The 72089-nt window shown below is 37.9% G+C and overlaps 1 protein-coding gene across 3 annotated transcripts; it reads right to left on the bottom strand.

Annotated features, from left to right (window-relative positions):
• Positions 1-33792: 33792 nt before the first annotated feature.
• COPS2 (COP9 signalosome subunit 2) lies at positions 33793-68627 on the bottom strand. Of its 3 annotated transcripts, none has more exons than XM_006831673.1 (13): positions 68496-68627; positions 50295-50408; positions 50020-50097; positions 44412-44537; positions 41239-41328; positions 41032-41109; positions 40584-40758; positions 39804-39982; positions 39601-39653; positions 37368-37465; positions 35739-35821; positions 35140-35198; positions 33793-34542 (listed from the first exon to the last, which is right to left on the bottom strand). In XM_006831673.1, exons 1-13 carry the CDS (start codon positions 68547-68549, stop codon positions 34398-34400), a joined length of 1332 nt encoding a protein of 443 aa, XP_006831736.1. In that variant the 5' UTR covers positions 68550-68627; the 3' UTR covers positions 33793-34397. The 3 variants fall into 3 exon arrangements, with proteins under 3 accessions (XP_006831736.1, XP_006831735.1, XP_006831737.1); XM_006831672.1 differs by having other exon boundaries at positions 33794-34542; positions 41239-41349; XM_006831674.1 differs by lacking the exons at positions 50020-50097; positions 50295-50408 and having other exon boundaries at positions 33978-34542; positions 68496-68576.
• Positions 68628-72089: the final 3462 nt, after the last annotated feature.

Raw genomic sequence — 72089 nt, 5'->3', positions numbered from 1 at the left:
CAGACCTCAGCTAATCAAAAAAAATTGAAGGCTCCATTAAAGTTCCACAGCAGTTGGTAAAAGCCAATATGTAATTCAGTCTAAACGCAAATACACCAGCTCTCATTATCCAGGGTGTCCATCAAGAAGAGGGTGGGAGCTGAGAGGTATATATTTTCTACTAAACCATCATCCTGTGTATTTAATTTGAAAGCTACTGATCAATTTAATTAAGAATATGCTAAGGATTATTGTGGATTCCTGGTGTGGCACTGTAGGTCAGCAGTGGACTGACTGTGAATCCACAAGGTTGGCAGTTCAGACCCATCAACTGCTCCTCAGAAATCTTATATAGGGTGCTCCTCAGAAATCTTTTATAGGGTCTCTATGAGGGTCGGAATTGACTCGATGGCACATAACAACAACAACAATGAGTTGGAAATGACTCAGTGACATTTAACAACAACAACAAGAATTGTTGTAGAGCATAAAATTTGAAGACTTTTTATCTGTGAACGACTCTAGTTAGAGTTGAATTCCATCTTGTGTCTAGGTTTAAGTGTTCAGATAGTCAATTTTTCTTGAGTAACTTTTACAGCTCTGATAGTCAAACTTCCAGAGTTAGAAGCAGAGGAAATTTAAAAGTGGATTTGGGGCTACTTAGCCCAGTTGGCCCTCATAGGACCTTTCCCTTAATGGTCTCCTGGTTGTGAAGTCATACCCTGAGACCTTCAGAGACTAAATTTTACTATCTGCAATAGTCCTCTCCCTGCACCTGTTAACCCAGCATACATATGTGACCCATTGCTGCCATCTATCTTGGTTGTGGGAGGAGATTGCTTTATTCTCCGTACCCTATAAAAAAGGTCACTATGTAGAGGTAAAACTTTGGGAACTCATCATGGCCTCTGTTGATGATCTCCCTCAACCCAGTCTTTGGCTTGTTTTAATTTCTCTCTAAGGATAGTACACTGGGCTGCAAGGTCAGTGGTTCAAACTCAGCAACTGCTTCTCGGACACCCTAGACAGGGTTGCTGTGGGTCAGAACCAACCTGACTGCACTTAACAACAACAATAACTTAGACTTAATGAAGAGTGTCTAGTGGATTGTGCATTGGGCTTCAAATCACAAGGTCAGCAGTTAGAAGCCACCAGCTGCCATTTGAGAGAAAGATGAGTCTTTCTGCTTCTGTAAAGTTGTGCAGCCTTGGAAACCCTGTACAGGGTCGCTATGAGTCAGAACCTCAATGGCACACAGCAGCAGCATGACATTGATATATTTGAAGATGGGGTCTCTTTTCTCTTGCAAAACATGATATATTTTTGTACATAGAAATATGTTATTATTATAAATTACATTATAGGTTATTGTGTGCCATCGAGTCAGTTCTGATTCATAGTGACCCTATATAGGGTTTCATAGAGCAGCTGGTGGGTTTGAACTGCTGATCTTGTGGTTAGCATTCCAGTGCTTTTCCTACAGTACCACACCAGGGTTCTATTATAATATATACTATACATATATATTCGTACAGTGTTATAAGGTAGGCTTATGCGTAACAAAAAACTATAGTTTTATACAATCTTAATAATACTATTTTGTTGACCTTCTATTACAAGAATTTGTCTTCAATGATAATTATGGTAGCCAATTATCTTACAAAAGAGTTCCTTTCTATAATAAAGATGACTGATTTTGTTTTCATTATTCTTTTTTTCCTACCTCCATGCAGCAATGACTCATTTTTCTTTCTCCTTTTCCCCACCAAACATCTCAGTCGCCTTCTAAACAAAAACACATCTAAACTCTTAATCCACCAAAACAAAATAATACTCCAAAAGACCTAAGCATTAAAGGTAAAAGTGATTTGAGTTTAAAGCCCTGTTTTCCTTTGTACATTTAAGATAATACAATATTTTAATTGTATTTAATAGATAACCTGTTAATTATGTTTAGCCTCTAGTTCCTATCAACTTGAGTGAGAATTCTAGGAATCCTCCTAAATGGTGCTGTAGGATAAAGCACTGGACCTAAAGATCAGTTGGAACTACAAGGTCAGCAGTTCAAACCCATCAGTTGCTCCTCAGAAACCCTACTCAGGGTCTCTATGAATCAGAAATAATTCATGTACTTAACAACAACAATATGCAGAAAAAAAACAAAAAAAAAACCCCAGGGAAATGAATGGTCAGTCATTCAAGATCAAAAGGGCAGCATTTACCTAAGGACAAAATTCAGAAGGGTTGAGCAAGAAGGTGGAATGGAAACAAGAATCACAGGGAGGAAGTGGGATAAATGATGTTACATTGAGGAGACTGCAATCATTGCTATGAAACAAAATGTATGAGTTGTTGAATGTCAAACTGATGATCTGCTCTGTAGACCTTCATTCTATTCACAAACAAACAAACAAAAATAGGGAGATGGGGGGAAGGATAATTGATGGTGAACTTTTAAATATTGTTAACTCTCAGAAAAAAAGTCTACATTTTAAGTAGATGTCCACAAATAAGAATTGTTCTTCAAGATGAGAACAATAATTCAGAACTTTCTACTCAGTATGGAATGATAGATTAATATAAAAATCATTTAGTGATGTATACCTTCAAAGAGAACTTTCGGCAGCTTGTAAAAACACATAAAATACCCAAGATTGAGTTGTAACAAAGAGTGCAAAAAAGTGATATGTTAAATCCTGAGGTTGGTACAACCTTGTTAGAGGTTGGCTACAGACTTTCATTTGATCCTTGTAGAGCCAATCCAGTGAGAGGACATGATCAGTTACGTGACTGAAAGGATCTACAAGGTGGAAACTGGTCATCTAGTCCCATGAAGGCCAGTTAGCTCTGCTCGGGAGGTGGATCCCTCACTTCAGTTAGATGTGTTAGGAGGGGCACCATTCAAAGTCAACACTGGAACACATCAGTGCTGCAAGGCCCAACATTTTATGCACAATAGCACTATTGAAGTCATTTTAGCAGAAAAAAAAATTTTTTTTTTCCTTAAATGTTTTATTGTGAATTATGTGATAGTTTACATGGGAGAACATTAGTTTTACATTCATTCTATCGTATATCGTCTCATTGCCATGGTTACAATCCCCTCCATGCAATCCTTCCCCAGTAGCCCCCAGGTCTTCAGCACACAGTCGTTCTCTCTCTCTGGATCTAGTCTCCAGCTGCTCCATCTCTCCACGGCATCATCTCTGGCTCCATCTCAGACATCACTGCTTCTCTGGGTAGGGTCCCACTCTCTGCTCTTCTCCCTTGATGGTCCTAGGGACCTCCGCTCCTAGACTGAAAAGTTAAATCACTCCCCTCCTTGCTATAAAATATCTACCTTTACATTTCCGACCCTCACAAACAGTCCTGATAACAATTATTCACTATTGTATCACAAGAGACCTGTCTGCAAGAAAAATATTTTTAAGGCAGGTTTCACCAAGTCCCATAAGCAAACAAAAACAACTCTCTCTAAAAACCCATGTTGTTGTGAGCTGTTCAGTTGATTCGGAATCATAAGGACCCTGTATGACAAAGTACTAGTTGCTATGAGTCGGAACCAACTTGATGGCATCTAACAACAACAAAATGACAAGAGTTCCACTTCCCCAGAGTTGTTTCCTAACTGTATTCTGTATGGGAGAGGAGTCCTTGTAACGCAGCAGTTAGGTCCTGGTGGTATATCTAAAGGCCAGTGGTTCAAACCTACTAGCTGCTCTGTGGGAGAAAGATGTGAGAGTCTACTTCTGTGGCAATTACAAGCTTGGAAATTCTATGGGGCAATTCGATTTTATTCTATAGAATGGCGATGAGTCAGAATTGACTTAATGACAAGGGGTTAATCTTTACGAGACTAGATCTCAGGTCTTTCTGCGGTGGGTTCGAACAGCCAACCTTTTGGTTAGCAGTTGAGTGCTTAACCATTGCATCTAACTTGGAGCAAAATATTCTCTGGTGATGTTTGGATTAAACTGTTTGCCAGAGGCATGCTGGATAGATATCTGAATGAAATCCCTTATCAAATGGCGTCAGCAACATTAAACCAGTTACATTTTGAGAGATAGCTAATCAAATGGCTGCTTTTTGTTTAAAAATGGTTGTCACCAGTATGGCTTCAACAAAACTAGTTGAGATTAAAGAAATCATATGTGATTAAAGAAAGCTTAACCATCTGCCTTCCATAGTTGAGCTGTTGTTAAATGCCATCAAGTTGGTTCTGACCCATAGCGACCCTGTCTTCCAGGGAGCAGCTAGTGAGCTTGAACTGCCATTCTTGTGATTCAAACAGCCTTCGTGGTCCAGAGCATTAACGCACAGCATCACACCAGGACTCCCCATAGTTGGGTACCCACGCTAAAAGAACTCCCCAAAATGTTGAGATGGGTACATGCAGGAAGATGAGTGTAACTGGGTATGTTAGAGTTAAACCTGTTTTCAGAAGACTAGAAGTGTACAGTTTAGAGGCTTGAAGAATGAAGAGACAAGAAACTGAGGAGGAGAATTACAATCATAGGCATTGTTTTGGACCCAATGCTGTGTGTGAATTCTTGTGGTGCTTGGTGTAACAGATTTTGTGGGGGAGCTATGAAAAAAGCTTTTCATCTTCTAAAATAATTCAATAAAAAGGAGGATGTTCTGGAACGCTGAATAGCTTTGGGGAATTTGTCTGCTCTGGAAAAAAAGACTAAAAAATAGGACATTGAATAGGATGTAATTTATGAAACGTTGAAATTTTTCTTAAGCTCCACTTTAAGATTTGCAAAATCTTCTGGCTATAGTTTTAAATAATGACATTCAAGTAGGATACACAAATTTTTCTATTTAAAGTGGTAGCATATGGAGACAAAATCAGGAATACCCAATTACTATAGAGCAAAGAACTGAAGGAGCAGGGAAGATGTTCTCTTTTCACAAAACGTCTAAGAACTAATCAGAACGTTATAGTAAGTGAACAAAGAGAGAACAAAATATAGTCAAAACTAATTATATATGGACCTAGAGTCAGTGACATAGCCACAGAGGACTAGAGTGGAGAGTGATAAAAAGAGAGGGCACATGCATAAGAACACCCACACTTGCCGATAATACCCACTTGACCTGGCTTCAACGACGGAATGATCAGAGCTCAACCAGAAGAAGAAAGAAGAGGGAAAAAAGAGTAATCTGATACAATTTGATGAGCCTGACCTACACCTATGGAAGCAGTAACTCAAAAGAGGGAACAAATCTGTACAGTGAGGATCATTCCCACCCCCCTCCTCACACTGATAGGACAGGGATGGGCAACTTGGACATTGGTTACCCAGAATTGGGAGGCTACAGAGGCAAGAAATGACTGGCTTACACATTTTCAAGAGGGAACCTAGATCCAGAGGGTGTGGAGGAAGGTAGAATCCCCACTGAGTAGTATCTATTCTGTATAGTCGGGGCTGATGAAAAGAGTTGCTGATAGGTCTCTTGCGATACAATAGCGAATAATTGTTATCAGAACTGATTGTAAGGGCTGGAAATGTAAAGGTAGACATTTTGTGGCAAAGGGAGGGGAGTGATAAACTTTGCAGTCTAGGAGCGGAGGTCCTTAGGACCATCAAGGAAGAAGAGCAGAGAATGGGACCCTACCCAGAGAAGCAGTGATGCTGAGATGGAGGCAGAGATGATGACGTGGAGAGATGGAGCAGCTGGGGACTTTAGACACAGAGAGGGAGAGGGGCTGTGTGCTGACGACTGGGGGGGGGGGGGGGGGCGCGGAGGGAGGGCAGGCTTGCAGGGTATACCCTTTGGTTGGTTGATGATGCATGGAGGGGATTGTAACCATGGCAAGAAAAACAACTCATTATACAGCATGATACGCGTTTTGCTGGTTATTTGTTTTGAATAATAGACGTGTTAAAGATCTTGGAACATTCTGAATGGAAGGATTCCTGAACTATTTCTATTGTTTTCCTTTTATTTATTTGTGAAGCTTTATTATTTTTCTCTCCTATACAATCAAGGGGAAATGGTTGCTTCTAAAAAATTCAAAAGATTAATGTGCCTAGTTACGTTTCTTCTAGTGGTAAAAATATCACCTCTAGCTATTTAGTGTCTCAAATTGTGTCATGTAATATGCTGAATTGATTGATTACTTGTTGTTGTCATTAAGTGCTGTCAAGTTGGTTCCAACGCATAGCTACCCTGTATAGGGATTCTGAGGAGCAGCCGGTGAGTTTGAACCAGCGACCTTGTGGTTCAAACCAACCTTGTAGTCCAGTGCTTATTCCACAGCACCATACCAGAATAGGTTACTTAGGTTAAAACAAAATAGGGCATTATTGTGAAACAAATATATATTTTAAATAGTCTAGCAAGTTTTTGCTACATATAGACTTTTATTTAATAATACAGATGCCAATCTCAGTTCAAAACAATGTAGATAAATCTCAACTTTTTCCTCAATATTAAAAGAATGCTTAAAAAATTCAAATGTATTGGAAATGTTTGATCAATTAAAAGGTTTTAGTTAAACTTACTTTTATCAAATAATGATATAATTTGATTTGTTACATTGTTGTAATCATTAGGTGCCATTGAGTCAGCACTGACTCAGCAACCTCATGTACAACAGAATGAAACACTGTTCGGTCCTGCAAAGTCTGGCCATCCTGGCTTCCAGGAGCATTCTAGCTGTACTTATTCCAACATAGATGATTTGTTCTTTTGGCAGTCCATGGTTCTTTTAATATTCTCCTCCATCACCATAACTCAGATGCCTCAATTTTTCTATGGTCTTCCTTATTCACTGCCTAACTTTCACTAGCATATGAGATTATTGAAAATACCTTGGCTTGAATCAGGCGCACCTTAGTCCTCAAACTGACATCTTTGCTTTCAACTCTTTAAAGAGGTCTTGTGCAGATTTGCCTAATGCAACACATTGTTTGATTTCTTAACTGCTGCTTCCATGAGTGTTGATGGTTTATCTGAGCAAAATGAAGTCTTTTGACAACTTCAGTCTTTTCTTCATTAATATGATTGCTGTTTATTGGTTAGTGGTGAGGATTTTTGTTTTCTTTACATTAAGATGAAATCCACACTAAAGGCTATGGTCTTTGATCTACACCAGAAAGCATTTTAAATCCTCTTAGCTTTCAGCAGCAAGACTGTATCATCTGCATATCTATCACAGGTTGTTAGTAAATCCTCCTCTAATCCTGATGCCATGTTTCCCCTCATATAATCCAGTTTCTCAGATTATTTTCTCAACATACAGATTGAATAAGTATGGTGAAAGTATACAACCCTGAAACACACCTTTCCTAATTTTAAACCAGTCTGTGTTTTCCTTCTCTCCAAAGAACTGCCTCTTGGTCTATGTACAGGTTCTCATGAGTATAATTAAGTGTTCTGGAATACTCATTCTCCAAAATGTTGTCCACACCTTGTCATGATCCACACAATTGAAAGCCTTTGTGTAGTCAATAAATAACAGGTAAACATCCTTCTGGAATTCTCTACTTTCAGCCAAGATCTGATGTCAGCAATGACATCCCTCATTCCATGTCCAGGTTTAATCCAGTTTAAACGTCTGTAAATTCTCTGTCAATGTATGGTTGTAGCCATTTTTGCATTATCTTTAGCAAGATTTTATTTGCATGCAATATTAATGATATTGTCTGATGATTTCTGCATTCTGCTGGGCCACTTCTTTTTGGAATGGGTAGAAATATGGATATCTTTGTCAGTTGGCAAGGTAGTTGTCTTCCAAATTTCTTGGCATAGATGAGTGAGTGCCTCCAGTGCTGCATCAGTTTGTTGAAAGATTTCAATTTGTATTCCATCAATTACTGATGCCTTGTTCTTTGCCAATGCCTTCAGCACACTTTGGACTTCTTACAGTTTCTTTGTTGTTGCTGTTGTTAAGTACCATCGAGTCGATTCCGACCTATAGAGACCCTGTATAGGGTTTCCAAGGAGCAGTTGGTGAGCTTGAACCACCAACCTTGCAGTTCAAACGATTTTGCATTCTGACACATTAGCTCACAGTGCCACACCAGTTTCTTTGGCTCTTGATTATATGCTACCTCTTGAAATGATTGAGCATCAATCATTTCTTTTTGTTACAGTGACTCTATATATTCCTTCCATCATTTTTTGATGCTTTGTGCATCATTCAATATCTTGCCAACAGAATCCTTCAGTATTGGAAGCTGAGGCTTGAAATTTTTCTTGAGTTCCCTCAGCTTGAGAAATGCTGAGCATGTTCTTACCTTTTGGTTTTCTAACTCCAGTTCTCTGCACATTTCGTCATAATATTTAACTTTGTCTTCTTGAGCTGACCTTTGAAACTTTATGTTCAGCTCTTTGACCTCCTCTTTTCTTCCATTTCTCTTAGCATCTATAAACTAAAGAGCAAGTTTCAGAGTCTCTTCTGACATCCACTTTGGTCTTTTCCTTCTTTCTTATCTTCTTAATGACCTTTTGCTTTCTTCTTGTATGATATTCTTGATGTCATCCCACAACACTTCTGGTCTTATCTTATTAGTGTCTAATGTAGCAAATCTTTTCTTGAGATTGTCTCTAAATTCAGGTGGGATATGTTCAAGGTCATATTTTGGCTCTTGTAGACTTGTTTTACTTTTCTTCAGCTTCAGCCTGAACTTGCATATGAGCAATTGATGATCTGTTCCACAATCTGCCCCTGGCTTTGTTTTGACTGATGATATAGAGCTTTATCATTGTCTATTTCTGCAGATGTAGTCATTTGATTTCTGTGTATTTCATCTGGTGAGGTCCATGTGACTTCTATGTTGCTTAAAAAAAGATATGTGCAATGAAGAAGTCAGTGGTCTTGCAAAATTCTATCATGTGATCTCCAGCATTCTTGCTATCACCAAGGCCCTATTTTCTGACTACTGATCCTTCCTCTTTGTTTCCAACTTTTGCATTCCAATCACCAGTAATTACCAATACATTTTTATTGCATGATTGATCAATTTCAGTCTGAATAAGTTGGTAGAATTCTTCAATTTCATTGTCACTGGCTTTAGTAATTGGTGTGTAAATTTGAACAATAGTGGAATTAACTGGTCTTTCTTGTAGGAGTATCATGGCGTTGTACTTCAATTTTTTTTTTGATGCCCTTGAATCTTGAAATGTTCTTTTTGATGATGAATGCGATGCCCTTCCTCTTCAATTTGACATTCTTGGCATAGTAAACCATGTGACTGCCAGTTTATCAAAGTTTATGTGTTTCATTTCATTTTTGACAATTTCCAATTTTCCTTGATACATTCCATGTTCCCATTATTATGTTAAATAGTCACTATTTTATCAGCTTGTAACTTTATACTATATTCAAGAGTTGACTTACTACAAAGTACTCACTGAGGGTCTATTTTGTTCAAAGTCAGTAGTTCAAATTCACCAGCTGCTGTGCTGTAGAAAAATGAAACTTTCTGCTCTGGTAAAGATTCATAGCCTTAGAAACTCCTTGACCACCACTACCACCCCTGTCACCGTTTTCTGCAAAGCACCACACTGCCTGGGGAACTAGGCTTGGGGCGGTAGGAGGCTGGAATGGTTACTTAGCTTCATTTCCTTGAATTGAAAGAATTTACAGTATATTTACTGTAGCATCTTCTAAGACAGTTATTTTCATAAGCACACTATGCTAGTTTTGTTTTGTTTTTTAATAACTACTTGAAAAAAGGGGAAAGGGGAGGCTGACAAATGAAGAGAAAGAAGTCGAAGGTAAAAATACAGTAGACAGAGGATTACACAATTGCTGCTTAAAAACCTCTGAAACAGGAACTCACAGTTTGTACAGCAGCTCATTCCTCTGTCTTCAGCTGTAACTGAAGGAAATTATTCATCACTGCAGTTCAATGTTTATTTCCCACTGATCTCTAGTTCCAACTTCTGGAGCAACAAACAAGACCAATTCCTCTTTTCCCGGAATATTCTTTTAGTTTGAAAATACCTGCTTTGTCCATCCTATCTTCTCTTGTTTAAGCTAAACATTCCAAGTAATGTAATTGTTTTTGTTTGTTTATTATTTTTAAGAACAGGGTAAGCAAGGTCCATTTGAACTGCAAAGTCAGAAGTTCAAACTTACGAGCCACTCCTTGGAAACCCTATACAGGTCATTATTAGCTGAAACCAACTAGACAGCGCTTAAAAACAACAACAAATGGAAGATGAGGGTGTCTGTTCCTGTGAAGATTTACAGTCTCAAAAACTCTAAGGATAAATTCTACTCTGTCCTATGTAGGGTCTCTTTGAGTTGGAATGAATTCGTTGGTAATGAGGTTTAGACATATGTAGTTGTTAAGCGCATAGAGTCGTAGACTCACAGCAAGCCTGTCTAAGGTTTCCAAGGCTTTAAATCGTTTCAGGAGCAAAAAAACTCATCTTTCTCCCACAGAGCAGCTGGTGGGCTCAAACCTTGTGGTTCTCAGTCCAGTGCTTATCCAATGGAGCCACTGTGGCTTGTGGCTCACAGCTCAATGCTTATCCAACAGCACCAAACACAGGGCTCTCTATATACATCTGCATGAATATATATGTTTAAAATATCTGAAACACAGTTTTTCATTCTATCAAGATAATTTAAACAGTGACAGATCTTGTACTGTGCAAAAATATTTCCTGAAAATCAGATTAAGCTCATGAATTAGAGATGATTTCTATTCTTATAACTGTATAAATACTAGCTTGGTTAGTCAGAAAAAATGAAATGAATTAAATTTCTTAGTGGTATAAATTTAGTGTAAAATGATCAGGATATATATATATATATATATATATGTATATAATCATGGCTTTATAATAAAACTTTCACCTCCCTTTAAGCTGTGATGAGTATGCTTTGAAGTTTTACCAAACAATACTAATATATTGTCTGCAGCAAAAGATTTAAGTTGAATCTACCTATTTTAAAGATGCATTTTAAATCAAGGGGTAAAGTCAAGTAATTTTTAAGGTCATTTCTAGTTTTTAAAAAATGTACTTCATAAATATTCTCTTATTCATCAAACTACAACTTCATTGGAAATTCGCACACTACATTAAAAAAAAAAAGCCTGTAAATAAATTATTTCCTCAGTTTTTACATGACAATAACTCTGATTTTGACATGAATAATTTTAGCAATCTCTGGTAGCATAGTGGTTACGAATCAGGCTGCAAACCACAAGGTCAGCAGTTCAAGACTACCAGCTCAGATCACACCCCTGCAGCCTGGCCTTCCAGGCCTTCTTTATGTCACCTTTTTCTCTTTCCATTACCACTCAGGTCCCCATTCTCTTCCTTCTTAAGACCACATCCTGGCACAAAACTATCAGAGAGCAGGTCAGGATCATTCCTTCCCATCTGACAACAAAGCTTGGGACCACAAGTGGCTTTTCTTATGCATTTAGCACTTCCTGTGTACTAATTTTGAGGAATGTTGGTGCCCTTGCACACCCTGAAAACTGTATTTATCTTATTTGATTGTTCCTGTAGTGCTTTCCTGACTTCTTCCTTATTTTTCTCAACTCCATTGTATAGTGTTTTGATACATTTTATAATAATTTTTCTGAATTCCTTCTCAGGCATTTCCAAAGCCTACCTATTTTCCAGTATGGAGTGTAGGTCTACCTCCAGCTCATTTGCCTCAGTCACTTTATCTTGTTTCTGGACATGTACTGATATGGTCATCTGCTTCTGTTTTTTGGGTATGTTCAGTAGTTAGCTGTGGCCTTAATACTTAGATGTGTATGTATTTTAGTATTGTTTATGCTTTCTGATTGTCTCCAGGTAGATGTGATCAGGAGATGGGCTTCCCTTTTCACTCTTCTTCCTGAGAAATTTCAAGATGCCACTGTTAAGTCGTTGTAACGTAACTCAGGATTTTATTTATGGCCCATTTCCTTTTTAGTCTGCCTGTCCTGCTCCACAATCCCCATTCAGGCCTTTTTGCTAGTAATAAATAGTTCAGGGCTGGCTGTGGCCATTTTGCACTGCTATTTAGTTTTAAGTGGAAACTGTCACTTTAAATTTCAAGGAGATCTGTGCACACGCATAGTAGAACCCTCCAGGGGTGGAGTTGGGGTGTCCACTCACTCAGGCACCCCCTCTAGTCACCAGAATGGAGGCACACAGACAGCAAGAGACCAATGAACAGATACCAAAAACAAAAGAGTGTCTACACCTTTATCTCTGCAGTTCTTTCAGGCTTCCATGGCTGCTCTGATCCTTCCCCCAATTGATGTCGCCCAAGATGGCAGCTCTGGGAGCATCTGAGTGTCTTGAATTAGAAAGCAGAGCTTCTTGCTTCTGCTACCAATTCCCCTAGCTATAAGCCTTCCAACCTTCTAAATAATCCTTTATATGTGGTTCTGAGTTCTGACACCATCCCCTGAGCCTGCTTGGTCTGGTATTCTGTGTTGTTGCTGACGGAGTTCCTCACTGCACTTCTACCCTATCCACCATCTTGTTTGTTCTCCCACATTGGATTCTACATCTTGATTGCTTTCACAGAACCTTCAATGTCCATGTACTTACACACCAGGGAGAAGTGGCACATTTTTCTGAACTGCAATACCTCTAAGTTGGGTGTCTCAGGGAACTTTGAGAGGTTGGATCAAGCCATTGATTGGCACAGAGCAATCAATCCTAAGTGTTGAAACTTAAGGTTCGCTGGCAGGCGGATGACAAAGGGGTTTTGACAATGGGAAGTTCATGGACCTTCTCTTCTGGATGTTAAATATATATATACCCATCGTGGTCTATTTCTATGAATGATGAGAAAGCAAATAACTGCATTTCACGAGGCATTTGAAATCACTGTTTCTATTTGTTATTGTTTTTTATATAAAGTGATGTTTCTTAAACTAGGATATGTTACTTAATAACATCCTTGAAACTCCAGTCCTCCTGTTGCTTGGACAATTAGGAAGGGTACTTAGGATACCTATATGCTGGAATGCACAATTCTCTTTTGGTTAGTTTATGAGGGAGCACATAGAAAAACCTTTGCCCTTAGGTCAGGCTCACATCTGGGTTCCCCTCCCTGGTGGCAAAATGGTTAAGGGCAATGTTGTCAGTTCACACCTACTAGTTTCTCCCTGGGAAAGCAGGACTGGTGATCTATTCCCATAAAGATTTACAGTGTAGGAAACTCTATGGGACAGTTGTACTCTGTCCTCTAGGATCACCATGAGTAGGAATTGACTTGACAGAAGTCACAATAACATGGTTGGTGCTGTGTTTTGATCTACTTAATTTCTGTCGGGAGACTGGAGAGATGATGACTTTTTTTCTGCATGGATATCTGTTCAGCTTGCTTCTGACCACAGATAACTCACTGACTCCCAGGAGGTTGACATTCTGCCTTGGCCACTGGGCCCTCAGGCTTTTGTGCTTATGACTGATCTCAATGTACTAGAATCCTCACCCTGTGAAAACAAATGTGATCCCCTGATACCTGCTTGGCTCTCTCCCCACTCAAGCAAGCCCAGCTCAGTAGCCTCAATTTGTGGTCACCTATTTGGTGCTGTGGGTTAATGCGCCAGACGGCAAAGCTGTTTGAACTGCAAGCTTGGTGGTTCAAGCTCATCAGCTACTCCTCGGAAACCCTATACATGGTCACTATGGGTCAGAATTGACTCGATGGCACTTAACAACAACAACAACATGCCCTATTTTGCAATGCTGTGGGTTAATGCACCAGAGTGCAAAGCCGTTTGAACTGCAAGATTGGCAGTTCAAGCTCACCAGCTGCTCCTCGGAAACTCTATAGAGGGTTGCTATGAGTTGGAATTGACTTGACAACACTTAACAACAACTACAATGCCCTATTTGGAATCCTGGTGTGGTACTGTAGGATAAGCACTCAACTGAAAGGTCGATTTGAACCACACAGCAGTTCAACTCCACCAGTTGCTCCTTGGAAATCCTATACACGGTTGCTATGAGCCAGAACCGACTTGATGGCACTTAACAACAACATGTCCTGTTTGGAAACCAGGAGTGGTGCTCTGCACTTAAGAAGTGTGCATTTCATCTGCTGAAGTTAAAGAAGCCCGTATTTCAAAGGTCATGCTTCCAAATTCAAGACTTGTAAGATATACCAAACATGAGAAATAAGCAAGATTAAAAAATAAGCCTAAGTGATTTTTCATACAAAGCTGTTCAGCATGTGTTATTTATAAAATTGGAGTTATCTGGCAAAGTGGAGTGATTGAATGAATTATGAGACATTCACATGATGAAGTATTAATTGCTATTTGTACTGAGATTTATTAAAAGGCTTTAATGATGAGATTTGTTGTTGATATGTGCCCTCGGTTGACTCATAGTAACCCTGTGTAGGGTTTCCAAGACTAGAAATCTTTGAGGGAGCAAAAAGCCTCATCTTTCTCCCACAGAATGATTGGTGGGTTCCAATGATGAGGTTAAGTGCTTAAAGTGCTTATAATGTTTAACCAGGGAACCAGAATATTCTCCATATGCAAAACACACACATAAAGGAAAGAAGATTATATAAAACAGACAATAGGAAATAAACAAAGTTTAGCCTATGAGAGGTACTAATTCTTTTCTCTTACGCTTTCCTGTGCTTCTAAAATGAGTATATATTTCTTTTACGATCAGAAAAAGGTAAATTTGCTTAGTTTTATTTATTTTTTTTTACATCTTTACCAAGGTATATTTCTTGCATCATAAATTTTACTCATTTCAAATCCACAATTCAATGATTATGTGGAATAAAAATAGCCACAAATCAGGTTTAGGACATTTCTTTCTCCCCAATAAGATCCTCATGCACATTTATTGAATGCCCATTTCTTTCCCCAGTCCCCAGCAACCACTAATATACATTCTGTCTGTATTAATTTGCCTTTTCTGGACATTTCATGTAAATAGTATCGTACAATATATGGTTTCTTGTGTCTGACTTTTGGTTGTTATTAAGCGCTATTGAGTCGATTCTGACCCATATCAACCCTGTATAGGGTTTCCAAGGAGCAGCTGGTGAGCTTGAACCACCGACCTTGCAGTCTGGCACATTAACCCACAGCGCCACACCAGCAGACTTTTGGTTAGCACCATTTTTTAAGATTCATTTATGTACCATGTACCAGTTTGTTTCCTTTTATGACTTAGTATTCCATAGTATAGATGTAACACATTTTATTTATCCATTCATCAATTGAACATTTAGGTTGTTTCCAGTTTGGGGTTATTACAAGATAATGATGTAATGAAGAGTTTTGTGCAAGTCTTTATGTGGGACATGTTTTCATTTTGCAATGCCTTGAATGAAATGCTGGGTCATATGGTAGTTTTATGCTCAATTTTTTGAGAAACCGTCAAACTGTGTTTGAAAATGGCTATATCAACTTTTATAAACTCAGCTCCAGGATTTAAAGTCCATCTCTCAGGATTTAAATATGCTCTTTCATCCTATTCTTGGCAGAATGAGCTGGAAACTTAGGGCATAGACTATAGTCATTCTTGCATCGATCCACGATAACATCTTAGAAATTATTGAAGATTTCTTGGAAATTGCTATAGGAATCTTATTTCCTTTAGCTCCCAATAAACAATGGACTCTTTGCTCAACCTTCCGAAGCTGTAGAAATTTCTATCACAAAAAGTTGGGTACTGTATTCAAAAAAGGGAAGTTCATATTTTGCCCCTTTAGAATTAAAAAGAAAAGAAAGACACATTTTCCAGTAGGCATACTCATCTTGAAAGTCTCTATTTGATAGCACCTAATTATCAAGAGTCTAATGAAAGTTGACTACATGCCCAGCACTCGGCTAGATTCTGTGGATTATAGAAAAGATAAAAAAAGATTTTAAAAATACCATGTTGTCTTTGCTTTCAAGAAATTTAACACTTGGCTGGTAAACTAAAACTAAATATATATTAAACAGAGAACAATTAAGTGTGGGCTAACAGTGAAAGTAACTGGAAAACATAAATTGGCCAGAAAAAAAAGAGAGGCCTTGGGATTCATTCCTCATTCATTTTTTTTCTTGTGCACATATTATGTGCCAGGCACTGTTCTAGTCACTAAAGATAGAACAAAATGAACAGTGTAGACAAAAATTTTATAGAGGGCTTCCATTTTGGATGACACAATAAAAAACAAAAATAAGCTAAATGCGTAGTATGCTAGATGGTGGCAGTAGAAAAACGAAGTTAAGAAAGTGTTATATGGATTTGAGTATATGTGTATAAAAATAGGGACTATCTCTCTTAGAAAGTGATATAAGAGGAGGCTTTAAAAAGTTCATGGAGAAATGGAATGAAAAGATATGGAATTTCCCACAAACTTTTTGAAGTCCCCTCATATGATCAAACACCTGGAGAAAGTGAAGGAATCAATCAGGTGTCAAGAGGCACAGAAATAGTTCAGGCTCAGAAAACAGCAAGTGCAAGGGCCTGAGGAGGAATGTTCCAGACAAATTTGAGAAACTGTCAGGAGATTAATATGACTGGAGAGAAGACACAAGGGAGTGAGTACCAGATGAGCTGGTGAGAAAGGCAGCGGGTGGGGTAAATTTGCACAGGGACTTGGGGCCAATTTCAGTGCTTGGACTTGTACCCTGAGTGAGATGGAATCCAGGGGAAGGTTTTGTGCAGAAGAGTGAAACAATTGGACATGTTTTAACAGTCACTGTAGCAACTGTGTTAGGAACAGACTGAGGATAAAGTGAAGGATGAAGACAGGAAGATCAACTAGGAAGCTGTTGAAATAATCTCTCAGGAGATGATGGTGACAATGAAGGTGGTGAGAACTGGTTGGCATGGACATATATTGAAGAGGGAGCCACCATAAATAAAATGAGAGAGCTATTCAGGGAACATTGCAGAGTCACTCTTGATTAGCACAGAGAATGTAAGTTGGGAAAGAGGTTGGGTAATTTTGGTGGGATTGAATTTGATAGGGGCATATAGGAGTCTTGAGTTAGAAGAGTAGGGAGTTACTGTAGGCTCTCAAGTAGAGAATTAGTGAGAAATCTGAGACTGTTTACCATGAGGATTTGAAGAAGTCTAGGTGACTTTCTAATTTGGAAATTCGACAAAACAAGAGATTGGAAATTCGACTATAAGGAGCAAAACAAGAGATGCTACAGCACCAAGAGGTGAGTACGTCAGAGACAGTGCTGAATGGAATCCTAGTCTCACATTTTTTGTTTTATAGAAAAAAAAAGTTTGCAACCTTATTCCCAATTCATTTACCACATTACTGAGCATAGTGGTGGTGGTGGTGTACTGTGGAATGGGTTCCACTCATAGTGACCCTGTATAGAGTTTCCAACCTTGTATATCTTTATGGAATCAGAAAGTTTCATCTTTCTCCCAAAGAACAGCAGGCAGTTTCAAACTGCTGACCTTGAGGCTAGCAGCCCAATTGGTAACCCCTATGCTACCAGAGCTCCTTATTGAGCATGTTGTTGTTGTTGTTAAGTGCCATTGAATCGATTCTAACCCATAGCAACATTATATAGAGTTTCCAAGGAGCAGCTGGTGAGCTTGAACAACCAACCTTGCAGTTCAAACGAGTTTGCAGTCTGACGCATTAGCCCACAGCGCCACACCAGGACTCCTTATTGAACATATCCCTACCTATATTATAGCAGTGTTGTTGTTGTTAAGTGCCGTTGAGTTGGTTCTGACTCATAGCGATCCTATATAGGGTTTCTGAGAAGCGGCTGAAGTTTGAACTGCTGAATTTATGGTTCAAACCAACATTGTTGTTCAGTGCTTACCCTACAGCACCACAGTACACATTTATTTATCCATGCACACACATAGCTTGATATTCCAACTGTATGTGTTACCACTCATCTATATCTGCCTGCACGTACCTTTATGAAACAGTAACTCAAGGACACAAAGGTAGAAGAAAAGAATCAGTTCACAATATGTATAAGTTGGTGGGAGAAAAAGATTGCATAGTGTCTTGGGCTGGATTCTCTTGAGAAGCAAGACCAGTGAAATTATATATATATATATATATTTAAAAGAAGTTTACATCAAGGAAATGGCTCATAATTGTAGACTTCCAAGTCCCTAGCAGAAAAGAGAACAAGTTTTCCTGTGTATCCATTATATAGGTAGCAGGCTACACCCCCAAGGAAACATCTTTTCAATTGATTGGCTGCTCATAGCCAATCATTATAGAGTTAACTATGCCTGCTCATAGCCAATCATCACAGAGTTAACTAATCCTACGTTAGATTTTGACTGCCAAACTACTGGAAATTCTGGCCCAGTCAAGTTGACACAAAACTTTAGCTATCACAAATAGGTAGAAGGGAGAGTTTAGAGTGGGATCTGAGACAGATTATAGATTCAAGATTGCAAGAGAAGTCCAGGAGAGGATTCTTTATCAGATGTGATGAGTTTCTTTCCAACCTGCTAACCAAGTTACAGTAAAAAAAACTCTTGTTACAAAATCATGGAAATCTTTACTAAACAAAAATATCAAAATGCGAAGCTATTGTTTTTCAACATATCCTCCATCTTGGTCTATAGATTTCTGAAGGCAGTATTTCTATCTTTCTATCCCTTCCCTGAATGCAAGGTCAGTTTAAACACAAGATCGGTGGTTCACGCTCACCAGTTGCTCCTCAGAAACCCACAGGTTCGCTATGATTTGGCACTTAACAATAGCAACAATCCCTTCCCTGAGGACTCCTGGTGTGGCACTGTGGAATCATCACTGGACTGCAAAACATAAGGTTGACAGTTCAAACCCACCAGCTGCTCTTCAAAACCCTATACAGAGTCGCTATGAGTAAGAACTTACTTGACAGCTTTTAACAACAACAATAATCCCTTCCCTGAGGAATTCTATATTGTTTGATTTATAAGACTGTCAGTTTGGGCATCCCCAAGAAGCTCAAGTTATGTTCGTTGTAAATGTTCTTTGAGTTTGAGGAACAAAAGAGTCTGAAGAGACAAGCTCAGGACTGTAGGATGAATGGGATCCGATTTCCCAATGAAATTCTCATAGAACAGTCTTTGCTACTCTTGAAGAATGAGCGGGTGCATTGTTGTGATGGAAAAAATTCCTCAGCATAACTTTCCTGGGCGTTTTCTCACCAATGCAGCTTTCCATTTTCTTAAAACTTCTTCATAAAACCATGTGATCGACCTATGTTGTTAGAGAAAATCTGTCAAGATTATCTCTTTAGAATACCAGAATACAATCGCTATTGTTTTCTGAGCTGTTCTCTCTCTGCTTTGAATTTAACTAGCAGATCCCCTTGGAAGCCAGTTTTAATTAGATCTCTTTTTTTAAAGGTCATCAAATGAGACTCAGACAAGTTTATTACTCAGAAAACTTGTCTGCAATCATCTACTGATCACAGAGACATGTTTAAACATGTTTTGTTAGGAATAAACCTATGCATGTATGAACTAAACCCTTATAGCAAATCTTTTTAACTTACCCTCATGCATTACACTAAAAACCAGTGTTTCTTAAACAGGCCTATGTGGCATACAGAGTTGATACATGGTCTATGAGGCATGCAGAGTTGATAGCCTTTGTTTAAGTTTGTTTAAGTTACCAAGAGGCCACCTGTCCAAGGTGAACTCCCTGTTGTTCCCCCTATTTAATAAAGGTGATCTGGACTGCAAGAGGACAGGACTTTTTAGGAAACTTAAAAAGAAACAAATGGCAAAACAGGTGGTACATTAGGCTGAAAAAACAAAACAAAATCCATTGCTGTCAAGTTGGATCCAACTCATAGTAACCCTGTATGACTAGAGCGCTGTCCCATAGGGTTTCTCAGGCTGTAATCCTGATGAAAGCAGACTGCTGCATCTTTCTTCCATGGTGGTGGGTCTAAGCCGCACATCTTTTGATTAGCATTGAGTGACGTGACACCAAGGCTCCTCAAAGCTCACACCACAGATATGCTGATTGGGATGCACTAACAGTCCAAGGGCAATAGGTAGGAAGGCAGGGGGTGTAGTCTTGCATGTGAGGTACAAGTTAGGTAGCACAGAGGTTAGCAGAGAGTCAGACTAGCCCAATTTCAAACCTCAGCCTACTTACTTACTAGTGTGATCGTGGACAGGTTATTAAACCTTTGTGTGCCTCTGCTTTCTTTTACTGAAAAGAAATAGGAAAAGAAGAGTACTTACTTCCAAGGTTGTATTGAGTATTAAATGAGACAATGTACATAAAACATTCTTCTTAGCTTGGCATGTAGTAGGTATTAAAATAATCAAATGGTAGGTTTGTTTCGAGTGAATAGGGAAAGCATTTGCAGTGCTACAAATCCTATGTATTAAGCTTCTATGGAGCTTAGTTTGTATAAATCTAACTAGCGTATAGGTCTTAAGAATGGTGGGAGTATCTTGGCCTAAAAAATGTTAGCGAAACATCCCACTGGTAAAATAGGTTTTCTCACAATCCCATTCTTTGTGCGCCAGAACAGGGAATGCAGTAAACCTAGACAGCAATCCCATTCCAAGTTTGCTGACCACCAGATGCATTATGACATTTTCCCAAAATATTTGCTGGATTTCTTTTCTCCAAATAATGAGTCATTATTGTGAGATATTGTTTCTTGTAAAACTCTTGTGTTCCAGCCATACATACCAAACAAAAGTCACTTTCAAGGCATTTCTGTTACAGTCATGAACAAAAGAAAAGAGCATAGCCCTGTAAAATGTCATGCTGTGTGGCTGGCACTGGATGTCTGTGCCTTTTTAATATAGGGCTAAAATATAGACATTAGGGACCAAGCATGTGGTAGCAGGACACTTAGACCTCATTGACATAAAATTATATGCCTTTATATGCACAGGTAATTTCTGGAAGGACACAAACTGACAATAGTGATCGTATCTAAGGTCCACTTTCTTTTACTTTTCACTGCATGCCCTTATAGAGTCCTGGTGAGGTGCTGTGAGTTAAAATGCTGGATTGCAAAGTCGGCTTGAACCACAAGGTCGGAGGTTCTAGCTCACCAGTTGCTCCTCAGAAACCCTATACAGGGTAGCTATGTACTGGAACCAACTTCATGGCACTGAACAACAACAACATATACCCCTATCTACTCTTGGGTTTAATTCTTAAAGAAAGAACATATATTATTTACATGATACATTCCTAAGTCATATGAAAATGCACACAGAAAAAAGCAAAAGGACATTTTACGTCTCCAGATTAGATCTCCATGCATTAAGTATAATTTAGTGAGAAGAAATAAGAAAACTGTCATCTGAAATTGTCTTTCAAAAGGCAAGCATAAACCAAAATGTGTATGAAAGTAGATGTAAATGTGTGAGCACATCTACTGTCATATTCTGGAAGTTACTTAAAGCTTAGTTTATGAATAAGAATGAACTCCAAGGACCCAAGATTACACTGTGAACACAGGAGTTTATGCCATGGTCTTAGTAAAATGAGCACAAGAAAACAAAAACAAAGGCAACACAATAAATGTTTAATCTGGAAGAAATTCTGTAACAGTTTCAGGCCACATTTCTCATTGGTGATTTAAGGATGTTAGTTGTCCACCTGGATACAGGGGTTTCAAAAATGGGTGGAAAATGGAATGAAAAGCCATTGGAAATTTTCCATCAACTTTTTGAAGTCCCCTTGTGTATCTTGCTGCCTCCCCCAAGTCTGAACACTTTCCTTCATTGTAGTCAGAATAATGACTCCAAAAAATTTAACATCATGGTAACAGATTCCTTGTCTCTGTATTAGGAAAAAGCACATTTCTAAGCACTTTACTTTTATCCTGCACCTTCACCCCTACTCCTGGATATTATGGCAGAAGTCAAACAATTTGCTTATATAAAAAAAATCTTCCTGCATTCTTAAACACAATAAAAAGAGCATCTGAGTGGAAATTCAAAATTTTCTGATAAGACGGCTCTTGCCATAGGAGTATGTTGTTAAGTGCCATCGAGTCAATTCCAGCTCATAGCGACCCTGTGTGGGGTTTCCAAGGAGCAGCAGGTGGGTTTGAACCACAGACCTTGTGGTTTACAGTCCAGTGGTTATCCTATAGTGCCACACCAGAAGTCTATAGGAGTACAGCGAAATATAACCCAGAGAATGAATTGAGTCCTCTTAAAAGCCCCTAAACTGTACAGCAATGAAATTCACATTAAAGTCAAGAATAAACATGGTCAAGTTTAAGTAAAAACCATCAAGAAAAGGAGGAGGCTCCTGGTGACGACAGGAAAACGTGCCCATTTAAGGGGCAGATTCCTTCTAAGGGATCTGCAAGGTAAGCAAGCAGTTATAACCATTTATAAATATCTTTAGCAAATATTTTGTCCAACAAAATGAAATGATCTAGAAACTTGTAGCTCCTCTACCCACATGGTTTTCTTTTTTAACTGCTGCACGAACAGTGTCAATACTGAAATGGGTTTTCAGTGAGTGAGCTTATGTATGGGCAGTGTGAGAAGAGTTCATGGAGCTAGAAACTTCATTTCATAAGCTCCAGGCCAATGAAGCCTCAAGAGGTCACCTGCTCAACATCAACTCTCTGCGTTCACTTTTCAGGGCTGTGTCTTCTGACCTTTCTCCTAATAGTGCTCTGGACTGAATAACAACAGGACTTTCTGCAAAGGAGATTCAAAAGAGAACACTAAAGATCTGTCTTCTGATAGCATTGCAAAAACAAAGCAAAACCCTTAAAATGTATTGGTTCAAAGACAAAGGAAAGCATAAACTAGCTGAATTGTATCCTTGGCATCGGTCCAAAACATCATCAAGTACCTGGAGAAAAACGCATGTTAAGGTGACTGAACTGTGGCTAAGTTTCAGGTTTGGATTATCCTCACAGGTGGTGTCCTGAATTTACTCCAAGCAGAGTTTTCTGCTCAGCTTGTTTCCTTGCCACACCAGGACATTATAGACAAGCTATAATGGTGGTGGTGGAGGAATGGGATCCTAGGCCACTGGACAGTTAGGAAACAAAGACAGAGTGCTGGAGATCCTGCTATAAAGAAGGGAGGATAAACGAATTATCTACCAGGGAAGAGAAAGTAACAACAGAAGAATGGAAATTTTTTGGTCTGCACCTCATACCAAGGAAGATGCATTACAGTGAAGGATTTAGGCAGCTGGGCCATTTTTCTGTAGGGCACCAAGAAAAGTTGAATCAATTTGTTGAGAATGCCATAGCATTATTTGCAATGAATAGTATTGAAACCCTGTATAATACTGTAGCGTCATAGTTAAATTTACATAATCTCTTCTCACTTTGAGTTCTCTAACAGAAGGTTAAAGCATGGATTTAATTCTAGATGCTTTTACTTCAATAGTAAGAAAAAAAAGAATTGGCTACTCCTATTAGGGAGTGCCGGTGTGGCACTGTGTTAATGCGCCAGACTGCAAAGCGGCAGTTTGAACTGCAAGATAGGCAGTTCAAGCTCACCAGGCAGTTCAAGCTCACCAGCTGCTCCTCGGAAACCCTATACAGGGTCGCTATGGGTCAGAACCGACTCGACGGCACTTCACAACAACAACATTAGGGATAATTAGAAAAAGATCTACAAAATGGATGGGGAGAATAGAAAGATTTAAGCTTAAGAAAAACAAGACAAATAGAACTCTTTAAAAATATTGAAGTGCGATTAAAAACATTAAAGACAAAAACAATTTTACAAGCTTTCAGGTGTAAAAACAGGTGTCTTTGAAAGAAGTTAGATCAATTCAGATTTCTTTATAGCAATATTGGATGCAGAAATACAACAGGGTGATGTTTTTAAAGTTCTGAGGGGAAAAATAAACTTAGATTTTTATTTTTAGTTATCATTTATATGTAAAGATGAATCATGGCATTTACAGGCATACCAAGGACTCAGAAAATTCACCACACAAAGACACTCTCTAAATGCACTGAAAGCAATGAATCCAGACTATTTTTAAGCATAAATGGAAAATGCACAATATTGTAACAAACCACTGGAAATCTCAATACATTCCAAAGAACCAATATCATACAGACTTTATTCTTTTATTAGTATCATTAGATGAAAAAAAAAATTAGTGATAAAAAGGTAACTGAAAATATCCTGTAGAATGGAAATGGAAGAAAACAAAAAACCACACAAATAATCCTTGGGTTAAGAGAAAATGAATGTCAATTTTACGTTTGCATGTTAAATTGTGACAGATTGATAAGCCAGTGCTTGTGTAGTTTTGAATACATTTATTAGAAAAGCATAAAGCTTGAAAGTGGTAATATAGAAATGTTAGGTAAAGCTATGCATGTTAAACAATTTTATGTTACTTTGTTCATATTGCTATGTTCATGAACTTGTTTGACATGCACAGTTTTACCTAACATTTTAATATTCTTTTTCAAACTTCATTCTTTTCTAATAAATGTACTCAAAACTATACAAACACTGGCTTATCTGCCACAATTCAACATGCAAACTTTTTGTTGGCATTCATCTTTTTTTAAATGTCAGAAATTAAAAAAAAAAAAATTAAATGCCTATAGTGTTGGAAAGGAGAAAACTGGTTTTAAAATATTTTGTAGGGATACTTTGTAGAAGGCTGTTTGTTATTTATGTCTAGAGTTATGGTCTATTTGATTTCAAAATTTCCTACTTTCTATCTCTGTAATATTTTAAAAAGGTAAAAACTGATTTTTTTTTTTTTCCCCTAAACCTTCCAGTGAGAAATTGAGGGCACTAAGTGGTTAAATATAGTTCCTCATAGTGAAGAACTGGAATTAGAGCCAAGCACACTCTCACAAATCAGTATTGCCTAAGGGGATGACTGTTCCATTTTGCTGACTCAAGAGACTCCTGAACTTTGACCCTGCAATTATCCTTTCATGTATCAATCGCTCCCTTGAACTGGATCATTCTCACCAACAAACAAACATGCTCTATCAGTACAGCTCCTATTAAAAGTAATCTCTTGACCCTCTTTCTACAGATACAGTTCCATTTTTCTTGCTTCCTTTTCTTTACTCAAGAGTTGTGTACATCAGCTGTCTCCATTGCCTCATCTCCATTTTCTTCGTGGGAACAGATGTTTCTATCCCCATGACTCCACTGAAAAATGCTAATTAATACCACCGAACACTTGTATTTTGCTAAATCCAAGGGCTCTTCTTTGTATGCTTCCTATTTAACTTCTCAGCAGTATTCAGTTCATCGCTTTCCTTTTTGAAATGCCTAACTCCTGTGATACCACTTTATTTCCAAGCTGAAGGCCACTCTGTTCCTTTGCTGGCACCTCTTCTGCTAAAATGTGCTTTTCCTGGTCTTACTGTTCCCTTAATAACACCACTACCACGTGCTCAGTAAGAAACCTAGGAGCCACACTTTCTCTTTCCTTCAAAATCTCCCATTTTAACCTATGAGCAAATCCTTGATTTTGTGCAGGTCTCACCAAATTCTAGTAACTTAGTGGTTACAAATTGGATTGCTAATCTTAGGGTCATCAGTTTGAAACTACCAGCTGTTCCGCAGGAGAAAGATAAGGCTTTCTGCTCCCATGAAGATTTACAGCCTCAGAAACCCTATCCAGGGTCACTATGAGTGGGAATTGACGCCACAGCACATACCACCACCACCACCACCAAATTCTAGTGCAAAAACCTCCGTCATTTAACTCCCTGCTTCCTTCCACGCTTGCCCCATTCTATCATTTCTTCACACAATAGCCAGATTCACCTTTGAAAATGGTTGCATCAGAATTTAAATTCCCTGTGATTTCCCATGTATTTAGAACACTATCTCAACTAATTATTCTAAGACTATAAAACTCCACATCATCTCCTCTCTGGGCTCTTCTCCAACCTTGTTTAACACTGTTTTTCTTGCTCAAATGTGATTTCCTTGTTTCAACTCAGGTGTAGTTGATCCTCTGCCTGTAATGTGCCTCTGGATTTTTCATAGCCATGACATCAACTTTCATGTTGAGTTGCCTCCCTCAGACCCCTTTATTTCATTACTTATTACAGAACTTTTCTCCTGAAACTCATCTCTTTTCATAGAATGAAGCTTAGTTCTATGGATAATTTGTCCCATATGGTATCATTTGGTACCCAGTGTGATGTTGCAAGATAGTGCCCTGGACCACAAGGTTGGTTTGAACTACAAGGTCAGCAGGTCAAACTCACTAACCTCCCCTTGGAAACCCTATAGAGGGTTGCTGTAAGTCAGAACAGACTCAATGGCTATTCACAACTGGGTATTTAACCTTAGGACATTATCTTTAGAATACGCTGTTGGATATTTATCGCCAAAGATGCCGTTAAGTTGGTTTGGACTCATAGCAACCCCATGCACAGCTGCTGTCATGTTTGAGCCCACTGTTTCCATCACTGTGTCAGTCCATCTTGTTGGGGGCCAGTAAGTATCTGCTCAATAAACAGGAATTAGAGAAAATGCATGTGCTTTTAGTATTTTAGTTACAATCAGCCCTACCCTGCTCAGTAAATGACAACCATTTACAGTCTACAGATGTTCACAATACAACTCACTTTTAACAAGTCTTCAGATAACATGTAACTTTTTTTTTCAGTTGAAGACCACTAACACTCAGTCATAATACAAAACATAGTTTTCTAGAAAGAAAATTATTTTTCATTCATTAACCAAAAAATTAATGTTGGGAATAAAAAGCAAAGTGCATACAACAAAATAACAGTAATTTCAGGTATTAGATAAATGCTGTTTTTATGTAGTTCCTTGTTGGGGGAATGCTATCAACGTGACTCTACTTATCACTGCAGTTTGAAAGGGAGCCGATGCAGGAAGCAACTAATCTGCTTCACTCATTACCTCCTTTTCTGCTCAGAATTGTAATTTGGGATGACAAGGGATTTGGAGTGTGCAAATACGTGACTGGCTTTAGACATTTACATTGGAATCCTGATCGCATGGCTTATCAGTGTGAAAGTTCTTTTGACTTTCAAAACCTGATTGCATTAGAATGATTCTTTGAGATTAGTGTTGGCTCATTCCACTGGGGTGAAGGTTAAACTTCAAGAACATTATTTTAGGATACATAATAAATTCACAAGTGATTTCTTTAGATGTTGCAGCCTGTTTTTAAACTCACTAACAAGGACTTGGGAAAGTGCATTTCTTCCTTCACATCTTTCTTTGGCTTTATTTCCTGTTTGGAAATGATGACTCGTATACTGCAGGAAAACTTCCTAAGAAAAATTTGTTTGTGACAAACAGGATTCAAGAGACGCCAACTCCTCGAGGCATGGATGCTTTAAAGAACAAGATTTTCAGTAGGTTTCTTAAAAACCTTCTTAAAATACAATCTTACAGAAGTACACATTATTGAATTACTTGATCATGCACATAAACTATACTGTTTAAATGGTATTGGTTGTAACAAATATTTACAATAATTCTTGAGGTAGATTATGAGATTCTACTATGGATAAAGAATGTATATACTTTGAGATGAGAAAAAAATCCTTGAGTTACCTCAGTTTCACAGTATCTGTTAACTCATTCTGTACATTAGTCAATTTCAGTTGTTATTAGGGTTTCAATTCAATACAGCCTACTACACTCCCAGTTACTATTTCTAGCACCTAGTTAGCACGGAGTCCTGCTGTGGTGCTGCAGGATAAATGCACTGGACCTCATGGTTGGTTTGAACCGCAAGATTGGCGGTTCAAATCCACTAGCTTACGCCTCAGAAACCCTAGACAGGGTCACTATGAGTTGGAACTGACTCAACGGCACTTCTAGTGCAGTGTTGTAAGGAGTTCTAGTTAGCATGAGTTCTAGTGTAGTGCTGTAAGGAAAAGCACGGGACGACTAACTGCAAGGTTGATTTTGCTCCTTCTTAGAAACCCTGTAAGGTATTCAGTTAGAACTGACCCAGTGGCTGCAACAAGAAGTTAGCCTGAACACTTGGAGTCTGCCAATTTTAGTTATCAGCATAAGCAAAACAAAAATGAGAAAACGCAAAATGCAACTATTAAAACACACTGCAAAATCAAAGTTTTACATTATACTTATCAATGTTCTATTCTTTGAAGTACAAATGAAAATTTATTTTATCGCCAAAGTGTGTTACTCAAAACAGACGTATACAAACTTACTACTATAACATATATGGGGACAAGCAAACATTTTAAGGAAATTAGGTATTTCACATTCATCACCAGTTTAACATAAACCAAGTATGGTGAGTTTTGACAAGTTCATGGGATGATTAAAACTGCTAGATATTAGATCTAACCAGTTAAATTTCAAGGTTAAAGTTCTTAAATTAAAATGACACCAAAAAAAAAAAAAAATTAAGTTGACTTTGTTGTTGTTGTTAAGTGCCGTCGAGTCAGTTCCGACCCATAGCGACCCTGTATAGGGTTTCCGAGGGTGTAAATCTTTACGGGAGTAGAAAGCCTCATCTTTCTCCCGCGGAGCGGCTGGTAGTTTCGAACCGCTGACCTTAAGGTTCGCAGCCCGATTCGTAACCACTACGCTACCAGAGCTGTTGACTTTAAAGAGACTTAATTTCAGAATAGAAAGAAAACTCAATCTCTGTTCCTTTAGAATATTTATTTGGATATTGTTTTTCAGTTTCATATGAAACTCAGTCATAAATTAGAAGTTACTATAATCTGACAATTCGTTCAATGCATCTATACACATGCCCTGGGGTCCCAGTGATGCGCTGCAGGATAAGCAAAGTCAATGGTTCAAACCTACCACATGCTCCTCAGAAGCCCTATACAGAGTTCCTTAGTCAGAACAGCACTTGGCAACATACATAAAAGCCCAAAGAACCCTGGTGGCACTGTAGGATAAAACTGGACTGCTAACTGCAAGGTCAGCAGTTCAAACCCACTAATCACTCCAAAGGAGGAAGATGAGGCTTTCAGCTTCCATTAAAATTTAGTCTTGGAAAGCCTATACAGGGTGATTGAATCAGAATTGACTCAATGGCAGTGAGTTCAGTTTTTTGCTTTTATAAATATGCCCACACACAAAAAATGGTATTGTAGGATAAGCACTGGACTGTGAACCGTAAGGTCAGCTGTTCAAAACCATCAGCTGCTCCTCGGAAATCCTATACAGGGTCCCTATGAGTTGGAACTGACTCCACAGCACTTAATAGTCAGTCATATGGAATCCTGGGGTGGCACTGTAGGAAAAGGACTGGACTGCTAACCATAAGTCAGGGTTCAAACCCATCAGCTGCTCCTTGGAAATTCTATACAGGGTCACTATGACTTGGAACCGGTTCAATAGCACTTGATAAGTCAGTCATATGGGTATTTTGATCTAGGTTTAAAATTTTCCAGGATGCCCAAAAACTAAGATGTATTTCAGAATATCGTTTCTTGCCTATTAACAGAGTTTTAAGGAGCTCTGGTAGCGTAGCAGTTACAAATTTGGCTGCTAACCTCAAGGTCGGCAGTTTGAAACTACCAAACTATTCCGCAGGAGAAAGATAAGGCTTTCTGCTCCCGTAAAAATATGCAGCCTCGGAAACCCTGTATAGGGTCACTGAGTCGGAACTGACTCCATGGTACTTAACAACAACAAGGTATAGGTAGCACCCTATCTTAGATGCTACATGGTCTAAGACTGGAGTTTAATTCTTCTAGCAGGTTTTTGGATGATACATGACACCAAAAAAAGCAAGAATTTTGGTGAATCAGTTTTTTTCTGGGAAATTACCCAAGTTAAAATAAATCTTTCCAAAATCTAAAAGCAAATAAATGACACTAAATTTGAATTTGCGAAACATCTCAAGTTACTGACAGTTAAAGTCTAGTTTAACTGGTGGGGCTTAGTCTCATAACAGCGTCCTGGTGTGGTGCTGTGGGTTAAAGAACTGAACTGCAAAGTTGATTTCAACTGCAAGGTCGGCGGTTCAAGGTCACCAGCTACTCTTTGGAAACCCTATACAATGTCACTGTGGGTTGGAACCGACTCTACAGCACTTAACAACAGTCTTGTAACACATCAATCTCACGAACAGCATTTTAACTTAGTGCTTTCTCTAAAATTCAAAATTGTACGCTTTCTAATCTCACCTGATTCAAGAAGTCAATCAAATTTTGGAACCACTCACTGGTTACCCCATGATCATAGGTACACAGTGTACTGAGTAGACATATATGTAATCCTGAGTTTGGAACCATGGTAGGCTTACACTGTGTGCCAGCCAGTCAATTCCTACTAATGGCTACCCCATAGCCCAAAGTAGATTTCCTAGGCTGCAATCACTATGGGAACAATTTGCCAGGCCTTTTTTCCTTCTGTGGAGCTACTGGTGGGCTATAGCCTAACTGCCAACCTTAAATCATTGTGCTACCTTATGGTTATATTGGGTTCCTTAAGCTTATATTTGGAGTCTTGGTGTGGCACTGCACGATAAGCCCTGGATAGCTAACCACAAGGTTGGCGGTTCAAACCCACCAAGAGTTTCTTGTAAATCCTATAACTGTTTACCATGAATGATAAGCAACTCAATAGCACTTCACAAGCTTATATTAAAAGGGTCTGAATTTCTACATAAAATTGTATCAAAATAAATGATACTGACTGAAAAAACAAAACACCAAAGTAATGACACAACAAAAAAACAAGTAAAACCTCCAAAAAGAGAAAGGAGGTAATTTTTTTTTTTTATTTTGGTCACACAAATGTAGGCCAAAGGCCTTGAACTTCAATACCCAACAACCAGTCTTTTACTCTACGGACCTGGATAAATGTTCTGTAACATCTTGAAATAAGAGTTAAAAGTCAATTCCTTCTTTATTTTTCATTATTCTGTTCAAAATGGTATTCATCTCCTTTGAAATACTAAATATACTGTCATAAACCACACATAAAGAATGAGACTACTAGCTTTATTCAAGTTGTGAACACTTAAGTCTCACTTTAAAGACCTGAATAAATACTTTTCAGGTTTATTTAAAACAATAAGTGAAATAATAATGATGAATAAAAAATAAACAGCCTTAGTAAATAAATGGTTAGGATATACCTGAGCCACTCAAAAAAGATATAAGGATCAATCTAATTAATGCTCTATACCAGCATACTCTGCTTCATATGCAGATTGGATTCCATCTCCCCAGTCCCCAAAGAAATATACTTACCCGTGTTTACTGAAGAATCATACCGATTCTTGATTAAGAGGAATTAAAGAAATTTTTTTCTACCGTCACAAGTATATTTTAAAATTTCAGTTTTAAGATAAATCCATAGATTTAATATAAATAAAAATACTATACCATCCACAGTTAATTTATAAAGGCTTCACTTAAACTACATTCACAATGTGAAGTCAAGTTCTCAGTAGTCTCAAAAACATACATTATCAACGATCAACCTTGTTAACTATTAATTAGAAAGGCCAAGTAGAGAAAGTGATACGCAGTGCACGCATATACACACACACACACACAAAATGGGGCTTCAAAAAGTTTGTGGAAAAATGAAATTAAAGATAACAGAATTTTTCCACAAACTTTCAAAGGCTTCTTGTTTGTTTATACATATATGCACGCATCACGCGCACACACAAAAATTTAATCTTTAAAAATCTGGTTTCATTAAGATGTGGGGGAAAAGAAGAATATTTAATCAACAAATTACAACAAATGTTAAGAGCAAAAATGAGTAAAGGAATTGCAGTTCCTTGCAGTAAATAGTATCTATTCATGGCAGCCAAAGTTTGCTGTGAAGTGAAAAGTAAAATGAATGCACTGTAACATATTCATATGTTATCTGTTCAGTTTCCACACACACAAAAAGGTTTTGATTATCAGACAAATGTTAGGAATTTGCCAATAAATTTTTTACTTCACTCAAATTTAGCTGTATTTTGATAAGCAAGCTCTAAATCAGGCTCCAACCCTACCTTATCTGATGCATGAAAGCACACACAAAAATGTTTAAAGGAAAAAAAAAATTATTGTTTTAGTCAGACTGTTAAAACCTATCAAAAGCCTGTGTTAAAAACAAATGTGATAAATAACTTAAAAAAACAAAAACAAAAACAAAACCCTGTATTTGGGAAGTACTATGTTAAACAGATTCTATATTGATAAATACACAATTACAAATAATAATTATGGTAGAGCTTAGATACTGTTATATATTTAGCTGGGTTTTCCAATGAATAACAAGTACATGCTAACCGTCTAGAAACTGAAAGATGCACCAGTGCACACAGCAAAGCTAGCACAGGAGAAGTGGGCCGTGTAAGAGTCTGAAGGTAGGAGTTAAATCACATCACTCAAGCCTTTGAAATCTAAATTCCATCGACTCACTTAAGCAGGGCTTTAGCTTTCCATGCTCTTCACATGCATACATATTTAAATATAGGCACAGATGCTTGTCATTTTTATTTGAGTAACAAAGAGTCTCCAAATTATACTGAAAAATAAGTTCTAATTAATACCACTCCTGTAAAAAAAAAACAAACAAAAAAAACAAACTTAGCACACCTTTCACAAATGATTTATGTAAAACAAGAACATACACGTAATCTTGTATCTTATTTTATTCCCTACCATAGACATTAATTTTATCTTTCACTTTCCTACAATTTTCAACATGTACCTGCATTTAATACTGCTTTTATCTCTAAAGACATAAACTGGTTGCTTTCCTAAATCTAAGGATTATATAGTTTTAGTATAAATATATATCACATATTTTCGTAAAATTTTGACAAAACCGAATAAGCATGACTTATTTTAAGTCCATGCTCCTTTCGTTGCTTATAAAATCTGATTTAAAGATCTAAAACTCTCGGTTGTCACTCTTCAATTACAAGTCTTCCTCTGTAATTGCCACTAATTTTTCACATAACAAGAAGCAACAGAAAATCCAAAGGAATTCTTTAACTTCTTTTTGTACTGATTGCTATAAAATAATGCGACCTTTTTCTTTCAAATGAAACAAGTAACATATACACTCAATACATTCAAATGAGCTGAGTCTCCTTTAGAGTAATCACCTTGGAAGGCCACAGTTCATTCTTCTAACTATGCCATCGCGGCTCAAAATACCTTTCAAACTTTGAAATTGCCTTCAAAGTTAGTTGCATAATTCTACTATTGCCTCAAAGATAGATTTAATTTTTTTTAGAAATTGTCAATGGTCATTTGTTGCCAAATAATGGTGGCTAAGGACAATCAGGAGCATGGTATGGTGCTGGGGATTAATGAGCTGTATTCCAAGATTGGTAGTTCAAGCTCACCAGACAGGGGCGTTATGAGTCGGAACCGACTCAACAACACTAAACAACAACAACAAAAACCCAAAAGGGACAATCAAGTCGTCAAGCTTGGTGATACTTTTGCTTTTTAAACAATGTATAATCATAAAGTTAATATTGTGTGATTTAAATTAGCTCTGAATGCAATTTTAAAAGAGCACAACTTGAGTAGTTTGGGGCAATGGTAGACTGCTGGAGTTAGGCAGTAACTCTCCAGCATGATCACTATGCAGAGTAACATTCATTCAGCTGTCTATGTTCTGAAATATTTGTTTGCAGTGAAGATTCTGGTTAGAATTCATTCCTTTGAAAAGGAATACCATTAAAAAAAAAACAACAAAAAAAAACCACACCTTTATTCCTTTAAAGCATCACTGTCAAAGTCAGTACTACATAAGCATTTTGTTAGAAACTAATTTTCTGTACTTTATCAATAAAGACTACCTTAAAAAAAAACTCTTGAAAGCATATAACCAACTTATTTGCCCTCAGGTTTTTTTGTTTTTAATCATTAACAGAAGATAAAATAACTTTTAATCTCTAAGGTACTAAAAAAACAAAACAAAACAACCCCAATGTAATAAAAACACATCAAGAACCAAACTATCATTTCTGAGCTGCACTGTTTATTTTGCTGCTTGAACCCTAAGTGACAGTATGCCACTATAATTACGGGGTTTCATCTAAACCTTTACTACACTGCAGGTACAGAAATATATGGACACATTTTTGGAGAACTGACATTGCAAAATGCAGCAAACATTTTAATTTATACATGAGAAAAGGAAGTGTTCAAAAGGGTATGCATTTCAAGTTATTGCAGGTTATCTGTGAGAGAATTTCTGCAGGTAAAATATGTTTAAATTTAACCAACAGTAGCGTGTCAGTGTATTTAAAATCATGACAAAAATCTTCTCTCTGGTCATGTTGCCCATGACAAATTACTATGATGTTGTATGTTTAGGGCAAGATGTCAATACAGCATAAATCCCATGGCATTTTGGTTTTCTTCTGGAGATTAAAGCTGTTTTTCTTGGGATAAATGCAGCAGCAAAACACAAACCAGTTGATCAAAAAGCACTTCTGCCATAACTCCAATCATTTTCAGGACACATCAACCGACAGTAGTTTTGCCATTCCCAGTTTTTTTTTTTTTAAAGGATTACATCTCTGCACTGTTGCCTTAAGTATGTCTGTGAAAGCTGGTTCTCTGTTAAGCCAGTTTACTGACTACAGCCTGGTTGAGAGAGTTCAGCTGGTTGGTCCATTTATCTAGTGCAGTATATCGGGCACCACCCCTCTTCTGATGATCCAGTTCAAGGAGTTGGTTGACTTGATCAATTCGGCCATGAATAGTGCTGTAAATAAATAAAAGAAGGTATGTCGAAAAATCATAAGCATATCTTTGGGATCAATGTTTCCTAAAATATAATTCACAAAATGCCAATAAATGCACAAGAAAAAACTGCTGTGTACATTATAAATGAATGAGTTCAGCATTAGTTATAACATCATTTAAACTCTATGCAGAAACCAGATTTCACTTACCTTTCATCAAAAGAATCAACAGGCACACACTTACCAAGCTTTCAAAAGAAAATGTTATTTGTGAATTTTAAGAAACACTGTACTGTTTTTGTGATCGATTTTTACAACCATTATGTATAGCACACATTTATACTATCAAACATAAAGACAATTTGTTAAGTAATTCTCCCACTGTATTACTGAGTGAGAAACCCTTCTGAAAATCTATTTCAAGCTTTTCAGAGCTGTGTTGCATACGTCTATCCACTTATCAAAAATCCTCTGTCACACACACACACCTCTTAAATAAAAAATCATAGCCAGAGGGTGCTTTTCAAGAAAAATCAAGAATTCAGAAAGGTGTTTCATCATCACTATTATTAAAAATATAGTCCCTAATATTTGTGATAAAAAAAGCCTGTACTTACTTATCCAATATGCACTGCACCAGCAAGCTCTCCACATCAGCTACATCTATGTTTAACTCCTAAGTCAAAAGAAAGACCCATTATAATTCACTAATTGACATTTTAAAGACTTCATGATTTTATATAGCTATTCTGATTTTCAAATTTCTATCACTTAAGATTTTAAACAAATTTCATGATAACTTCAAATATGTCTGAGAACACAGGTCTGGATAAAGATTTAACTTTGTAATATTTGAAATATATCCCTCCTTCTTCACAATTTATTATGTTTGAGGTTAATCCTCCATAAATTCTACATTTTAGCCTCTCTTCTTTCTTACATCATTATCTTTTAGGCTCTAGGAATCTTTAAAAAAATAAAAAAGATAATTTAGTGTTTCTCAATTTCTGTATCTTCAATGTTAAAAACCCTTTTCCTGTTAACTTAGACCCAAGAAACAAAGAAAATTTCACATTAAAGTCTTCTAGTTAATACTGAATTTAAAAAAATGAAACATAATAAAATGTTACCAAGTTAGAGTTACTCTTAAATGGCAAACAGGTACACAGCATTTATAACTACAAATTGTAACATTAAAATTCATGAATACAAGTACCTTAGAAATAAAAGGAATATGTATTCTTGTGTAAGGCTTAATTAATTTTATGAGCACTTGTGTTCTGATGTTTCGCAAAAGTTCTGGAAGAAAGATAAACAGGAAAATAAAAACATTTGCATTTTAACAGTTTCTATTATATCTTTATGAACCATATGTACTTAGACATGATATTCATTAACTTATCATTTATTATCTTAAAATACATCCCTTTGATTGGCAGTGGCTTAAGGTACTTAAGATCTAAAATATCTGGGTCCAACAGATGTGTAACAAGATTAGAGGTTGCCTCTTTCATAATTTTTCTTATTCCCACTTTCCTGATTTTGCCCATGCTGCAATTCTACCTAATAGATCCTTCTGTCTTCTCTATAACAGCATACTACCTATTGTTTCATTAATGACAAGCATCTTTCAAGGAGCTCTAGCTTATATTAGCCAACTTTCTTTTCTAAAGCTTTCTCCAAAACTTGAGTTATATTTTACACAATGCTTTTTTGAACTTCCTCAAGTTTCATCATGTAGAATTGTTTATAAACCAGACTGAGGTCATGGACCAATCTACTGTATCCTACAGTACCATCTTGGCTCTTTTAGATTCATATAAGAATCTTAAATATCTATTGAACAAAAGAGCTCAGAAAATGAAAAGGAAAGAAATAATTTCATAAATTATTTCTGAAATTTTCTTTGGATTTTCATTATGTTTCTGGAATGTATGTATTTAAACAAGTTGTTCCAAACAGTCACTGTTGTTGTTATTAAGTGCTGTCAAGTTGGTACCAACTCACAACGACCCTGTATACAGTGTTTGAGGAATGACTGCAGTGCCACCCCAGGACTAGTCTCAAACAACTCCCTTATTTGGGAGCATGGGCGTTGGAAGAGCAGCTCCAGAATAAAGGGATGATTTCTTTCTTGGGTCCAGTAGCTTTACATAAATAGTGCATACATCAGACAGATTTTTGGCACACTACACAATCCTCTTGCATTAGTTTCCTACATGTACTTGTGTGTTATAGGTGTGGGCACACCATTTAAACGGGCAAGTTATATACAAAATGAGAATTCTAATAAACATCTCTTTAACTTACTGGCATGAAATCTTCCCAATGTTAATTTATCTATCTCCGTATCTTAGAGCAGTATATTTTCAAAGCTTTAGTTAGTCATCAAAAATAAACTCTAAAAATTAACTTTGAATTTAAGTGCCAACAATAAACATGCACCTTAAACAATAATGAACAAATCTGTCTTAATCCTCCTTAGCCATAAAGATAGTGAGACTTTGTTTCATGTACTTTGGACATGTTTTCAGGCAGGGTCAGTCCCTGAAGAAGGACATCATACTTGGTTAACTAGGGCCAGCAAAAAAGAATGACCCTCAATGACATGGAGTGACACAATGGCTACAACCATGGGTTCAAACACAGCAACGGGTGTGAGGGTGGGGCAGTATTGGGCACTGTTTTGTTCTGTGGTACACAAGCTCACTATGAGTTGGACGCCAACTAGAAGCATTTCTATACCTAGCAATAAACAAAAGAAAAATTTCAGGCAGCTTCATTAAGAAGCACTATTTGATTATGGCAAAGAAAGCAACAGAATTCATTTAAAGTAAGGACATACCTTCAATGTGTTCTCTTATGAAAGGGTCATCCATTATGTTGCTGTGATTTGTTTTCAGAATCTTTTCAAATTCAGTGATGTCGTTATTCTGATAGGCACTGATAGAAAAAGAAAAGCATGCATTTTGTCAAATGTGAAGATGTTATATTAGATAATCCAAAGACTGTTTCTAAATTTTTTTGCAAAAATCTAAATTATTTTATAGCTTCTCCAATATAAATGAGGAAAGAAATCACAGTAACCAGAGTTAAATAAACACACACCCTTCTATAAACATAATGAATTTCCTTTTTTAATACTCTTGGTTCTTTATAGGAAAGAAAATTAAATACAAAAATATTTTGGGTCATATTTATAATTGCTAGTTTAAAACATGTACCAATCTTAATTGTTGACAAGAGAGTTTAACAGCTATTCAATGTTTGATTATTTTTAAAATTAAATTGTATATTTAATCCCTAATTGTTCTTAATGAAAGCAACCAAATTCATGCATATCACTATATTGATGAATTTGGTCTTATCTAACAAGAAAGTGTAATGCAGCTTCCTAATTTTTTCCTTCAAGATAGCTACCAGCAACTCCCAAAACTTGAATTTCAAAGGGAATATTAGATTTTCAACTTTCTCTAGCCTTTACATTCCACTGAGCCATATACAGTGGAAACATCAGTGGCAGAAAATTAGTGCCAAATGAGGTACACACAATGTAGAGACAGATGGAATCCCCTGTTGCAGACGGCCAAAGGCTGATTTATGTTCACAACTCTCCAAAGTGTCTAATACCTACTTTTGAAATCAATTCTATAATGAACTATGGGGACGGCTAAAGGTGCTGAGAAGGAAGAAGCCAACCTTCTGGATAGGGCACCACTGTCTGCTTTATATGTAAGACATATCATCAGCCACTCTGCACGCCCTCTGCTGTGCTTCCATCTGTTGGGTCGCAATGTAACTTCATGTTAGGGGCAGGTGATTCAAGTGCTTCAACAGGAATTACTTTCCTCTAGTCTGCTGGCAACTGACTAGGAAGATAAAATTAGGAAGCATTACTTTCTTAGCTATCCCAAATGCATTCTTGTAATTTACTATGGAGGATATATACAAACATTGAAAACATTTGTACACACATTTATTTTAACTGAGTAACAGTCTTCTACTCTAAGTGGTGTATTTTGGTTTTTAAAAATCTTACACAAAACTGTGGGACCCTCACGGATTCACTTGCTTGGGCAGCTTTTACTTTTAAAGCTCTAATAATCATTTTTATGTATTTGACCAATTTAATTTAGATAAGTGGTTAATCTTTAGGGTGATATTTTTCCTCAATATTTCTTTAAGAGTTTAAAAAGTTTAAATTGTTGTTTAGTAGTTAAACTTTATAATTTTAAAAAAGCATTATGAAACTGATCTAACCAAATCATCTTTTATTGTGACCAATTGCAGATATAATAAACTAAAACGAAGATGGAGAAGTCTTTTTTCACTAAAATCATTTAAACAAACATTAAAGTAGATTAAAAAGTAAATAATTCTCAAGAAATTGATTTGTGGCATTTTAGAGTTTTTATTCCCCAAATCACTCCCCATCCTCCTAAAAGAAACTGATTCTAATTTTTATAGCTATAAAATTACATTCTCCTTAAATGAAAGAAAGGAAAAAAAGAGACTAATATAACTTATAAAAGTCATAGCCATGCAAAAAAGTAAATGAATTTATTATGGCAGATTTTTCAGTCATTACCCACACCTTCCTCTCTTATTACACCTTCAGTGAACCTGAGTTTCTCACTACTATGGCTGCTCTCCCTACCCCCAACCGATAAAATTATCTGGGGTAAACATTTCTTTCTATTTATATTTTCATCCTGTCACTGAGGAAAGACACAACAAAGACACTTATGAAATAATCTCGTTTTACAGAAATTTCTTGGTTTATGTGGACCAATTCATAATTTCTTTTTGGATTAAGACAAGCAGAGGCAGTTAACATTATGAAAAAAATGCTTTAAAACATTTACGTGGATAAAAACAACACAAAGGCACCAGATAATAAAATCTTGTGGCTAACAGAAACAATAAGATAAATGACTTCCAAAGATTAAAATTTCACAAACTATACACTATTTCAAACCAACAAAAAATAGCAAATGTTGAGTACTAAGTGTAAAATGTTCTTCATCTTTATTAACTGCTTTAAGGAAATTTACCTTAACCGAAACATAAAATCTTACCTTACTAAATTTGTCATTGCTAGAATTTCTGGATCATTTTTGTACGGCTTAGCCTAAACACAGTAAAAACAAAACAAAACAAAACAGAAAATCAACTAGGCATGTAAGAAAAAAATTTATTTCTACAAAAGACAGCTAAGAGAAACTGAAAAATAAAAACAAAAAAACAAAAACACAACAAAAACTGAAAAGTGTACACATACCTCCTGTGAGTCAAATGGATTTATTCCAGATTTCATTAGCATATTTGCCAAGACTAAATATTTTAAGCAAGTGGTTCGCCTAGGACTCCCTGACTCATCATAATTCTTGAAGGCTTCAAAAAAGTCAGTGTGTGCCTTTTCAAATTCACCTTCTCGCAAGTGCATTTTACCACCACATTCTGTAAAGAATAAAACATGCGAGAAGAGAACATTTTCAATTTTTAACTGTAACAAAACTGACCACTTTACAAAGATTAAATTAAAATTGTTTCAGTGGCTTTGGTTCTTTTAATTTTAAAACATGACTAGAGGCAGCTCTTGTAGCGTAGTGGTTACGAATCGGGCTGCGAACCTTAAGGTCAGCGGTTCGTAACTACCAGCTGCTCCGCGGGAGAAAGATGAGGCTTTCTACTCCCGTAAAGATTTACACCCTCGGAAACCCTATACAGGGTCGCTATGGGTCGGAACCGACTCGATGGCACATAACAACAACAACAACAAGTACCAGCAACAGGGTACATACGTTAATTGAAAACAAAAACCAAGTTCCTTATTAAGTGTCAATGAAGAAACTACTGAACAAGCTATTGTAAATTTTTAACCTCAAGTGATACGGAAACAATTTTTTATATATAATTCAAGAGTAGCAGTTTTGATAAAGTGAACTTTCTATCACTACAATCTTCAATGATCACTTATGCCTAAGTCATTCAGTCATACACAATGAAACCTTAGCATCTGCTCATCTGATTGCCCACCCTCTCTCCAAAGCACACTTGCCTCTGATGACTCCCATGATCAGAGGATGGGGGATGGCAGACTTGATGTGAAGTGACTGTTCATAGAGTGCTTTCAGTTTTTTGTTATTTTTCTGTGCTGTATACATCTGAATTTCCAAAGCATATATTTCTAATAATTGTGTACCTTTTTTCAAGTCATCTTCTCCATCATCAGTCTAGGAAAGCAAATACTTAACTTTAACAACCTTATTTAACAGACAAGCATACAGTAACTTACAAACTGTTTTGTTATAAATAGTTCATTTAAGTCAGCTGAATGGAAATGGAACCTTTACAATACTATTTCTGAGTGAATATATACTATAGGATCACCACCCCTAAACATTACTTCACATAATACTCTTTCTTGTGCTTCTTTATTAAAAATAAAACAAAACAAAATAAAAAACCAAAAACAAAATATTAAGATAAAAATAAGGGAATGGTACCTGGCAGGATTGATGTAACTGGCGTAAAATTTTTTGAAGCTTTCCATATTCCTCCCGTTCTAAATATAATTTTCCAAGCTGCAAAAAAAACAAAGTTATTTAAATCAAAAGACTTCAAAAGGAGATGTGCATCTTTAGAAGAGCTGAGTTTATTAAGCACATCCCACTCATTCTTTAAAAGAAAAAATACAGAACTGTAATTGTTACCTTTGTGTTTGTCTTAAACCATAGTCTATCATTCTTAGCATCTTTCAAAGCTTCCAGTGTTGTTTCATAGAATTCCTGCAGTAAATCCATCTGACATAAAAAATCAGAATTCTATAATTGTAAACAGCAAATTTGTACCTGTTAATAAAGTTAATTTGAGCAAACTAAAGTGCATCTTTGAACTTTAATACATCTAAGATACACTATCTGTATCATACTGAATGTTCTATGTTCCACAAAATTAACAATACATACCTTATTAATAAAAACCTGTTTTTAAGTAAGTTTAAAAAATAAACCAAGAAAATATTTTCCCATTTAAATTATAGGACTATAAGTTCATATGCTCTAATTATATACGCTTCTTCCCAACGTAACACTTTGTTTTATATTCACATATATAAATAAATAAATGATGTACAAAGAGGTAAGCGTACTGTTTTATTAGTAGCATTTATCTTATTCACTCAACCTTTATTTGGTATCTAATATGGAGTCCTGGTGTGGTGCTGTAGGATAAGCACTGGGTGGCTAACCACAGGTCAATGGTTTAAACCCACCAGCTGCTCTTTGGAAATCTTATGTTGTTGTTGTTGTTAAGTGCCATCGAGTCAGTTCCAACCCACAGTGACCCTGTATAGGGTTTCCAAAGAGTGACTGGTGTGCTTGAACTGCCCCGTCGACCATGTAGTTCAAAGGGCTTTGTAGTCTGGCGCATTAACCCACAGCACCACACCAGGACTCCAGACAGGGTCACTATTATTTGGAACGAACTTGACAGCGGCAACCACAACATATGGCTACCAAAGGAAGCTGCTAAGGAATCAAATAGGAACTAACTCCTTTCATCAAAATTCTTCTACAATGTGACTAATCAATTAACTGGACTACACAGTTTTTACATTACCTCTGAATTGCTGAAGTCTGGTGGAGAATAGAAGTCTAGTATAATCTCAGCTGTGTGTAACCATCATCAAAGGATCCTTAGTGGCACAGTGGGTTAAGTGTTGTGTTGCTAACCAAAAGGCAGATGGTTCAAACCCACCAGTCACTCATCAGAAGACATATACGGCTGTCTGCTTCTGTACAGATTTATAATTCTATAAACCCTATTAGCCAGGTTCTACTTTATCCTAGAGAGTTACTGAATCAGAAATCTACTTGAAGGCAGGTTTAGTTTTTTTGGAACCACTATTAATTTGCCAAAGGTAGTTCTTGGGGTATTGTAAGACAAGCACAATGGTGGTGCTGTAGAATAAGCACTGGACTGCTAACCTCAAGATTGGCTATTCAAACCCATCATCAGCCACCATGGGAGAAACACGAGGCTGTCTACTCCCCCCTCCCCAGTCAGTCAGCCGGCCGTCAAGTCCAAATCACAGTGACCCTGTTTGGGTTTCCGAGGCTGTAAGTCTTTACAGGAGCAGAAAGCCTCATCTTTCTCCCACAGAGCACCTGATGGACTTGAACTGTTGACCTTGTGGTTAGCAGTCCAGTGCATGTCTTACAGAACCACCACAGCACTTATCCTACAGCGCTTCACAATGGCTCATAGCAACCCTGTATAGGGTTTCCAAGGAGCAACTGGTGGGTTTGAACTGTTGACCTTTTGGTTCAAACTGACCTTGTGGTCCAGTGCATTATTCTGAAGGGCTCTTTCACAATTGCATCGGGTATTAATTCATTGTCATTTTTTCATGGAAATGATCTGTTTTACATGGTAAGACTCTACTCGCCAGACTACTCCTTTATTTCAGGCTCTAGATATCTATTTAAAAAGCTCAAGAGGTAGAGGACCCTAAGATCAGGAAAATTTGACACCTTCATGAAAGGCTGCCTATTTTTTCATGACTGTTGATGACATAGTAAAGTCTAGTGGTATTCTTACTTTCAAAAGACAAAACAAAACAAAAAGCTTACACAAAATAACCTGCAGAGCATGTGACCTCTGGTTTTATAATCAATTCATCACTGGCACAGTACTTATTAAATAGTATACCAAAACTGTTTTGATGACATGCTGGTAAAATTCAGAAAACATCTTCTCTACCTTGCAACCCTGTATAGGGTTTCTGAGGAGTAGCTGGTGGCTTTGAACGGCCGACTTTGCAGTTCAAACTAACCTTGCAGTCCAGTGCACTATCCTGCAGTGTCACACCAGGACGCCATCACAACAAAGTCAGTGGTTCAAGTCCACCAGTTGCTCTGCAAGAGAAAGATGAGGCTCCCGCAAAGATTTACAGCCTAAGAAACCCTATCCAGGGTTAGGCTGAGTCAGAACCAGCTTGACGGCACTTAACAACAGCAACTATTCCCATTACATATATTTCATTAGAGAGTAATAAGTTGCCACAATAAATAAAAACGTTATCTAGTAGAAAGAGTATGAAACAGGTTGATTATGAGATTAACAATTTTACGAAAAAGCAAGAAAAGTACCAAATGTTTTTGCATAATATGAAATGATATAGAGACTACTTGCACTGAAATATCAAAAAGAAAGTTGAAACATTGGGTTATGTTGCTTAAAAAAATAGTAACAATCAAATTAATAATTGTATCTGCAAAATTTTAAATATAAAATAACATCACTGCTCTCCTTAGTAATCAATATCCAGAAGAATGAAAGCATTAACACTCCTCCAAGTACCAACTTAAGTTTCCTTCATTATTGGTCCTTCCTTTTGTCAACCATTCATCTACCCATCTATCCTTTATAAAAGCATTTATTGAGCACCTAATGAGTAAGGTCAAGTGCTATGTGATGAGAACATTAGAGACAGATAAAATGTGATTCAAAATGGTAAGTATTAAATGGCTCAGAATGAATAGCTAAAGTGGTGATGGAGTTTATTAGAAGGAACTGTGATAGCAATTGTATTAAGAGTTCAGTATTACCCAGTAAAAGTTGTTTGCAGACTAGTTCAGTATATGAAGATATATGAAGAGAAACATTGGAGTTGCTACTATACTATATTATAGTATTTAATACTATGTAAAAATACAAATACTATAGTATAGTATTAAAATAGTAGCTATTTTCTTAACTTACACTAATAACCAGCATTACTACTTGAGGAACACCTCTAGGCCTTTTCTTTTTTAAAGAACAGAGCCCTCAGTATAAATATATACAGTAGTAGGTACCAAAAGTAGAAAAAAATCAATCCAACCTGTTTAGAAGTAGAGATATAATCAAGAATAGAATTAATGGATTTTTCAGAATAATTTCTTGTGACAGCACTCCGAATATAGGTCAAAAGTTGTTTGTATCTGTTCATCATTTCTGGAAAGTTTGTCTGTGAGGAAAAATATAAAATGTTTTAAGAAATGCACTGTGAGACACATTTAATATTATGTGCATAAGTACTATTATGGTATATACAGTCACGTGCTATATAACACCTGTTTGGGCAATAGCTAACCACACATATATCCAGGGTCTCACCCCCAGTAAAGCCTTTAATATTGCAAATTCAAGGGACACACAATGGTTTATAGTAATAAATGGGTGCTTTGTGACATACATCAAAACATTTTTTTACTACATTTTGTTGAAGATGTTCAGTATATCTGGAAGGGTTTAATGAATAGAAAAGTACATTATACTAAGACAAACATCTGACTGACATTAGATACAAACCAAGACACACATACATACAGAACTCATTCATAACGTGGGAACTGCCGATAACATGCCTGGAATCTGGGGACTGCATCCAAATCATATAACATCATATTGAAGTATAATTTATACAAATTTTCCAAATTTCTGATATAGCTCCTCATTATACAACACATTTAAGTAAATCATAAAAATTAATCAAATGGTTTGCAATTTCCATTGTTTATAATGTTATCAATAATAATTCGTTATGATCCACTCTGTCGAATGCCTTTGCATTGTCAATAATACATAGGGAAATATCTTTCTGGTATTCTCTGCTTTCAGTCAAGATCCACCAAACATCAGCAAGATATCCCTTTGTCCATTTTCTTCGGAATCTGGCTTAAATTTCTGGCAATTCCTTGTCTAGGTAGTGCTGCAAATGTTTTGAGTATCTTCAACAAAATTTTACTCGCATATGATATAAATGATATTGTTCAATAACTTTTACAATGGATCACCTTTTTTTGGATACAAATATGGGTCTCTTCCAGTCAGTTGGCCAGGTAGCCATCTTCCAAATTTCTTGGCACAAATGAGTTACTGCTTCAAGTTGCACCCATTTGTTGAACTATCTCAATTGATAGTCCATCAAAATTGTTAAGTGCCATCAAGTTGGTTCTGTTTCATAGTGATCCTATATAAGGTTTCCAAGGAGCAGCTGGTGGGTTTGAACTGCCAGCCTTGTGGTTCACAGTCCAGTACTGATCCTACAGCACCACACCAGGAGTCTAGTCCATTCGCAGCCTTATTTTTCACCAACACCTTCAGTGCAACTTATACTTCTTTCTTCAATATCACTGCTTCTTTCTACCTCCTGCAATGGTTGAATGTCGATGAAATATTTTTGGCATAGTAACTGTATATTCCTCTGACCTTCTTTTAATGCTTCCTGCATCATTCAATATTTTGCCCATTGTTGTTGCTTTTAAGCAAGCACCATTGAGTTAGTTCCAACCCATAGCAACCTTGTGCAGGATTTCTGAGGAGCAGCTGGTGAGCTTGAATTGCACATCTTGCAGTTCAAACTGATTTTGCAGTCCAGCTCATTAACACAGAGCGCCACACCAGGACTCCGTTTTGCCCATAGAATCCTTCAATATTGCAAACCGAAGCTTGAATTTTTTCAATTCTTTCAGCTTGAGAAATGTTGAGTCTGTTCTTCCCTTTTGGTTTTTGAATTCCAGGTCTTTGCACATTTCATTGTTAACACTGTCTTCCTTTTGTAATCTTTTGTTCAGCTCTTTATTTTAGCATTTCTTTTATTTACTTTAGTTACTCTACACTGAAGAACACATTTTAGTTTTTTTTGATAGCCATTTTGACCTTTTCTTTCTTGTCTTTTAAATGCTCTTTTGCTTTATGACTGATTCTTGATGTCTTTCCACAACTCACCTGATCCTCAGTCATTAATGTTCATTGCATTCTTGAGATGGTCTCTAAATTCATATGGGATATATGCAACAGTAGATATAATTAATGTTGCTCTTCCTTACATGACTATTTGTTGCATTTTATGTTATTCCAGGAAAAATGGAAGGTGTGAAGTAATAAAACACTACCAGCAAAACTTTCAGTAGTAAAGCACTGTGGGGTAAATTACCACTCTCAAAGTATGTAAAGCAATTGTTTGATCTAACCTCATCAGTGTACTTTCACTGTTTCCATAGTCTCCAACTGCTTTTAATACTTCTTTTCACTGGGTTCTACTCTATGCTTTTAATCAAGGAAAATGGGGCATAGATACAATGCCTTTTTCTTTAGCTAACTGAACAAGTGTGTTTATGAGGATGAGGAAAAACTAATAATACTGTAAATTTCCTGTTTATGACTATGTTCTGCCTTGAATAGTAACCATGAAAAAAGGCTGAAATCTCCTAACCAAAAACTGAATTAAGGAACAAAACCCACACAAACAACAAAAAACCCAGAAGGGGCGGGTGGGAGTAAAAATGGGTAGAATAATGGGAATATATGTCAAACTACTTTGTCTCAAGTATGCATGTTCCATGAGGGGGTAATTAAGTAACATCTTATCAGTAATTCATAAAACCCAAGTTAGAGAGCGTATTTTTTGGCAAAAGAATTATCAAGGATATATTAATGCCTCAACTTGGAAATTTTATCTACTAACGTGGGATTTTAATAAAGTTATAGATTTTATTTAATCTTCTTATGTTATAACTTTAAAGCTTATTTAAAAAAACCATGCCACTTTAATTAAAACGGAAGGTTATATAATAATTTTTGGTGTTATCTGCAGTGGTGAACACACAAAGCAGTTGATAACAAATCCAAATTTTTACTGCCAAACTCATGATACAGCAGTATGTACTCTGAATTCAACCAGAGAGCAGGGGCAAAGGAGGCAGGATGGAAGCAGAAATTACTTGTGTGAAGTACAATGTATTACAGATGTTACTGGAGCAAATAAAAGGTAAAGGAGGCAGACCACAAAATACCCTCTCTCTTTCCTTCCTTCCATCTCTGCTCAAGGTTAAACAGCAACACAAGTCTCAAAGGCACCATATTGTTTAAATGGAATCACTGCTAGTAATAATTTACAGTTAAGGGAGCAGATTTCTATATGGCTACCTACCCCTTGCTTAAGTTAAGAGAGCAGATTTCTATAAAGTACTCAGTATTATTTAAAGCCACAAAATATACACAATTTAACATTTCGTTTCTAATATCAAAGTTACTATTTCATAAAATCTCCGAGAATGAAGTCTACTTTTATTGCTCTCTAAAATATTAAATATTAATTTAAATAATTATTATCTAAGTAGTATTTACAAACAATACATGAGAAGAAAACATACATGCTTTCTTTTTGTGCAACACAAAGATGCTTTGAGAGTACCAAAGCAGAACTAGGAAAGCTAATTGAAATATAGATTCATTTTCTTCTTTAACTAGAGTTAAATGTAATATACAATACACTTAGTAACAATTAACATATACCTAGTCATGAGCTCTCAGGCCCAGCAACTCATTGCCTTAACATGTTTGACAATATCTAAGTTTCCATCATTTTGCCCACAGTATGCTCCACCACATTCATAGCTGAGTTTGTAGGAAAGGTAAATACCCATGTGCACATACCCTCTTTCAAATTCTTGTATATTTGTGGGGTATATAAAAAACACACATTTATATAAAATTCCCACTCTTCCTCCAAGAACCATTCAGCCTATTGTCTCTGCTCTGTCCATGTATCTCTATCTTCTGTAGATTACTTTGGTCGGGAAGCCAGGAGTCTCTCTCATTAAAGTATGGGAGAGCATACTAGAGTTAAGAGTACAACAAGAAGAGTGGGACGCAAGATTAGTGAAAGCTAACTGTAGTCAATTCAGGAATTAAATTTCAGATGGATGGGATTAAGATGCTAAAGAGGAGAGGGACGAGGCATATGGGAATTATAGAAACAGGTGAAAAAAGAATGTGCTAACAGATGATCACCTATCTTTCCATTAGTCACAGCTCTTGTGTCATTTGAAAAGCTTACTCTGCTTATCTGAGCTCAATTTTATCTCTTCTCTAAAAGTTCCTCTACCTTTTGTGATCTAAGATTTGTACCTGCATCTACTTCTCATTGTTAAGTGCCCTTGAGTCAGTTCCAACTCAAAACAACCCAGTTATAGTTTCCAAGGTCTTAAATGTTTGTGGTAAGAAAAAGTCTCACCTTTCTCTAGTAGAGTGCCTGGCAGGCTTGAACTTCGGACCTTGTGGTTCACAGTCCAGTGCCTATCATATATACTCTTGTTGTTAAGTGCTGTTAAGTTGGTTCCAACCCGTAGAGACCCTGAATACCTTGTATAGGGTTTTCAAGGAGAGCTAGTGAGCTTGAACCACTGACCTGTGGTTGAAACGGCACATTAGCCCACAGCGCCACACTAGGGCTCCATCATATATAATGGGGAGCTTCCAAAAATTCATAGAAAAATGCAATGGAAAGATAATGAAACTTTTCCTTGTCTCGTTTCCTAAAGGCTTCTTTTCCAGTCCACTTTCTGCCCTGTTTGATATCGATAAGTGGTACTCTATGAAGGTACATCATGACAATTCTAGCTATCTCTGAGTTCATTCAACAAAATACCTGCATACCTACTAAGTGCCAGACACTTTTACAGGTTCGAGGAATGAACAGAGCAAAGTCCTGCTCTCTCCTACTGGGATAGAACATAAATATTTATTATTTACGATAAATAAGTTAAAAAGAGCAAACGGTGACATAAGCAAAGAAATAAATAGTAGGTTGACGTTAAATGAGGATGGTAAGTAAGAATAGTCTTCTATACAGAGTGGTTTTAGGAAGGACATTCAGATACATGGTGCTCTATTAACAGACAGCTGCATCAAGTGAGGAGAAGACACCGGGCAGAGGAACAGTCAAGTGTAAGACAGTAAGAGAGAGCAAAAAGGTGTGCTTTACATGGGACCTTGTAGACCATAGGAAAGACTTTGAACTTTACTGAGAATGAAAATCATTGGAAGATGTTGAGCAAAAGAATGACATAATCTGACTTACATTTTCAAAGGGACACTGCTGCTTGTGGAGAACAGACAGCAGCAGGGCCAGGATGGAATTAAGGCTGGCAGTTAGGAGTTAGGAAGCTACTACAATAATCCAGTTCATAGACGATGCTGGCTTAGACAAGAGTAGCAGAGGTACAAATGATAAGACAAATGCGAAGTCAGATATAAGATCTATTTTGAAGGTATATATCACCCCTGAATCTACTAAAAATAATTTGTGGGGTGAGAGACAAAGAGAGGAGTCAAGAATAACACTATAATTTTTGGTTTGAGTCTGTGGAAAAACTATTACAAGCAAATATGAGGAACGTGGAAAAGTAATTCTTTTAATAACACAACTAAACATCATCCTTGAATTTAAAGCATAAATTTTATTAAATAAAAAAACTCTTATGTCTTATGGAGATTCCTCCCCTGCCCCCAGAATGTAGTTGCCAACTGCAAAGCAGACTAAACATAGAAACATACCCATAGATCTGTTTTAGAGAAGTAGCTATGGTAATATTTGCTGCCACATGAGGTTTTTACCTAATTAGTTTCATTATTAGCTTAGTTCTCCTCAAAACAAATCTTACCAACTTGAAGTTAATCTTAATCATTTGTTTCAGTGCTTTAAATCCCCATTCTCCTTTTTCACCTTCAAGTTCCAAAACCTAAAAAAAGAGAAATTTTTAGTCCAATACTAAATATGCTACTTTCCAATGACATCTAGCATCATTAGACATTTTGAATTGATTTTATATCACATGCCTGGAATACAGTTCTGGGGTAAAATTATTAGGGATTTATTTTTTCTATGATACTGTTAAGAAAATAAAGACAAAGAATCAACTGGAAAAAAGAGGCAAACCTTTTGGAAACTGCTTAATGCTGCTTTTGGGTCATCTTCTTTTAATGCTTTGGAATTATAGTACTGATTTTCCAAATCCACATTTGGTTCAGAGTTACTATCTTCAGAGTATTCCTGTGTATTGAAAAGAAAGACAAATTTAGAAAAGAAAGACACCTACATAGCACACTGCAAAAGGTGAATGCTGTTAATTTGGAGAAACCATACATTTAGACAAAAGAAAACAATCTCAAATACATGTAAAACCAGCACAAAAGAATTAATATTGGCTTCTTGTTGTTAAGTGCTGTCGAGTGGGTTCTGACTCAGAGCGACCTCGTATAGGGTTTGCGCTATTTGCATAAAAACAATCATTATATGTTAATAGGAGTATTTGCCTTATCTGTATTCCACAATACTCAGCAGTTGCTTAATTACATTAATGTAACTTAATTATTACCAATGAAATTAGCAAAATAAAATGGATTGATATCATTTTATGATATTTTCATCACATAATCTCATTTCTTAATGAAAATGGTATAGGGACAGTAAGGCAGAAAGAACAATTTTGTGGAGCCATCTAAACAATGAGTTCAAAACAGTTCCAAGACATACAAACTAATAATGGGGATCACAAAACAAAGACCTGAATAACAAAAAATGACTATTTTAGAAAGACAAAGATTATTTCCTTTTCAGCTGTCATTACAATGGGTAAGTTTATGTCAATTACCTGGAAGTAAACACAAAAAGACAAGAATGGTTTTAAATCCAAATCGGGCTGCGAACCTCAGGGTCAGCACTTTGAAACTACCAGCTGTTCCTGTAAGGTCCAAACTGATTTTACCTGATTTTGCCTACCTAGAGACTGCTTGACTAAACTCTAGTCAGGCTCAGGAAAGCATTTTAAATAGACAAGGCCTCAGTTTTTAGTTCCCTCCAGAAACAAGGTCAATCTCCATTCTGTACATTAGCCTGAACGCGTCCTCTAGCTCCAAGAAAATGATATATGTATAAATAGCCAGGCAGCTCAAGGCCAGAGGCCAGATGTTTTCCTTTACCCTAGCCTAAGAACAAAGACCACCAGTACTGACCAATTAAACTGTAACATCTTATAGTTTGCCAATTGTTAACCAATCCAAAGATTGTAAAGCTGAGAAACCTGAGCTGTTTGAAAATTCTATAAAAACCCTGCAGACAATGAATTTGGGGCTCTTTCCCTATTCCAATGCGTCGGATAAGGTTAGAGACCTGGCTCGAGCTTGATTAAACTTCCCTTATGTATTTGCATCGTACACGGCTCCTGGGTGGTCTTTGGGGACCCTGAATTCTGGGCATAACATTCCGCGGGAGAAAGATGAGGCGTTCTGCTCCTGTAAAGATTTACAGCCTTGGAAACCCTGTACGGGGTCGTTGTGAGTCAGAACTGACTCCACGGCACATTAACAACAAATGGTTAACAAGCATTCCCAGTGTGGCACTGTAGGATAAGCACTGGACTGTGAACCACAAGGTCGGTGGTTCAAACCTACCAGCTGTTCCTTGGAAACTTTATACAGGGTTGCTATGATTTGGAATCAACTCAATGGCACTTAACAACAACATGATTAGTAAGTTTTTTTTTTTAAATAGTGATGGTGGTGTTGGTTAAGTGCTGTGGAGTCAGTTCCAACTCACAGAAAACCCTGCATAAGATTTCTGAGGCTGTAAATCTTTACAGGAGAAGAAAGCCTCATCTTTCTCCCGTGGAAGAGCTGGTGATTTCGAACTGCTGACCTTGAGGTTAGCAGCCCTACTCGTAATCACTATGCTACCAGAGCTCCTATACTTTATAGTGATGTTTACTGAAATTCTATTAAGTCTCATAAAGGCACATGAGAATTAAGAAACGTACATTGTTTTAAAGTGCTGTTAAGTTGGCTTCAAACTCATAGATATTCAAATCCTGTATAGGATTTCTGAGGAGCAGCTGGTGGATTTGAACTGCAGATCTTGTGGTTTGTACTCCAGTGCTTATACTACAGTACCATACATACCAGGAGTCCAAAGAAAGTTATACTACATAGTAAGTGCAGTAAGTTCAAAATCTGGCCACATTAACAACTGAAATAGTGGCTTTGCAATATGCGCCCTCTAGAGGCTAATTATTTCCTCACGTGAGATAGCTCAGTGATCTTTAACATGAAATTCTCTTTTAGGTATGAGAGCAAACAGGGTAGTAATTATATTTCATAATCACTCAAACATAGGAGCTCTGGTAGCGTAGTGGTTACGAATCAGGCTGCGAACCTCAGGGTCAGCAGTTTGAAACTACCAGCTGTTCTGTGGGAGAAACATGAGGCGTTCTGCTCCCGTAAAGATTTACAGCCTCAGAAACCCTGTACAGGTTCGCTATGAGTCGGAACCGACTCCACGGCACATAACAACAACAACAATCATTCAATCATTTCTTACCTCTTGTCCTATAGGTTCTACTATAATGAAACTGATCAAACTAAAAATCAATTAAAGAATGAATAAGCCAACTGTATACAAAATAATAATGCTATAGTAATGACTTCTGTGAGTTTTCCTGCTAGACAAAATGAGCACACTCTATACGTACTTATATAACAAGAAATAACTGAAGAATTGACATCAATTCATACTGTTGGAACATAAAAATTCTACTTTCAAAAAAAATCCCAAATCTACCTGCTTTCTGCCTTTTTACTACCATCCAACCTAAAAGAGACACTTTTATCTCTCTACAGACTACAATAGCTACCCCCGTTTCATTTTTAACCAAGTTCCAATCTTCTCATCTTGAATAATCAGAATTATCTTTATAAAGACTAATTATCTCAGTTTTTGCCTGAAAAATGACTACCTGTTGCTCTTAAAAAGTCATCAAATCTGAGTGCTAACGTTGGTCTCTCCATCGAACTCTCCCTCATTTGTAGTCAGCCTGGCCTGTTACCTTACATATGATCAAACCCTTTGCCACAGTTACAATGCTGTTCTCTTGTCTTTGCTTCCTCTTCTAAGGTTCCTGAGGCTGTAAATCTTTATGGGAGCAGAAAGCCACATCATTTCAGATCTCAACTTACGCTGTCACTTCTTCAGGGAAACCCCAATTTTCTATGTGTCCTGGAGTAAAGTATCATAGCTAAAAAGCTCTACTCCTCACCTCTGGAGTCCTGGTGTGGCGCTCTAGGATAAGCACTGGACCGCAAAGTAGATCTGAATCACAAGATAGTAGTTCAAACTCACCAGCCGCTCCTTGGAAACTCTATACACAGTCGCTATGAGCCAGAACCGACTTGACAGCACTTAGCAACAAGCAATACCACCACCTTTGGATATCAGTCCTTTTTTAACTGTTTTACGTAAAATATATTAGAAAATATTAAAATACCTTGCCTAACTAAACAAGACAAGCAAATTCAATGCCATCGAGTCAATTTTGACTTATAGCGACCCTTTATAGGGCTCTGAAGACTGCAAACCTTTGTGGGAGCAGACAGCCTCATCTTTCTCCCGAAAAGAGGCTGTGGGGTTTGAACCGCTGATCTGGCAGTTAGCATCCCAATGTCTAATCCACAGTGATCTCTTTCCTAGATTACTGCAACAGCCTCCTAACTGATCTCACTGCATCCATCCTTGCATTCCTGTCCAGTTGTAATACAGAATCAAAGTGATTCTTTCAAATATAAACCAAATTATGTTACTTTCTGCTCAGAACTCCCCAGATCGTCTCAATTTACTAAGAGTAAAGTCTGAAATCCTTACAACAATCAACAAACCGCAGAAGATTGCATTCTTCACTCCATACTAGTCGTTATCTCCCTAGCTCCACTCATGCTGTTGTTAAGGGCCATAGAGCTGGTTCAGACTCCTAGTGACCCTGTATAAGGCTTCTGAGGGTTTGAACTGTCCAGCTTGAGGGTAGCAGCCTAGTGTTCATCCTACAGTGCGACACCAGAGCTCCACTCACACTGGCCGCTTACTGTTACTCTGATGAAGTCAGGCAAGGCAAAGTCTAGCACTGTGGCCTTTGCTCTGCTCTTCCTCTCACTTCTTCACAGTCTTTACTCAAATGTCACCTTTTCACTGAGGCCTTCCCTTTACCAGTTTAAAATTGCAATCTTTCCCCAGCACACATACTTCCTATTCTATCTTCTTCTTTTATTTTTCTGCTTAGCATTTATCACTCTCTAATGGAGTCCCTGGTAGCGTAGTGGTTACGAGTCGGGCTGCAAGCCACAAGGTCAGCAGTTCGAAACTACCAGTGGTTCTGCGGGAGAAAGAAGAGGCGGTCTGCTCCCGTAAAGATTTACAGCCTCGGAAACCCTGTGTAGGGTCACTATGAGTCGGAACCGACTCCACGGCACACAACAACAACAACAACAACAACAATGGAGTCCCAGGAGCTCTGACAGCATAGTGGTTATGAATTGGGCTGCGAACCTCATCGTCAGCAGTTCGAAACTACCAGCTGTTCCGTGGGAGAAAGATGAGGCTTTCTGCTCCCGTAAAGATTTATAGTCTCGGAAACCCTGTACAGGGTCGCTATGAGTCGGAACTGACCCCACGGCACACAACAACAACAAAAACAATAGAGTTCCGGAGTCCTGGTGTGGCGCTACAGGTTAATGAGCCAGACTGCAAAGCAGTTTGAATTGCAAGGTCGGCGGTTCAAGCTTACCAGTTGCTCCTCAGAAACCCTGTTTAAGGTCGCTATGGGTCGGAACCAACTGGACAGCACTTAGTAACAACAACAATGGAGTCCCAAGGAGCTGTTGTAGCATAGTGGTTATGAATCGGGCTGCAAACCTCAAGGTCAGCAGTTCGAAACTACCAGCTGCTCAGCGGGAGAAAGATGAGGCTTTCTGCTCCCATAAAGATTTACAGCCTCAGAAATCCTGTACAGGGTTGCTATAGGTCAGAACCGACTCGACAGCACTTAACAACAACAACAATGGCGTCCCAGTAGATTAATGTATTGGACTGCAAGGTTGGTTTGAACTGCAAGGCTTATGAGTCGTTCCTAGGAAACTCTATACAGGGTTGCTATGGGTTGGAACCAACTCAATGGCACATTAACAACACCATCACAATTTTTAAGATTTTGGATTCAATGTTCATTTATCTTTCATTTCTTGTTCTACAACAGACTGTAAGAATCAACTAGGCCAGGATGAGGAGACACATGCCAATAACAGACTACAGAGCTGTCAGCAAAGGGGAAAACAGAAAATGGCATTTGAAGAATTAAAGAGGTTACCCTCAATTATCTGCAAATTAGAAAACCAATTGTAACACTGTTGAAAACAAATTTACATTCCCTGCCACATCTATCATAGTGCCTTGTCATTCAATCACTGGGTACCTCTTACAAGACTGGTTACCTGCAACATGTGGGACCTGACTTGCCCCAAAAATAATAGCATTTCTAAACTTTTGATCTTCTAACTAAAAAAAAAAATCAAAATGATTTGATCTACTGTTACGTAGTGGTTACGAACTGGGCTGCGAACCACAAGGTCAGCAGTTCAAAACTACCAGCTGTTCCGCGGAAGAATGATGAGGCTTTCTGCTCCCATAAAGATTTACAGCCTCGGAAACCCTGTACAGGGTCGCTGTACAGGGTTATGTGCTGACTCGACGGCACATAACAACAACAACTGTTATGTGAGTGAGTGAAAATGGCCCTGTGTAATGGTCTCAAGTTTATTTCTTAATAGCAAACAGAGGCCCATTAACCAAAGGGGTCAGTCCTGCCAAACTCAAATGTGCACACATATAATTGTTTTTTTTTTTTTTTTTAAAGCCCATTGCGAGGATTTTAATTAATGACCTGAAACAAAATGCATGTGAATTGTTGAATGGAAAACTGATCTGCTCAGTAAACCTTCACCCAAATCACAATAAAAAGTTGAGGGGAAAAAAAAAGCCCTTATTTGGCAGGTTCTTTGGTGTTTAGTGCCTGCCTGCTTCACATACCCGTGAAACTGCAGCCAACATCTAATAGCTGTTGTTATGTGCTAAGTGCTGTCCAGTCAGTTTTGACTCACAGCAACCCAGTATAGGATTTCCGAGCGGCTGGTGGGTTTGGATTGCCAATTCTGTGGTTAGTAGTTCAGTTCTTATTCTAAAGCATCCCACCAGGTCTGCCAACATTTGGCAGCCATAGTTAAAATGTAATTTTGAGGACCCTAAGGTGCTGCTGTCATTGAAGCTCTGTCCCCCAGACTTCCCACCTTGCTGCTGTCCCCTCATACTGCTGGACTCTGGACCATCTTGTCTTCAGGAGGACTCAGCACCTGCTATGCAGCTGTCAGTGGGACAGCCCCAATAACTAGCTTGTTGGGCACTGCTTCTTCTTGTTATTACTACTGTTAGGTGCCATTGAGTCAGTACTGACTCATAGCGACCCATGCACAGAACAAAACGCTGCTTGGTCCTGTGCCAACCTCACAATCATTGCTACATTTGAGCCCACTGCTACTGCCACTGTGCCAATCCATCTCATTAGGGGTCTTCGCCTTTTTCTCTGACCCTCCACTTTACCAAGCGTGATATCCTTCTCCAGGGAACGGTCCCTACTGATATTATGTCTGAAGTATGAGACGAAGTCTGGCCATCCTGGCTTCCAAGGAGTATTCTGGTTGTATTTCCTCCAACACAAATCTTAGTCCTTTTGGCAGTCCATGGTACTTTCAATATTCTCCTCCAACACTGTAACTCAAATGCATCAATTTTTCTGCTGTCCAACTTTCACATGCCTAAGAAGTTACTGAAAATACCATGGCATGGTTCAGGCGCGCCTTAGTCCTCAAACTGATACCTTTGCTCTTGAACACTTTATAAAGAGATCATATATTTTTCCTTGTTGTTAGGTGCCGTTGAGTCAACTCCAACTCATAGCGACCTTAAACTCAACAAAAGGAAATCCTGTCCGGTCCTGTGCCAAGCTCACAATTGCTATTGCGCTCTCGACCATTGCTGCTTTTCCTTAATCAGTTCCAAATTCCCTCAAATTCACTAAAAGCCTTCAACCAACTGCAAGTGCAAGAACTGCTTGTTTTTCGGAGTATCGCCAAGTTTTCTGCTGTTGACATGGTACAGGTCTTACCACTCTTTACCGCTTGTTTTAGCGAAAAATATTTATGTTTTCAGTGTACATGTTTCCACCTTACACAACTTCCAACTTTCGCAGGTTTCCTCTATGGTATTTTAGTTATTTCACATTATAATGGAGTTAGAAATGTTAATATATAATGGTCTTGGGTTTTTTTGCAACTGTAAATGAACTTAAACATAGTTGCTAAAACATATAAATGAGAATTGGCACAACTCCTGCAATGGAATTGCTTCTTAGGATCAAGCAGTCCCTTGTTATGACCCACAGCACCATGTTTATAAAGCTTGAACCAGTCACCCTGACTGGCATCACCAACCTGTCATTTGCAGTTCAGAGAATTATCTCACAAGCTGTGCACTACAGCAAACAATTCTTCAGTTATTATACTGGGATGATTTTTTCCAAGTTCTATCTTGGTAATACATAATGCCATTAATCAGAAAAGGGAATACAGGAGGTGAAGAATTAAAAAAATAACAACAAAAAAAAATGATTAAAGATAATGGCTATTTAGCTGTCAAATAAAAAACAGAAATTTGTAAAAGTTTAAAGAAAGTGTTGACAGAGAAACTGAAGTTTAACAAAATTAAAACTGAGTAAGAGATCTACTAACATGATAACTTCATGTCCTTATAGCTCCTTAAAGCAATTTGTAACCCATCCACACCACTCAAAGCTACTCTTTAAATACACAACACAATTTGAAATCTCTGTGCTCTGGTTTTTTGTTAGGTGCTGTGGAGTTGGTTCGGACACACTGTTACCCTATGTACAACAGTAGGAAGCACTGCCCAGTGTGGCACCATCTTCACAATCACTGTTAACCTTGAGCCCATTGCTGCTGCCACTGGGCCAATCTACCTTGTTGAGAGTCGTCCTCTTTTTCACTGACCTTCACTTTACGAAGCATGATGTCCTTCTCCAGAGACTTATCACTCCTGATATATGCTCAATGTATGAGAAGTGAAGTCTCGTCATCCTTGTTCTAAGGAGCATTCTGGCTGCATTTCTTCCAAGACAGACTTGTTTGTTCTTCTGGCAGTCCATCATACTTTCAATATTCTGTGCCAACACCATAATTCAAATGCATTAATTCTTCTATGGTCTTCCTTATTCATTGTCCATTCATTGCATAGGAGGCAGCTGAACTATCCTGGCTTGGGTCAGGTACATCTTAACCCTCAAACTGATAGCCTTGCTTTTTAATACTTTAAAGAGGTCTTGCGCAGCAGATGTGCCTCATGCGATACGTCCTTTGACTTCTTTACTGCTTACTTCCATGAGTGTTGATAATGGAGCCAAGCAAAATGAAGTCTTTGACAACTTCAACCTTTTCTCCATGTATCATCATGATATTTGTTGGTTCAGACCTGATAATTTTTGTTTTCTTTACATTAAGGAACAATCCATACTGAAGTCTGTAGTCTCTGATCTTCATCACTAAGTATTTAAATCCTTTTTGCTTCCAGCCAGCAAGGTATCATCTGCATATCGTAGGTTGTCAATGAGTCTTCTTCCAAGCCTCATGACACAATCTCATATAATCCTGCTTCTCAGATTATTGGTTCAACATATAGATAAGAGTAATACAACCCTGACACATACCTTTCTGATTTTAAACCTTCAGTATCTTTTGTTTTGTTTTAACAACTGCTTCTTGGTCGGTTTCTCTTGAGCACAGTGAAATGTTTTGGAATATCCATTCTTCACAATGCTACCACTTCCCACAGTTTGCCATGACCCACATAGTCAATAAAGCACAAGTAAACAACTTTCTGGTGTTCTGTGGTTTCAGCCAAGATCCATTTATCAGCAGCGAGATCCCTAGTTCCATGGCCTCCTCTATATCTGGCTTGAATTCCTGACAGTTCTCAGCCAATGTACTGTTGTCACCATTTCTGAATTATCTTCAGTAACATTTTAATTGCATGTAACAGTAATGATATTGTTTGATGCTTTTCATATTCTGCTGGGTCACCTCTCTTTGTAATGGTCACAAATATGGATCTCTTTCAGTTGGTTGACCAGGAGGTAGCTGTCTTCCAAATTTCTTGGCATAGATGGGTGAGCACCTGCTGCATCAATTCACTGAAAGAGTTCAATTTGTATTTTATCAATTCCTGGAGTCTTGTTTTTTGCCAATGCCTTCAGTGCAGCTTGAACTTCATTCTTCAGTACCATCCATTCTTGATCATATGCTACCTCTTGAAATGGCTGATCACAGATCATTTCTTTTTGGTACAGTGACTTTGTATTCCTTCCATCTTATTTTGATTCTTCCTGCATCATTCAGTATTTTGCTGTTGTTGTTGTTAAGTGCCACTGAGTCGGTTCCGACTTTATAGTACAGCGCATTAACCCACAGCACCACACATCAGGACTGGTTCAATATTGTAACCTGAGGCTTGAATTTTTTTCTTCAGTTCTTTCAGCTTGAGAAATGTTGGGTGTGTTCTTCCTTTTTGGCTTCCTAACTCCAGGCCATCTGCACATGTCATTATAATACTTTACTTTTCCTTCTCAAGCTGCCCTTTGAAGTTGCAGTTCAGCTCTTTTAATTCCTCGTTTCTTCATTTGCTTTAGCTTCTTCATGCTCAAGTGCAAGTTTGAGTCTCTTCTGACACCCATTTTTGTCTTTTCTTTTTTTCCTGTCTTTAAACCACCTTTTGCTTTCTTCATGTAAGATGTTCTTGATGTCATCCCACAACTTTCTGATCTTTGGTCATTAGTGTCAAATAATCAAATCTGATTTTGAGATGGTCTCTAAATTAAGGTGGAATATATTCAGGATCATATATTTGCTCTGTTGGGCTTGTTTTAATTTTCTTTGGCTTCAGTCTGAACTTGTATATGAGCAATTAACAGTCTGTTTCACAGTATTTTCCTGGCTTTATTTTGGTGACGATACTGAACTTTGCTAAGAATTCTAAACTACCATACCTCCCAACAACTTTCCAACTTTACTCCTATCTCCCTCTAGCCCAACACTTCTAGGAAATTATTTATCAAAGCTTACCTAAAAAGATTACTTTCTTCATGAATCTTTCTCCCAACTCTTCTAAGCAAAATAATTTTTTCCATCTATCACACTTCAGGTATCCTGGTGTGGTGCTGTGGGTTAATATGCTGGACTGCAAAGTTGCTCTGAACTGTAAGGTTGGTGGTTCAAGCTCACCAGTCGTTCCTCAGAAACACTATACAGGGTTGCTAAGGGTTGGAACCAACTCGACGACACTTCACAACAACAACAACACACTTCTGGAACCTTGGTGTGGTGCTGTACATAAGCACTCGACTGCAAGGTTGGTTTGAACTGCAAGGTGTGTGGTTCAAATTCACCACCTGCTCCTTGGAACCCCTATACAGGGTTGCTGTGAATCGAAATTGACTCGACGGCACTTATCAATAACCTCATGCCACTACATGATACAATTCTCTCTAACAGGTATGTGTGTGTGTCATTCCCTAGTCTCTCCCACCTCTCTCACTGTGAGCTTCTGAAAAGCAAGAACTTTATTTCACACATTTGTTATCCCCAGAGTCTGGGATACAGACACTGCTCAGTTAATGTTTGTTTGAGAAGTGGGTGAAAAGTTCCAAAACACCGCAACACATAGCAGCTATATCAATTCCACTTAACGCTAATGGGCGCTACAGTATAACAGAATGCTAAACTTTCAGTCTTCATATTAAATTTACCAAAGAGAGTCATTAATTAAGGTCACAGACCTAGGTTCTAGTTCTTTTCATATTCTGCTGGGTCACCTCTCTTTGTAATGGGCACAAATATGGATCTCTTTCAGTTGGTTGACCAGGAGGTAGCTGTCTTCCAAATTTCTTGGCATAGATGGGTGAGCACCTGCTGCATCAATTCACTGAAAGAGTTCAATTTGTATTTTATCAATTCCTGGAGTCTTGTTTTTTGCCAATGCCTTCAGTGCAGCTTGAACTTCTAATAAAGATTCACAGTTAATCTATTTACTTCTGTTTGTTGTCAATATTAGTTCTAAGAATCTGTGCTCTAAGAAAACAAGATTCACCATTAAATGCTTCTAAAGAACATTCTGGTTGCACTTTTCCCAACACAATTTGTTTGTTCAACTGATAGTCTCTGGTATTTTCAATAATCTTCTCCAACCTAATTGAAATGAACCAATTCTTCTAGTCTTCCTTATCCATTGTCCAACTTTCACATACATATGAGGCTATTGAGAATACCGTGGGGTATTAGTCCTCAAACTGACATCTTTGCTCTTGAGCACTTTAAAAAAGGTCTTGTGAGGCAGATGTGTCTAATGCAATACACTGTTTGAGTTCCTGACTGCTACTTCCACGAGTGCTGAGGGTAGATATACAGGGTATATTGTGAGTAGTGTGGTGGCTTCATATGCTAAGCACTGGACTGTGAACCACAAGGTCTGCGGTTCGAGCCTGCCAGCTGCTCCCTGGGAGAAAGATGAGGCTTTCCATTCCCGCAAAGATTTGGAAAGCCTTGGAAAGCCTGTACTGAGTCACTATGAGTTGAAACCGACTTGAAAGCATTTAACAAGCAACAATCTATAAAATAATGCAATAAGCCTTTTTTGAACTCACCAAAACTTATACTCCAAACCAATATTTTTCTATAAAGTAGTAACTTCAGTAGGTGAAAAAATTATTCCAATGATCCTGCTATGCCTTACTAATACTTCTGCACTTGCGAGCAAATTAATTTCATTAGAATCAGGTGTTTCTGATCTACAACAGCATCATCCAGTTTGAAGGCCCACCTTATTAATCAAATCTGACTCGTAATAAATTTTTTAACAAGGGCAAAGTCTTGCTACAGCTGAAGCTGTTAAATAAACAAAAAAAAACCTCAAGCTGCATATTGTTTATAACAGCAAAACATTGAAAACAGGCCAAGTGCTCATTAATGTTGAACTGATTAAATACAGTACAACCACAAAATCAATGCAGCTGTAAAAAGCAATGAGCAAAAACTCTGCATACGTATAGAATCATCTCTAAGGCAAATTCAAAAGCAACGTGTATAACTATATATGTGTATACGTGTGTATGCATGCATGTATGTATATATATACATATATATATATGTTGCTGTCATGTGCCGTGGAGTCGGTTCTGACTCATAGTTACCCTGTACAGGGTTTCCGAGGCTGTAAATCTTTATGGGAACAGAAAGCCTCATCTTTCGCTGGTAGTTTCGAACTGCTGACCTTGCTACCAGAGCTCCACACGTATGCACACACACACACACACGTATGTATGTATGTATGTATATACATAATATGCTACATTCTTGTAAAAAAAAGAGGGGGTATAAATGCATTATTTGGTCATGCTGTAAGATAAGCACTAGACCATTAACCGTAATGTCAGCAGTTCAAACCCACCAACCTCTTATCAGAAAGCCTATATAGAGTCACAATGAATCAGGATCGACTTGACTGTACTTAACAACAAATGGAAGAAATGGGGCCTGGGCAGCAGGGGATTAAGAAAAGAGGAATTTTTAAATGTATATATTTTTAGGTTGGCACAGGATCGGGCAGTGTTTTGTTCTGCTGTGTATAAGGTCGCTATGAGTCGGCACTGATTCGATGGCATCTAACAACAAACTATTTTTATATTTTGTTTTGAACCATGTGCATGTATTACCTAAAGAGCTAGCTTAAACACACTTCAGGTTCTGAAGACAATTTTGCAAGAACTCTTAAAACAGACAGGATTATTGCTGGCATCCCCAAACCAAATTAAAGTTAACATTTTTGTTCATCCTTTGCATACTGCAACTCTCTCTTGCCTGCAGCTATGAAAGTAATAAAGGTTTACTGTTTGAAGCAATAAAAAAAACAAAACAAAACACCCATAATTTATTTCCAGATTTTTACCTATATTTTCCATCCTACAAAAATTGGGATAATAAGGATTATTTTTAGATATTTTTTCAACTTAAATTTGGACTGTGCACAGTACTGGTGATTCATGTCCTCCCTGCCCCTCTCCCCCAGCACCCCTCCTATAATGCTCCAGATGAGAGTTTTCAGTAACTGATTCACAGAAAGGCACACAGACCTCAGTTGAGTCTAAGAGTTCTGCCTGGGATTTCCCTGTTAAGAGTAATAATACTCTCTTGCTTTGGGGGTTATGATATTTGACAGATGCCTTTTTTCCAGCATATGTAATGTTCTGCTGTGCATAAGGTCGCTATGAATCGGTACTGACTCGATGGCACCTAACAACAACAAAGGTAATTTAAACTAGTCTGACTTGCATTTCTGTCACTTTTCTCAAGAGGTCTTGATCAATAATATTTATTAAAAGTATTTTTTACATCACTGAATATTCTAAAGGACATTAATGGTTGAAAGCATGATTTGAAATGCTGGCACACCACACCATCCTAGCACGTGGATATATCAAAATTTCTCTAATAATTTCCACTGATTAGTATTTGTATTCCTCCACTATTGCTAATTTACATTCCTGGTGTGGCGCTATAAGATAAGCACTTGACTGCCAACCCTGAGGTTGGCAATTCAAATCCACCAGCCACTCCTCAGCATGTAACAATAACAACAAGAGTTGCTAATTTAGGTTGTGTCTATCTTTTCTGTAATTGTGTATGTTACATATTTAAATATATAACTGTGGTGACATCCCAGATGACTAATTTTAAGTAAACAATGCCCAAACAGAAATATTTTAAAAAGCCTCAACTGTGAATTCGAATCTCATCTTTCTGAAGACTACATGTAAAATTCCAAACATCTGTGCAGCATATAAAAACACTGACCCACACCATAAAAGTATGTTAGAAAATCTCTTCTGGAAAACTCTCAACAATTCTGGTTGCCAAACAGTAGTTTATTGGGACAACAGTCTCAGAAGAAAATAATATATACCCACTCCTCCCTTATCAACCCAGTTAGATTCCAAGACCACGGCATTATGGTGGTGTCGGGCTGGTGGTGTTCTTGCCTCTGTCCTGCTCAATTACCCACCTTCAACAGCACACCTTCCCCATCACCATGATGACTGGGGATGGGGATGGTGATGGTGATATGGAATAGCCCGCCATTTCTAGAGCAGCAGGTGACCACCATCACCTGGCTACACTCTGTGCTATCGCACCTTTCCACCTCCCAACTCCACCAGCGTGGTGGGCTACTGCAGGGCATGCTGGCAGGGGTGGGCCACACACCTAGGCCTCCAGGAGGGTCTGGCCTGGCCAGTTCCACTGCCCAACCCAGGTAAAACAAGCTGAACCAAAAGAGGGGGCCCCAGCCTTGCTGCTTCTCACAAAACTTGTCAAACACACACACCCTGCCCTTGTATATGTACAAAATACAGACCTCTAATGATTGTTTTAAGTATTAAAAGCCGACAATAAATGAGGAGGAAGGGGAGTATAATCTCCAAGGTCCTTATCTACACGGTAACAAGTTAATCTTTATACTAAATACCCAAATGCCTTGTCCCACATTATTTCATTTACCTCTCTTTTTTCAAATGGGCTTACTATATATATATACACACACTGACCCCAAAAATCTGTTTGATTTTTAAAATCAAAGCATCATGTTCTATGGTTATTTCTAAGAAGCCCTCTGTACTGCTAAACTCAAAATCAACAGTTCGAATCTACCAGTCGCTCCTTGGGAGACCGGTAAAGCTTTCTGCTCCCCTAAAGATTTACAACCTTGGAAATCCTACATATGGGCCCTATAAATTGGAACCGACTTGATACTTTAAATAAATTTTATCCAAATATACAATGCCCTACCTGGATACACACTGGATTACCAATCACAAAGTCGGCAGTTCAAATCCACCAGAAGCTTCTTGGAATCCCTATACAGAGTCCCTATGAGTCAGAACCAACTTGACAGCACTTAACAAACACCATCTATAATACCAGTTGCTATGGGAATAAATTACAATTCATAGCAACCTCACATATGTCAGAGTAGAACTGTACTTAACAGGATTTTAACGCCATTTTTCTAAAGTAGAAAGAACTCCAGGTCTTTCTTCCAAGGCACCTCTGAGTTCACTCAGACCTCCGACTTTTAGGTTAGTAGCTGAACATGGGAACGATTTGTACAACCCAGGGACCTACTCAAGAGTAATTTATGATATAATGCCAGTCTGTTTCATTTCTCTCTAAAAGTATCAGGACTAAGCAACTTCATACTAGAACAGCTGGACTGTGGAAATATCATACAGCTAACTTATCAATGGCCTAGTCAACCTAATGAATGGTTGTTGTTAAGTGCCATCGAGCCGGTTCTGACCCATAGTGACTATGTAATAGGTTTCCATGGAGTGGCTGATGAGCTTGAATCACTGACTTTGCAGTTCAAACTGACTTGCATGATGTTGTTGTTGTTAAGTGCTGTGGAATCGATTTCAACCCATCGCGACCCTGCATAGGGTTTCCAATGAGAAGCTGGTGAGCTTGAACCACCGACCTTGTAGTTCAAACAACTCTGCAATCTGATGCATTAGCCCACAGCACCACACCAGGGCTAATAATAATAGTTATTATTATAAGACCATACCATATATTATTTTATGTTGTTGTTAAGTGCCATCGAGTAGGTATGGACTCATAGTGAGCCTGTATAGGGTTTCCAAAGGAGCTCGGGCAGTGTAGTGGTTTCGAGTCAGGATGCGAACCTTAATGTCATCAGTTCGAAACTACCAGCTGTTCCATGGGAGAAAGATGCAGCTTTCTGCTCCCATAAAGATTTATAGCCTCGGAAACCCTGTACAGGGTTGCTGAGTCAGAAGCGACTCCATGGCACATAACCAACCAACCAAAAGGGTTTCCGAAGAGTGGCTGGTGACCTTGAACCATCAACTTGCACTTCAAAGCAACCTTGCAGTCCAGCGCATTAACTCAAAGCACCATTATTATATGGTATGATATTATTATAAGACCATACTATATAACATATATTATCATATGGTATACTGGTTATTATTTAAAACCAGCAAATAATCTATAAGTATGTTAAATTAGCATTGAGTAACTGGAATTTACCAGTACGACCTCGCACTTCTCCATTCCCTGAGACAAAGAAACCAACCTACAGCACGTAACAACCTACTTAAAGTGATTTATGGAAATTGGTTGTTAAGAAAAATACAAATGACAAATTAGTAATTAAATTTTATGACACCAAAATTTAACTGTTATTTGACAGAAACTAAAACCTTCACTATTTGACACAGGATTAGGAATCCAGAATGGTGTCTATGTTAGAGACACACACAATATATACTTAACAGAATCCTGAAAAACATTTAATTTTGTTGTAGTGTTTTTCTTTTTTGGTAAAGAACAAAAAATAAGTGGAAGCAACTACATATTCAACTTTATTATGCTACACACATAGTTTAGGCCTTAAACAGCTAAAGAGGAGCAATCAAATTTAAACACTGCATGTTTAATTAAAATTCGTGTACAGATTGAGTATTTCATGGGACAGGAAGATTCTTACTGTTATTTTTGCATACATTCTTAGTGAAAGTGTCAAGTTAGCCATAGAGCTAACAAGTAACGTATTCAATAAACTATTCTTCAGGAAAGAAATGAGCAGAAAGATTTAGAAACCCACACTAAAAATATAAACCTACTTGACAGAAACACTTGACAGTTACAAAAACACCAGTAATATAAATAAGTAAACAAACAAAAACAAAACACCTCTGAAAACATAAGTAACACATTCGATCTGTAACTTGTTTGGTTTCTACAAATTAAAATGCAAGGCAGAAATCCTAACTATTGGCAAAACTTTACATTCAATTCGGAGAATTTCAGAAATCTCTACTACGATTACAAAGTATATAGCAAGCATTCCTCTCTCCCTTTTGAAAAATATCTCTTCTTTGAAAATGGAATGATTAGCTAGAAATAGTTTTTAGATTACCTCTGTACACATGTTATGCATCAAAAACAATTATTATTAGTATATTGAGAATCTGTAAAAGAGCCCCCAAAACAAATAAACAGAGCAAAGCTGACAATTCTTGGTACAGATAAATTTTAAGTTCCCACCCAGACTCTCGCAACCAGAAACGTTATGAATTGGTTGTTTTCTTTTTTTAAACCTGTAAATTCGTTCATGAATTCAACCATAAATCTTTAAAAGTCAGCATTCAGCTAGATAAATTCGTTTATTTCTATGCTGATAATATTTTTAAACTATGAATACTGGGAAATTCTAAAGTCAAAGAAAATGTCATTGAGTCGAAGGGTCTTATTTACCCTCTCCATAAAAAAACAAAAAACCACCATCACCCTAAATAAGCAAAATCACCTCCCCAGCCCACTCCTTTAAAGGCTAGAACAAGCAGTTTAACTGCGTTTTTTCTTGTTTCCAGCTACCCTTGCTCTAAGGAGCCCTGGTGGCGCAGTAATTAAGTGCTTGGGGGCTAACAGAAAAAGTGTGCAGTTCCAACCCACTAGCCGCAACACGGGAGAAAGTCGAGTCCACAAAGAATCACAGCCTTGGTTTGTCCTTGCTCTGAGTTCTCCTCGCACCTTTACCCCAAATCAAGACTAACGTTCAACAAGAGTATTTAAGCTATGTCTCCTGGAGACGCACAAGTGGCGTTTCGAGCCAGGCCTGGGAGTAGTAAAGCCCTCAGCGTTCAGATCCTTCTCGCAGCATCTCGCATTCGCTTAGTTCAAGAAAGAGAAGGGACCCGAAAGAGCAACGCTGGGGCCTAGACCGCTGCACGGTCGCCGAAGCAGGTCTCACTGTGTTTGAGAAGTAGGCGCACCGAGAACCGGACACCTGGGGCTGGGGGCGTCCGTGTGGCCAGGAGACACTTGGACTTGAGCGCAATACCCGGGACCGCCTACGCTGCCTCTCTACCCTCCCCTCCCCCATGCTAGATAAGCAGGGCCCGGGCCCGGTGCGGGAAGGGGGAGGAGGTAAACCCGGCCTGTCACTGCACCGGGAAGGGCTGGAAGGAGGACACGCTCTACGCAGAGACCCCGCAGCCGCTCCCTACCCCGGTCCCGAAAGTCAGACACCACCTCCAGCCCCAGTGTTCCGATCCCTGCCTCTCACCAGGTCGTAGTCCTCCTCATCATCGCACATGAAATCATCCTCCATGTCAGACATCTTGGCCGGGAGGGAGGAGGGGGAGGAGAAATTGGAGACAACCTCCTCCCACAGTCCTCTGCGGCGCACAGGCGTCACTCCCAGTTTCTCCTTGCTTTTCCGTCGCTCTCGGTAGAACTATAAGTTTCCTTCCGGAACAAATGCGCTCGACTTTAAGAGGAATCGCTACGACGCCAAAAAGGAAGCGCACTACCCCGTCTTCCTGAGAGACGGTTGGTGCCTTAGCAACTTAGCCTAGCAACTGGGGAATAGCCCAGGCCTAGCGGGTGCTGCGGATACTGGTTGAGGCCTTGGGAACCTCGCGCTCATATCTATCAGTTTCCAGCCTCGCAGGCAAGAGAACAGTACTTGCCTGCGACACTGGAATCATCTTCTGGGGAAAGTAAGGAACATCCCAGGACCAGAAGCCTTTCGCGGGTAAAAGGCTGACATGCCCGTATTATATGACAGGTATTAGTCTTTCTGTCATTTTCTATGTGCACTTATCCCGCACATTGCGATGTGTGTTCCTGTGATGTTTGGAAACCTTTCCAGCAACTCATTTTACACGCAATGCTTGTTATATTTGTAGTTAGCAAAAACGATTGCGGTGAATATTATTAAGTAATAATAAATTAGTTACGTCTCAATGAATTGAGGCGCCTAAAGTCTTACTCAGGTTTTCAGCGAATTATAAACTGACCTTTACTGCCCTTGGGATCAAAAATAAGGTAACTATTAAAACAGTTTAAAAGAAACCACCATATATTGTTTCACAATATAATTAACAGAATTTGTAATTAAAAAGAAATGAAATTGAAATGAAGAAAACCTACAAACCTACTATTCAAACACTATTTTAGCAGAAGTTGTAATTAAAAAGAAAAATTGAAATAAAGGAAGAAAACCTGCTTACAAACACTATTTTCTGTGTAAACTTCCAGTTCTTTCCGCATGAATTCATGTTTTTAGATAGTTAATGCATAATTATACTTTGCGTCTATTCTAATTATTCTCTTTTTGCGTCTAATTACGTAGCAGTCCTGTGTTGGCACTGTAGGATAAGCACTGGACCGCAAGGTCGGAACTGACTTGATGTCACTTAACAACAACAATATTGAACATTTATTTTAATGGTTAATAATAATCCTTCCCTTGAATGTACCAATGCATCCTAATTTTAAGCATGACTTTATTGCTATATATTTTAGGATTTATAAATATGACACTATTTTAAACAATTCTGTAGTTTAAATGACGTATTGCATTAGACAAATCAGCTGCACAAGACCTTTTTAAAGTGTTGAAGAGCAAAGATGTCAGCTTGAGGACTAAGGTGCACCTGACCCAAGCCATGGTATTTTCTATAACCTTGTTGTTGTTGTTGTTAAGTGCCATCGAGTCGGTTCTGACCCATAGCAACCCTGTATAGGGTTTCCAAGGAGCAGCTGGTGAGCTTGAACTTACCAACCTTGCAGTTCAAACGACTTTGCAGTCTGAAGCATTAGCCCACAGCGCCACACCAGGACTCCTGGTTTGGCAGTTAGACCTCCCTGGTGAGGTCTAATATAGACATAGTTAAAAGTCTATGATGATTTGGTCTGAGCAGGCATAGTTAACTCTATGGTTGGCTATAAGCAGACAATTAATTGAAAGGATGTGTTCATGGGGTTTGGCCTGCTCCCAATATAACGGGCACACAGGAAAAGCTTATTTTCTTCTTTTCGCTGGATCTGGATTTTGCATCTGGGTCATCCTTCAACCTCTGGTTCTCTGAACCTGAGTCAGTAGCCTGCTCTCTTGTTTGTCTGCCTGCCTGCCTGGCATCCTCCGATCTTGGCTCACCTGACCCGGACTTGGGACTCCTGTCTGCCTGTCTGTCTGTTGAGCCCACCAGCTGATCTTGGCTCAGCCAACCTGGACTTGGGATTCTTCCACCTCTATATTTGTGAGCCATCCCCTTGATATAAACTTCTCTTTAGGAGTCCTGGTGTGGTGCTGAGGATATGCACTGGACTGCTAACCACAAGGTTGGTGGTTCAAACCCACCAGTCGCTCCTCGGAAATCCTACACAGAGTTGTCATGAGTTGGACCTGACTCTGCAGCACTAAGAAGAAAAACAAGACTTCTCTTTGTATATATAAACTTCACTGGTTTTCCTCCTCTAGAGAACCCAGTCTAAGGCAAAAGGTGACCCATTGGAATGCAGAAACCATTGAATAATATCATTAATAGCACATGGAAGCAAAATTTTGCTGAAAATTCAAAATCAGTTTCAGTGGTACATTGACAGCTGACAAATTTAACCTGGATTCAGAAGGACATGTAATGAGGGAAATTACTGCTGACGTCAGATAGATCTTGGCTGAAAGTAGAGAATACCAAAAAGATACTGACTTGTGCTTTTTTGACTATGCAAAGACATTAGACTGTGTGGATCATAACAAACTATGGATAACATTGTGAAGAATAGAATCCCAAAATACTTAAATGTGTTCATGAGGGATGTATACACAGACTAAGAGGCAGTTATTAGAATACAACAAGGGGATATTGTCTGGTTTAAGATCAGGAAAAATGTGTACCAGGGTTGTATCCTTGAACCATACTTTTTCAATCTGTATGCTGAATGAATAATTTTGGGAACCTGAATTATATGAAGAAAAATGTGGCATTAGGATTGGAGGAAGACTCATTAACAAATCATGATATGCAGATGATACAGCCTTGCTTGCTAAAAGAGAAGACATGAAGTACATATTGATAAAGATCAAAGATTACAGCCTTCATTGACTTAAAAGAAAAAGAAAACAAAAATCTTCACAACTGGAGTAATGAACAACATCATGATAAATAAAATATTGAAGTTGCCAAGTGTTGCGTTTACTGTCCTACGAAAACGCCGAGCGATAGAATATACTACTCAAAATATATAATTAAGAGAATTAGGGGAGAGGAGCTCTCTGAGTTAGAAAATTCCTCCCGACTTGTTCCTTCTCCTCATATTAGACTTTTTATCACAGCAGAAAGTTCAAAAGCAATTTTGCAAGCTTTAGGAAAACATAGGTAGCAACATAAATTCTTAGATAAGGTTGAGCACAGAGACACGTGTGAGAATGTTCTGATTTTAGACACTCTTAACTAGGTCTTCCTAGTTATACAAACATCCTTGACAAACACACTGGACCTGAGTCTCCTCAGGTCAGCACGCTCTCTTTCTCACACACACTATCAGGGCAGAACATTCCAGGAAGCTACATTCTTTTAACCCATGTCATGCCAGACTTAGTGAAAGCGATCTCTACAGCCAAGGATTGTTTTGGATCCACAATCGATGTTCATGAAAGCAGCAATCAAGAAATTGAACAATGTACTGCACTGGGCAAATCTATCTTAAAAGACCTTTTTAAAGTATTGAAAAGTAAAGTTACCACATTGAGAACTAAGGTGTGTTCGACCCTAGCCGTGGTATTTTCAGTTGCCCCTTATGCCCTGGTGTGGTGCTGTAGGATAAGCACTGGATTTGTTACTGCAAAGCTTGCAGTTCATATCCACTAGGT

Source organism: Chrysochloris asiatica, unplaced genomic scaffold, assembly GCF_000296735.1.
Source record: "Chrysochloris asiatica unplaced genomic scaffold, ChrAsi1.0 scaffold00004, whole genome shotgun sequence".
Lineage (NCBI taxonomy): Eukaryota > Metazoa > Chordata > Mammalia > Afrosoricida > Chrysochloridae > Chrysochloris > Chrysochloris asiatica.
Note: the sequence above shows the minus strand (reverse complement) of the source record. Positions and strands in the feature narration are given on the sequence as shown.

Bases quoted from the DNA above. Each gene is read 5' to 3' on its own strand.
- COPS2 (XM_006831672.1), bottom strand. From the start codon at position 68,549: ATGTCTGACATGGAGGATGATTTCATGTGCGATGATGAGGAGGACTAC. The intron at 50,409-68,495 runs GTGAGAGGCAGG...TTCAATACACAG, and splicing joins ATGAGGAGGACTACGACCTG to GAATACTCTGAAGATAGTAA. The intron at 39,983-40,583 runs GCAAGTGTGCTT...TATTCTTTACAG, and splicing joins GATCATGGGAGTCATCAGAG to AATGTGGTGGTAAAATGCAC.